The sequence below is a fragment of the Motacilla alba genome, chromosome 1 (genome assembly GCF_015832195.1).
Source record: "Motacilla alba alba isolate MOTALB_02 chromosome 1, Motacilla_alba_V1.0_pri, whole genome shotgun sequence".
Lineage (NCBI taxonomy): Eukaryota > Metazoa > Chordata > Aves > Passeriformes > Motacillidae > Motacilla > Motacilla alba.
In genome coordinates this window covers 29,654,380-29,726,468 of record NC_052016.1, presented here as the reverse complement: position 1 = coordinate 29,726,468, position 72,089 = coordinate 29,654,380, and the positions used below count along the sequence as shown (strand labels likewise).

Here is a 72,089-nt window from a genome sequence, read left to right as displayed (position 1 = left end):
GCATTTGAATCATGGGAAAAGAATGCATTTTCCCTGACTTTAGACAACGGTACTTTCCCAGGGCATTCCTGAGTTAGTTTTTTCACTCCCAACCCCCACATCTCCCCCATCTTTGTTTATTAAATAAATTTTTCCAAGTGACTTTTCTATTGCTCTTTTGAAACAACTCAGGGCAACCATTATCATGAAAATGACTACTAAAATCCACACCAAATTTTTGAGAATTGGTACAAGCTACCTAGGAATCCCCCATTGTGTGAGGGCCTTATCTATGACGTTGATGTCTTTGGTCTCCATCATGAGGTTTTGTACTTGGTTTTGGATCTGCTGAATGCTGGCGTGTATGGAGGTGCTTTTAGATGTTAAATTAAAACAGCACAGGCCAGCAAAGTCTTGACAGCTGTGATCGTGTGCAAGGAGGAGAAAATCAATGGCAGCTCGATTTTGTAGGGTGGCATGCCAGGTGGTTTCTTCTTCTGTGAGCAGATCTGATAGGGCTGCAGAGGTAGCTTTGGCCTGGCAGCTGAGCCAGCACCCCTGGTGGGAAATTTCACCAAGAGTCTTTGCAGCTGCGTACCAAGGTAGAAAAATGGACGCAGGGACTCTTTTTGATTCGCTCCAATCGTAAATTTGGTCATCGCAGTTTTGCTCGAATTGACTGTAAGATCTTTTTTTGCATGCCAATTGTTCTTGTTTCTGCCAGTTTATAATTTGTGATGTGTTTGGGGTGAGGACTGTCAGCTGCCCGAGGCTGCAGGGACCTCCTTTGATCTTTGATGGGATCCCTGCCCACACTCTGTCGCCGCAGATAAGAAACATACCTCTCGGTAACACTCTGGGAACATCACTGGACTCAGATGGTGTGCTAGAGGTATAGTTGCACCATGTGGCTGAATTATATGTTCTGCTATTAGGCGTTACATCTTTCTGAATTATTGTGCATGGGACTGTAGAGTCATACCAAACGGGTGTCTTTTGTGCACAGAAAAACCTAACACAGTATGTAGCTGGAGCAGAGCCTAAGAGATCTAACTCTTGAGGCTCTTGTGTGGCATGTGGCAAAATCTTTGTCCAGGTGTCCCAGGTGTCTACCAGATTTGGTTTTTTACCCACGTATGGATAATCTTTTTGTGACAGAGGCATTCCCACCAGGCACGTAGATAGTGGATTGTCCACGCTGCCCATTGACAAGCAGATGTTATCTTGTTTCAGAGTTTTCACCAGGGTCAGCCATACATTTTCTGTTGGTTGTTGTACCATCCACCCCTCTGCTATCTATGGATGGAGCAGAATGGTGGTTGCAGCGAAAAGCATTCGTTTGAATTTCATTCTTTCCAGGGTGGCCTTCCAGGGTGATTTTGCTGTAGCAAATAGCAACAGAAACATATGACATTAACTTTCTGTACACTCTTTTCAGTCATTCTCCTCACCCATCCCCTTTTCTAATAGTAGTTGGACACAAGCAGGACAGAGATGTGGGGGGACTAGTAGGATGGGTTGGGGTAGAGGTATGCGGGAAAAGGGATAGGGATAGTTGGGGAGGGAAGAAGGGGTTCTGCAGCAAGGTATGACAGGGGGAAATATATTTTTGTGTGAGAGTTTGTGCTACAATGTTAGAAATTCTGGTCATCTTCTTTTTTCGGCACTTCCAGGCAACTGCATCTGCTGCGGTGTCTGGCTGATGAGATGTATCTTGGCTTTTTTCAGGTGGGTCAGCAGTTTGATCTGCATCCAAGTAGGGTTTGACAAAGCAGCCTGGAATCCACTTTGGCCCTGCTCCTGTTGAAACACATGCGTACCCTCACCCCCAGGTTATTAGGGGAAAAGGACCTTTAATTTGGTGGGAGTCAGGGTCTCTGATGAGCACAGGCGGTCGTTCTTTAAGATGGGCAATTGTGTTGTTATGAAAATGCCGGAGGATTGGTGGATTTGGCTCTTTTGAATGGCAGTTAAGAAAATTGAGCACATATAGTACTTTGCAGAGTGTCTCTTGGGGTGTCATTAAAAGTGCAGAATCTTTTTGTAAATCTAGCAGCTTTTCAATTTCTTTGTGTGTGCATTCTATTATTGATTGTCCCTGAGGGTTGTGAGGAATGCCGGTGTGATGGGCAATCCCCCAAGCTGAGAGAAAGTTTTGGAATGCTCTGGAGGTGTAACTTGGTCCGTTACCTGTCTTAATCTTTTTTGGAACTCCCAGGGTAGCAAAAGCCATGTAGAAGTGTTTGGTGACATCTTTGGCTTTCTCTCCTGCATGCAGAGATGCGAAGACCACAAAGGAAAATGCATCTATAGATACGTGAATATATTTTAATTCCCAAAAAGTTGGGTAATGAGTAATGTCTGACTGCCATAAGTCAAGTGCATTCAGTCCCCTAGGATTGACACCTGTTGCCGCTGTTGGAAGAGCATGGGATTGGCAATTTGGACACGTGGCTACAATGGCATGGGCTTGTTGTTTTGACAGTTTGAACAGAGCTGGTGCATTTTGGTGGTAAAACATGTGGCTTAATTGTGCTTGTTTAAAAAGGTCAGGTAAAGTTGGTGAGGTAATCATGGTGGTGACTGTCATTGCCAATGCATCTGCCCTCTGGTACCCCTCAGTCAGAAAGCCAGGCATGTCAGTGTGTGATCTTACATGCAGAATATGATAGGGTTGCTGTTGATGAGAAATGAGCCAAATTAATTCTGAAAGCAAGGAAAACAGCTGTTTGTTTTGCACGTCTTTGAGCAGGGCATGCTCTGCTCGATCAGCTATCCCAGCAACATACGATGAATCAGTCACTAAGCTAAATGGTTGCTGAAATTTCCTGAAGGCCCTCACAACTGCAAAAAGTTCCACAATTTGTAGGGAACCTTCAATGGTTTGAACATTAGATTCCTACTTCTGGGTGTTCAGGTATAACGTTTTTGCCTGGGGTTTTGAGCTGATCTGATAAGCTCTCAACACCCAAACGTTATACCCCAGAATAGCTCAGCATTCATTGGGAGGCATAAAAGGAGCGGGAGGCTGATGTGACAGCGTCAGGAACAAAAAAGGTTTAATAAAAGGAAAAATAAGAAACACAAAGCTGAGCCAGGTGCAACAGGTTTGTGCTCCTGGTAAGACCACGTCACAAAAGCTATTTGGCTTCTTTGTTCTGTCCTTTTCTACTAAATGGCCCAGGCGGGACCTTTTGGCTTATGGCCAATTAGCTGTCCCCAAACTTGAGGTGAAGTCCCCAAGGTCCTATCAGTGACTTTTCTACCTGATCACTGGGAGAAACTTCTGGGCTCTTTCCTTTTTGGGGGACAGAGGAAAGTTCTGTCACTCTGTCCATAGCGGGCACATTCCTACACCTCACCCTTTATAGTCATTTAAAAGGAAAGAGGAGGAAGAAATGTGAATTGAAAATTCTCATTCTTGTTAGTAATTTGTAGTTATGCCAATAGCTTTTTAAATTTGGTCCTAATCTTCTATTTTAACTTTGGTGAAGTTTTTGCCCAGGCAAGCCTCAAATTTCTGGCTGTGTATGATTTGTACATAGAGGTAGGTTAACAACTTTTTTAACACAGTAACAATAACTACAGAACTTTTTCAGTGCAAAACTCTCTTGTAAACAATTTTAACTTGTGCAAACTTAGAAAACAGTCTTTGCTTCCAGCAGTCTCTCAGTTGTCTGTGCATTCTCCTTCTGGTGTTGTCTGCTGCTCTTGGATTGGCTGCACCCGCGGCTTGACATTCTTTGCAGGGATCCACCGAAGACCTGTGTTTGTAGAAACACATGCAAACCCCCATCCCCAAGTCACAAGAGGATAGGGTCCGGAAATCTGTCCTGTCTCTGGATCCTTGATGAAGACTGGTGGCCATTCCTTGAGCTTTGCTTGACTGGTGTTGGTGAAATGTCTGAATATTGGCGGTACCTGCTCCATAAAGGAATTATTTAAGAGGTTAAAAACATACATAGCTTTATTCAGCCTCTCTATTGTAGAAAGCACTTCTGTCCCTCCCTTTTGTCTTTCAAGAACCATTTTTAGTGACCTGTGTGCTCTTTCTACAACAGATTGACCTGTGGAAGAATGTGGAATACCTGTGTTATGTTTGATACCCCAAGTTCTGAAAAATTCCTGCAGTTTGTTAGAGATGTAGGCTGGTCCATTGTCCGTTTTGACTTCTTGAGGAACACCTATGGGTGTAAATGCTTGTAAGAAATGTTTGATCACCTCTCTGCTTTTTTCTCCTTGGTGTGCAGAAGCAAAAATTGCTCCTGAGAAGGTGTCTATTGATACATGTATGTGTTTGAATTGCCCAAATGACTGATATTGAGTGATGTCCGTTTGCCGTATCTGCAGGCTGTTTAAGCCTCAAGGGTTTACTCCTGTTGCATTTGCTGGTATGGCCAATTTCTGGCAATCTGGACATGACTGAACAATTGCTTTTGCCTGATTCTGAGAGATGTTAAACATTCCTACTAAAGCAGGTGCATTTTGATAATAAAAGGCATGGCTCATTCGGGCTTGTTCAATAACATTAGGGAGCGTGTGCTGGATTGGCATGGCTAGCAGATCAGCCACGGCATTGCCTTCTGCTAGGAAACCTGGAAGAGAAGAATGTGAGCAAATATGCATTACAAAATAAGGTTCCTGTCAAATGGAAAGAAGTAGGATTAGTTTTTTTGAGCAAACTGTATAACTGGTCATTTGAAACTTCCTTCAGCAGAGATCCTTCTGCTATCTCCACTATACCTGCAACATAAATTGAATTTGTTACTAAATTAAATGGAAATGTGAATTTTGAAAATACACATACAAGAGCTGCTAATTCTGCAATCTGTGCAGAACCAACTACTTCCTCAATATCTGACTCCCATTTTTTGGTGTCTGGATTTTGCCAAGCAATCACACATTTATTTAGACTTCCCAGAACCATCTGTAAAAAATCCTCTAAGGGTGCATGGCTTCTTAAAGGCTTATGAATCAATTTTAATGATGAACTTAATAGCTCATGCTTGGAACATTTGACTGAAATTTTCCCTGCAAAATTTTCTAAAGCAAATTGCATGACTTCTGAATATTGAATTAACCATTCCAAATAACTGGATTTGACAGGGAGAAAGATTTCTGCAAAATCTTTTCCTGCAAGGGAAAGTATTTGAGATCTAGCTTTGATAATCAATTGTGAAATGATTTTAGGGCAAGTTGTTATAGTTTTACCCAGCTGACAAGATAGGAAAACCCACTCTAAGATTATCAGGTGGTCCTTCTTCTCTAGATCCCACTGGAACATTAAACCGTGAAGCTGTGGATTTTCTCCTAAAACTGCAAACAAAAAAGACAAGTTAGGATTATACCGGTGAGCCTGGTGTGACTTGATGGGTCTCATCACTTTGTCTAAGGCATTTTGGGCTTCTTTGTTGAATTCTCGGGGTGAGTTTAAGGCTGTGTCTCATTTCAATAAATCTGCCAGGGGATCTAAGTCCTGATTTGTAATGCCTAGCAGTGGACGAAGCCAGTTCAGAGTCCCTACTAGCTGCTGCACTTCATTCAATGTCCTTGGATTTGTCCTTAGCTGGAGTGGCTGCGGAGTTACTGTTTGTTCTGTGATCCTGTATCCTAAACATTTCCAGGGAGGAAATGTCTGTATTTTTTCCTTTGCTACTGTTAGTCCTGCTTTCTCCACTGCTGAGATGACCTGATCTGTTGTCTTCTGCATTGATGCTTGGTCCTCTGCTGCTATTAAAATATCATCCATATAATCTAAGATGAGGGAATTTGGGTATTGTGCACAAACTGAGGAGAGTACTTTTGCTACACACCACTGGCATATACTAGGGGAGTTTCTCATTCCTTGTGGAAATACATGCCAATGATATCTTTTTAAAGGTGCTTTCTGATTTATAGATGGGATGGAAAAGGCAAATCTTGGTGCGTCATCTGGATGCAAAGGAATATTGAAAAAACAGTCTTTTAAATCAATAACAGTTAACTTCCAATCCTTTGGAATCATAACAGGAAAAGGTAAACCTGGTTGTAAAGATCCCATTTCTTGAATTACTTCATTAGCTTTCCTAAGATCCTGCAGCAACCTCCACTTCCCACTGTTTGGTTTGTTGATTACAAAAACTGGAGTGTTCCAGGGCCTTGTACTTGGAGTTAGGTGACCTTTGTTTAACTGCTCCTGTACCATCTGCTCTAATACAGCAAGCTTCTCTTCTGGTAAGGGCCATTGGCTGATCCAAACAGGTGTATTAGACATCCATGTGAGTTTTAAAGTGTTATGTCCATCAACAGCTTTTGTTAAAATCCGGTTTCTAGTCTCAGACCCCATTGTGAGAGAATGTCTCTTCCCCAAAGAACTATATCAGCTCCTACAATAAATGGTCTGGTGGTGGCAGCACGACCTTCAGGTAACTCGAAAGTGACTGAGTGCAAGCTTCAAAAGCTCTCACAGTGCCCACCGATACCTGCCAGTTGATCCAGCGTAGGCACAATGGTCCAGTCCTGTGGGCACTTCGATTTCGATATCAGAGTGACGTCTGCTCCAGTATCTATCAGGCCCACGAGGGTGATGGTTTTCCCAAGGTGCTTCAGGACACAGGTGAGATGAGGCCAGCAGTGGCTTATGACCCTCGTTCAAGCGATGAGAGATGTGTTGCTCTGTGGCTCTGGTAGGAGAAAAGCTTGTGCTATGGTTAGTGCTTTGGGTAAAAAGCATAGAGGGTCTGGGCATAAAGCTAACACAGTGATTTCCTGTGTACAAGTTACAGATAACACAGTAGGAATGACATAGAAACCTTCTGCGTGGGATCTGTTCACTCCCACTATTAAGAACCGACGTGGTTGTGGTTCAGGTCCCAGCTGTCCAGTGGATACTGTGTGAGCAATGGAATTGGTTAGCATCACTGGCTGGGCTGTAGACACCCAGCTGTAGACACCCTGGTACCTGGGGACATTGTGGTCAGAAGTCCTGCAACAATCCGGTGCAGTTCTGTGCTTGATGGCCTGTGGTGATTTCTGGCCTCTGATACAGTGGTTCTTGTTTCTTTGCACCCCACTGAGCAGTGCTCAGCTGCGAGTTTCCCGACAGATGCCATGGACAACCCTGTACTGGGCGAAAACTGTTAGTATGGAGACAGAGACCTCTGTAGCCACTGTTTCTTGGTGATCGTCTTCTGATCCGAGGACATCCCCTCTTAAAGTGACCTTCCTGGCCACACGAATAGCAAATATCTTTTGGGATGTGTTGCTTTTCAATTGCCCCTTTAAATGCTGTCAGAGCCTCTGCCAGGGTTTGTGTCTGCATTTCTACAGCCTTTTCCTGATGCTTTAGGGTGTTTTCCTGAGCTGTTGCGATGGCACTCGCTAGCACCTCTGCCTGCATTGCAGATGCATGCTCAGGTGTACCCAGGCGACTACAAGCATCCACCAGCTGTGTTAGGGTGGGTTTAGGATCCTGTGGCAATGCACGTAACACCTTTTTGCAGCTTGGATTTGCATTGGAAATAGCAATCCGTTCCAACAGCTCTTGTCTGGCATGGTCTATCAGGATTTGTTTATCTAATGCAATTTTTAAACGGTCTAGGAACTTGATGTAAGGCTCATCCATCCCCTGTTGTATTTCTGTAAAATCTAGTTCTGGTTTGCTGCCATCAGGGACCTGTAAAAGAGCAGTTTTTGCTGCTTCTTTGATATCCTGTCCAGTGTTCTGGCTTGTGCCTGTGGGTCAGTGTGGGCTCCTTCACCTGAGAGCTGATCTAGTGTTAAATTTGCAGTGGCTGGAGTTCCTGCGTAACCTCTTAAAAAGTCATTTAATAAACATTTCCATGCAAGCTCCTACAGAAAATATTCTGTTGGAGACAGCAAGGATGCATACAGCTGTTTTAAGTCATGGGGAGTAAATACATTAGCTGCAAAGGTTGCTTGTAATATACTCCTGAAATATGGTGATTCTCTCCCATGCAACCTAGATGCTTTACATATCTCTTTCAATTCTGCAAACTTTATCTGCTCCCATCGGGGTCTCGGGGCAGGTCCTGTAGTGTACTTTACTGGAAACACTTTCAGTTTTGTTGCGATATCCCAGTCCCCTTCCCGGACTACATCCTTTCTAATTTTCTGCCAGGCATCTGTGCCTTCTGATGTATGAAACTCTTCCTCGGATATCTGGCAACCACACTCCTTTTCATAGGAATCTTTTGTTGTTATCTCCGAAAGTATCTCCGGTACGGCCGCCACCATCTTGGAAGGGGTCACCTCCAGGGCATCACATCTGGTTCCCAAGCTTTGCAGGGAGGGGGCGTGCCGTCCCGGGGAGTGGGCGGGAAGCAGGGGCAGGGAGAATGCCCAAGCATGACCCACAAAAGGGGCGTGTCCCTCTGATGGGCAGGAGCTCAGTGATGAAGCACTCAGGGAATGCTGGGAACCCGAGGAGAATGGCAGGTCACGCCCACGAAGGGATGAGCTGCCCTCAGGGTCATGGCTCCCACCATGTGCTCCACGTGGTGCTTTTTTCTCAGGGGGGTAGAATTGGCTTGGTGTCGGCTTGGTTTTTTTTCTTGGATTTTACTGCCAAAATTCGCCGATTTTGTGCATCAGAGGCAATTTTTAAGAGGGAATCGCAAGTGTTTCTCCGCAGTTGGGTAGGTTGGAGAGGTATTTTTCAGAGAAACCTGGCCGGGGTTTCCCTGATATTTACTCTCCGGGGGTGGGGGTGGGGGGGTGGGGGGGTAGCTGGCCGGGCCACCTCCCTTTTCCTCCCCTTGGGTCTCTGGTTCTTGGGTCGGGTAGGGGAAGGTTTCTCCTTTCCTCCGAAACTTCTCTGTCTCATCCCCTCTTGCACCTGCTGCTGCTGGTTGCTGCAGTGTCTGCTGTCTGTGCTTTCTGCTCTGTCCCTTCTGCTCTCCTGCCTTTGGGCATTTCTCGCCTCCTTTTCACATTGATTAGCGACAAATTGTAACACCGTCCTGAATATTGGACGCAGCTTCAAGCTGAACTTCTCATTCTTTTCCATATTATATAATTTCAGTCCCACTGTGTCCCAGAATACTGGAGTGAGTCTTTGAGACTTGTCTACGTCTGGAAACTCCTGGAAAACCCATCTAATTAGCTTTTTAAGCTGTTTCTTCTCAAACTTTACATCTTGAATTTCTAGCTTATAGTTCAAATAAAAATAAATTTCCTGCTCAGCTAATGACAACTTTAATCCCATATTTCACTCACCGAGGTGGTTCTCAGCTGTCCCCTTGGTATATATGTCCCGGAGCCGATTTCGCAACACCGTGTCAGCTTAGCAGACTGGGCAGTCCTCCGAGGTTTGCCCTGCGATCTTCGGTCCCCATCTCCGGTTCCAGCCTCTTTCACTGGCTCGAGACTTTGATGTGAGTCTCCCTCAGAACTCACATCCCTTTCCTGGGTTTTCTTTAGGCACTCGAAAAAACCCAGGTGCAGGCCTGCTCTCCAAAAACGCAAATACCAAGGAAGTTGCCTAATTTTGACTGAGGGCAGTCAAAATATTCCCAGTCTGTTTTCTCAATAGGAGAAAAAACCCATCCGGGTCGCCACGTAGAACGTTTTTGCCTGGGGTTTTGAGCTGATCTGATAAACTCTCAACACCCAAACGTTATACCCCAGAATAGCTCAGCATTCATTGGGAGGCATAAAAGGAGCAGGAGGCTTGTGTGACAGCGTCAGGAACAAAAAAGGTTTAATAAAGGCAAAATAACAAACTCAAACCGATCCAGGTGCCACAGGCTTGTGCTCCTGGTAAAGACACCTCACAAAAGCGATTTGGCTTCTTTGTTCTGTCCTTTTCTACTAAATGGCCCAGGCGGGACCTTTTGGCTTATGGCCAATTAGCTGTCCCCAAACTTGAGGTGAAGTCCCCAAGGTCCTATCAGTGACTTTTCTACCTGATCACTGGGAGAAACTTCTGGGCTCTTTCCTTTTTGGGGGACAGAGGAAAGTTCTGTCACTCTGTCCATAGCGGGCACATTCCTACATTCAGGTCTTTCCAGGTAAATACTGATTTGTGGGTCCTGCCAGACCCATCAGTGAACACTGTGACAGCGCCCTTGATAGGAAGATGACTTTTGAAAGTTTTTGGAACTAGATGAAATGAATATTTGAATAATTTGTGCTTTGGGTAGTGAATTGAGACCTTCCCGGGATAGCTATCTAAAGCAATTTGGATACTTTAATTTGTTTGTAACAAGAATTCCAATTGATCTGACTTTAAAGGCAGGTAAATGCATGAGGGATCACAGTCTGCGAGGGTCCAGAGGCGATGGCGGCTTTTGACAATTAATTTTGCAAGCAATTCTGGAGGTGTGGACACTGTTTTTACAGGCTGATTTGGAAGAAACAACCACTCGAGTATGATGAGTGGATCTTTCTCTGTCGCATCCCACTGAAACAGAAGCCCATGGAAGTGTGGACACTCACCCAGGATGACAAATTCAATTGGAAGGTTTTTTCTGACCCGATAAGCCTGTCATGTCTTCATTGCCACTGCTACTTTTTGCAATGCTTCCTCTGCCTCTGGTGTCAGAGTCCGTGGAGCTGCGGGATCGGTGTCTTTCTTCAACAAGGAGAACAGTGGAGCCAGCTCCCACATTGTCAAGCCAAGCAAAGGGCGGATCCAAGTGATGATCCCACAAATGCATTGAATGTCCTCTAGATTCTGTGGGATGTTCATTAATAGAGAAAGGTCTGTGGTGTTATAGTTCTCACAGTGATGAGATACCCAAGGTATCTCCATGGTGCTGACATTTGTATCTTGTCCTGAGCAATCATAAAACCTGCCTTCTCAATGGTGGTAACAGTCTTTTCAAGGGTGGCATTAAGGTAACTTTTGGTGCCAGCACAGATAAGTATGTCATCCATGTAATGGAGTATGATTGCTTCAGGAAACTGCTTCCTGATGGGTGATAAAATCTGAGCAACATACATTTGGCATAACACAGGGAAATTTTTTAATCCTTGGGGAAGTGTGGTCCAGTGATACCTTTTAAATGGCTCACTTCTATTTAGAGATGGTACTGAGAATGGGAATCTGGGGGCATCTCCTGGGTAGAGTGGGATGTTAAAGGAGCAGTCCTTGATATCAAGGACAGCATGCTGCCAATCTTGGAGAAGCATAGAAGGGGAGGGGAGGCCAGGCTGTAGGGGGCCCATATCCTCCAAAACATCATTCATTTTTTGAAGGTCTTGGAGCAGATGCCAACTGCTTTTGCCATGCTTTCAGATGACAAAGACTGGAGTGTTCCATGGGCTGGTTGATGGAACTAATTGCCCAAGTTGGACCTGCTCCTCGACTAATTCGATGAGCGCATTTAATTTGTCTGATGGGAGGGCCACTGGTCTACCCACACCGCAACATCGGTTCTCCAGTTCAATGGTGGGGAAGTGCACTCCGCAGTGGCCCATACTAAAAATCCCACTTGGGATTAGGGATATCAAGGCAGGCACCCCACTGGGATAAAACATCCCTGCCTAGTAAAGCGATATTGGATGATACAACAAATGGTCGTATGGTGGCGACTTGCCCCTCAGGCCCTTCTACGCTTACCAGATGACAACTTTTCATGGAATTGACAGCTCCACCAATACCGGAGATTGTGCCACAAGGGGGCACCAGCACCCAGTTGTGAGGCCACTTTGCTCTGGGGAGGATAGTAACATCTGCTCCTGTGTCAGCCATGAGACGAAGTTCAATGGATTTCCCATGCTGTGAAATACAAGAATCAATCAGGGGTTTATCTTTACGAATCTGGTGACATGAAAATATAGCAAAATTTGAATCAGGGTCAACCTCTGGATCCTGGCCGGGTAGAATCAGCATTTGTGCAAAAGGTGAGGATTTGAACAGGGTAAATGGTGGACTACAACAAATAACTGACACAGTAATTTCATTACCTGGATTTACAGTCACAACTTCTGGTAATATACTTATCTAATCTGGAGTGTGTTCACTGTCTCCAAACAGCAGGACTGTAGTTGGTCAATTGTGGAAAGGGGGCTCAAGGTACCCAGCTGGAACTCAAACCAAATCTCCATTGGGGAAAAGCAGATGGACAAAACTTACTAACACCCATCAGAGGCTTTGGGAAAAGTTCCAGGTTCTGTGGAACAGCCAGAGTCCATCCTCATGTCTGCGGTCCTCTGCAAGGCGCCTGTTGGGGTGGGGAACTCCTGGACGGCTGGCAGCTAAGGTGGGGTCTGCAGACAACGCCAGTAATTTGCTGTTGTACCACGTCTTGGCCCCGCGCTGCTTCAACTGTTTCCCTGGATCGGCTGATAATATTGCTGGTGAAAGTTGTATGTGGGCCGATAGGGCTGCTGGAAATGAGGAGGCCTAGGAGGTGGAACATAGTTAGTAAATTGCCCAACAGGAAGATGAGGACAGTGTTTTTGAAAATGTCCAAGCTGGCCACAGAAAAAGCAACAGACATTGCTAAGGTTTGTCATGGCTTCCCCCACTCCCTTGCTCACTGCAAAGGCAAGGGTAGTCTCTAGGGATGATGCTTTTGCGCATGCATTAACCATTTGGGCTATGGTTGGCTCAGGATCCTGGGGTAGTGCTCTTAAAATCATTTTTGTTTCTGCATTAGCATTTGTCATTGCCACTTTGGATAGCAATTCGTCTCTGGCTTGTTCATTGTCAATTTGTTGCTCAATAGCTTCACGTAATCGATCTACAAAATTTATGAATGTTTCATCCACTGCCTGCACAATGGCAGAAAAATTCTGCAAAGCGGTGCTCCCATGTGGGATTCTCAGCAACGCAGATTTAGCAGACTGTCATGGTTTGGCGCTGGCCCAATGCCAGTGCCCCCATGAAAACATATTTTCCCTGGTATCGACTGTGAGATGCGATCAGAAACAGAGCAAAGCAGGCCTCCACTTGTGAACAAAGGAAAAAAACTTTATTATCTTACACCTACAGTAAAAATGAACACACAGAGCAAAATGGAAACCTCTCAAACATTTCTCCTCCCCCCACTCAATTTCCCACAGCATAAAACAAAACCTTAGATCTTTATCCAGTCCATCACCCTTCAAATAATCAACTCTTAGTCCATCTCCACCCTTCCGACAATCACCTCTCATTTCATCAAGGAGAGAGGAGTCCCTCTTGCGCCACAGGCTTCCCCTGGAAACACAGCCGAGTCCAGTTGTGTTTCCACGTCACTCAGCACCACCTTCGTGACTTCTTCCTTCCATGTCCAGTGCTCTCACCACTGCACATGGACCAGAGCTGCTTTTACGGTTCCCTTTTCAAGGATGCTTTGCCCAGTTCCAGGAGAAAATGACAGTCTCTCACCTTTTCGGGACACTAGTCCCCCCCAATATTTCACCCCCTGGGGCCGAGGGGTCTCGAGAGCACCATCACCTCATCACCTGTCGTCTCCGCTCACATCGCTCCTTTGGCACCAAGCCACCGCCTCCCCCTAAAATGTAGTCTCTGTATTACAGGAAAGGTTCTGTCCATGGCCATACAAGAAAAGTCCAGCCAAAAGCCACTCCATCATCTCCTCCCACCTAAAATTCTTCTCAACTTCTCTCGGTCCTTCTTCACCTTCACAGCTTGCACCACACTTGCGCATTTCCTCTTACTTTACCCTGTCTCTCTTCTCCTTCAACTCCCGGAGGATCAGCATTTGCAAGGTTTCCATCATCCCACAGAAGGGTTAAAATCAAAGTCTCTACTCGTCCAGAACTCCCACACTGGCCCTGCCGGGCACTCTTCTCGCCGCCCCCCCTTTCTCCTTCTCGGCCAGGCCAGTGCTATCAAATTTCAAGGTACCACTGGCACCTCTCTCTCTCTCTCTCCCTCCTGGGAAAGGGGGGCTGCCCGATGCCTCTCAGAGTTCTTCCACCCTTCCATAATCTGTGGGGGACTCACTCTTGTCCTGCAGGGGCCAGGGGCCTTCACCTCCCTTCTCTGCCCAAGGCTCCGGCCTACCTCCCTCCGGCCTCGTGGCTTCTCCTCCCCCACCCAGCCCGCAGCTGGGCAGGGGAGGTCTGACCTCTCCATCCACCGGAACCAAGAGAGAGTTCTCCTGGGAGTTCCTTGCTTTTAACCCCTGTGTTCTCAGAGGCGTATCCACATCCTCAATGGCCAAACCAGGTGCCAATATTCACATCTGAGCACCTATTGGTTTGACCACCACCACCTCCCAAAAACTCACTTCCTCTCAAACCACGACACAGATGCTTTTGTGTCATTTAAGATTTCAGTAGGGAGTTCTGCTTGTATTTCAGGCTTAGAATATTCCCCCTCCCCCGCCAATGCCTCTACAATTTCACTATCTTCGAAAATGCCTCCTAGGTCGTCGTGTTTTTTAACCAAAGGTTTGAGTAATTTTTTCCATTGAACCTCCCACAGCATGAATTCAGTGGAAGAAAGCAAGGTAGCTACTAAGTGTTTTAAATCATATGGGGTCAGCATATGTCCTCCAAATGTTAATTCGAGCACATTCTTAAAATAAGGTGATTGTCTCCCATAATCTTTTGCAGCTCGTCTCAGCTCTTTTAACTCTGTGTATGGAATAGATTCCCACTTTGCTTGGTTATTGGCATCATAGATGACTGGTGCTGCTAACAAGTCTAAATATCTCACTAACTCCAAGTCTCCATCTCTTACTGCCTCTTCCCAGATCCTGGCCCAGTTCTCACGTGGCTGGAGGTTATTACCAGGGCTACTTCCGTCCCCATCCCCACCAGAGGATGAAGCAGAGCGAGCCAGCGCGTAGAGTTTTTCTTTAACTGTCTTGGGCTGGCGGCTGGAATTTTTGCCGACCAAGATGGCCGACTTCTGGTCACAAGTACCATGGGAAAGGGAGGGGGTATGAGGGGACGAAGGGGTGGATTCTGGTGACGCGCGATCTGTCCTTTCCCCCAAGGCGTGGCCTGATGACGAACGGCTAGATCCACCCTGTGGGACTTGACTATCCGAAGAAACCAAGCTGCCCTCCGAAGGCTTTCCCAGTCACACGGCAAAGAGGGGAGGGGCAGAAGGGGCAAGTCCCAAACCTGACGTGGGGGAGGAGCATGTAGCTGGAAAAGCCTCAGAGGTGGAGGCTGGAACTGAGGACAAAATCTGAAAAGACAAACCACCATTTTGGACCCTTAAATCAAGGGGCCCGACTGTGTGGTCGCCGACATTTTGTGACCCCAAATCGGGACTGCTAATAACATTACAACAGGAATCCAAACAGGAAACAGGGGATTTACGAGCAAGGGAAAGGGCAGAATCTGAACTGAGGTGGCCAGTCTCAGCTGGATGAGGGGATTGGGCCAGGCGGGAGCAAGCAGGGAGCGGGTGGCAACCCTGTGCTGTGTTAGTGCAAGATCTGGGTTCCGTCTGGTCCGTAGGGAATGAGGGAGTAGGATCGGAAGGGGAAGAACACAGGGAAGGCGAACTGGGGTTCTTAACTATTTCGTTCTTTTTTACAAACTCATATATCACATCGAAAACCTGGTAAAACGTTGCCACTCCAAAGTCCCTCGACACTTGCAATTGGTAAATGCAACGCCCCACCTTTCCCCAAAATGCGACTGGTAACACATCATCTTTACCAGCATTCCGGGAATGCATAAACAACAACTTAACAAAGGCCTTCAGCTGTCTCTTCTCAACAAAAATATTTTCTAACAAAAGGGAAGCTTTGATTTGGGAATAAAACTCCTTCTCAGTGGGAGAAAGCTTGTTCACCATTTTTTTCTCACCACTTAAATCGCTCTTTCCTGAGGTAAAACACGAAACAGAAAGTAAAAAACACACGTGCAGCACTCACAACCCCACCCCCCCCCACCCCCACCCCCCCCGCCCCAGGATAACATGCATCAGCAGCCCACTGCGAACTCACCACACTGAACAAAAGAACACCCTGCCCACAGAAAGTCTTTAGAAAAGGTGGTGAAGCACAGCGAGCCATCAGATTGTGGAAGACTTGCTCTCTGAAGTTGCCGTGGAAACTCACAAATGTCTGGTCTTTGCTGCAGCCTCGGGGAGATGGCTTCCTTTTAACAAAAACTTCATTCCCCAAGGAGTTGGCTTGGAACGGCGCTTATTTCCCAAAATTGCTGCTCACAGAAATGTCGGTTTTTCAGGAGACACTCTCCGGGACAGAGGAGACAGAGCCTAAAGTCCCTTTTCGGGCGCCAACTGCCGAAGTCGGAAGTCCACCTGCTCGACCCCCACTAGGTGTTTCTCTTCACCAGAAAGAAGGAGGGTCACTCAAGTCCTGGATAATTCCAACTGATTCATTGCAAGGCCCAAAGGTAGTAGGAAAAACGGAGGATAAATTGAGGAATGGGTGGTAAATCAGAGGGACAAAGGAACGGGGTTACAATCAGGCTGAAGGACTCCAGGCGAGTACCTTGTCCTAGGGAAAAGTTACAGTTTTTGTGCACAGCAACGAATAGGAGGGGTTGGGCACAAAGGGACCCAATTTGGAAAGTTCGTGGGGAGGACAAAAGGCGGCATCGAGGGGGATGGGAGGGGAAAAGTTCTTTACAGGAGTAACTAATGAAAGATACTAGGGGGACAGGCTGATCTGCGCACGAAATAGAGTGCGCATTTGAAGCGCATTTGAATCATGGGAAAAGAATGCATTTTCCCTGACTTTAGACAACGGTACTTTCCCAGGGCATTCCTGAGCTAGTTTTTTCACTCCCAACCCCCACACCTAAGGATACTGGAGGTGATAGAAGAAGCACTTCAATGTTGCTGATTGATTCTCATTGCTATAGCTTGCATGAGATGCTGCAGGAGGATTTCAGGGTCATGATGAAAGAAGGGCTTCTTTTAGCTCACCTCCTTTCTCCCATTGCTGTGGAGCTGTTTAAGAGACTGGACCTCGTATCTCAGTATATAACTTACCACCAAAGTCATCCCCATTTTTGATACCCTCGTGGACTGAACTGGGCTCCAAACAGGAAGATTTCATCTTACACTAGATATAATCATGTACTTAACGGTCACCAACCTAACAAAAAGACCCTCCTGATCTGCAACATTTTACTGAGTCATTCTGCTTAAAATATATTTTTATATCTATGCATTTATTATATATATATGTATATGTATATAAAATTATATATATTATTTTATATAATGTAAAATTTACATTATCTATATTATGAATATATTTTATATATTTATTTATATTTATGTCTGGAAAGACAGTCTTTTCCTTCTCAACATACAGGCATCTGCAGACTTTAATTCCTCACATTTAGAAATATGCTGAGAAGTACAGGTTCCATACTTAACCTTTTTGACAAGGATTCCCTAACTTTTATTTTTGCTAGAGCGAGCTGGGTTGCCATGCTTCCTCTATCTGTGCAGTAACAGAATTATTGCAGATACACAATCAGTCCAGGAATTCCCAGGAAAACATTGCACATTTGTGTTGCTGGGCCTCGTCTCAGGATGCCTGTGAGTTACTGCTCCAACCTTCTAATATTCAACATGATAATTCCTTCCCTTTACATTTGCCCATAAGATATGATACAGTGAACCATTTCCTTCCCATCTGTGGCAACTGGCTGTCCAAGTTCTTCAGGAGTGTCTCCAAATCCATTTTCACTAACATTTGTATTACTCCTATCTCATTCACAGGAGAGATTGACACTATGAGGTTGCAATCTCATTCAACAACTCACATCTTTCTCATGAAGTCTTGCCCAAAGAACATTTCAGGGCCTGTGTTGGCACAGATGTTGTGGTGTTGCACCTCAAGAGGAGTGGGTGTCATTTGCCCCTTATGTCTGAAAATGCAAAGAGACTGGGGAACTGAGTATGGCCAGTCACAAACTTAAAATAAAACCAAAACAACAAGGTTTGAAAAGATAATACTATTTAAAGAAAATGCAGGGCCAGGGAGTCTTTCTTCTATCTTTTGTTTTTATCAAACTTTGTGGTTGATGTTGGAATCTTTTAAAATTACTTTAACAATCAAAAGAGCCAGAAATCTACCCTTTTGTAGCATCATATATCCGTTTCTACCTCTCTTATTTTTTAATTTGGATTTTGACTCTTGAAATCCTTGCATAGTCGTTGCTTGCCAGCATCCAAGTGCTTGCAATAACAGAAAAACTCCCAAGTTTGTGGGTTTTTTAGTAACTGGCAATGCGGTTCTCTAGAGAGAAGAGTTAGCCCGGTGCAGAAAACTTGGATCTCACATAAAACAATCCTATTTCTTCTTTAAATTTGATCAAAAGCTCTAATATTTTTGTATGTCTTTATTAGCAAAGTGTAATGTTTCCTTTAAAGCTTTTAATATTTTCAGGCTTTCTTCCATTTAAAATTATATTTCTGTGCTGTTTCAGTTAAATGCAACACCAATTTGTTTGAAGTTGAGTCACTTTTGCCGGCAATTCTAGCTCTGAATTTCACCAGCACCAGTTAGGGCTGTCCATCAGCAGCATATTACTTAAATCTGTACAAAAGATATCAAGATTTTCATCATTAATCTGGTCTTTCTAGAATATACTTTCACTTTTTGATTCTCTTCTTTTCACAACAGTTTATTTTACTCTTCACTGTGCTGATATGGTTGCAGCTCAGCTCAGCTCAGTTTGTGTTGGTGGGACGACAACAAAAGATCAGACAAAATCAAGCTGCTCTCCAGTTTCTTTATCTGGAAGATATTGATATCTGTTGATATCTGTTGATATCAACAATTTCATACCCCAAGTCACAATTTTAAGAACAGGCAAAGTACAAATTCTTGAAACAAATTAATTTATTTGCTAAGGAAATTACCATTTCTTACCAAATCTCATTTGCATCTATTTTTGAAACAGTATTTGCTTGAAGCTATTCCTTTTGGATATCAGCTTCCAGGCATTGTCTTCACAGGTCCCAGGTTGTTACATTATAGTCTCACCTCAAGGTTCTGTTGACATCTGAGGCTCCCCTGTAGACAGCAATAGGCAGAAATATATTACAGCTAAACATTAAATTGGTCTCTGACAGTGATGTATGGACATACTATTTTCTTTAGACTGGATACAAAGCCACTCTAATTCCTCTCTTTCACCTTCAAAAGGCCAAAAGAAAGGGTGCTTTTATTTATTTTCCTCATCATAAATGTGATCTGTTCTCCTCAAGCATGTAAATGTATCAGTAAAAAGCTGCAGCATTTCGGGAGCCCAACATCTAAAGTTTTTCTAGTTGCCACTGGTCAATGAGGTTGGAGGGAGAAATCAGTGTAAACCAAAGAATGATTCAACCTGGCATAGTGACTAAATCAATTCAGACCTAATAACAAATAAGAATGCAAGCAGAGAAGAGAACTACAAGATAGACAAGAAACAGAATTTGGAGCAGGTGCAAGTCATGAAAGATTGTTTCAAACTGGGCTGTGCATGCAAGAAGAAAAGCTAAAAGACAAAACTAAATCCTGACTAAAATGCAATACATTCAAAAGAATTTGAAGAGCAGTATCTTAACTATGAAATAGAGAGGAAATGTATGGAAGTAAGTGAAGTAGAAGATTCATAGTTCCTGATAAAGCAAAATAGATACAGACTTAAGTATGCTCTTAATTCCCACAGAAACTAAAGCCATCATCAAAATTTTACCAGTGCTTAAGTGCTTAATTAATCATATAGTAATCATCGGCTCCTCTTTCAGTTTTCACTGAGCCACAGGATTCACTGTAGCCTGAGAATTTGAATTGCTCAATGCTTTGAAATAGTGCTTTTGTTTAAATGTATAAAACCCACAGTAACAAGATACAATTAGTCTTTCATATTCTTTTAACCGTTCTTGCTTGAAGGATCTTAGTAGTACTGGCCATTGATCCAATAAACATGAACTTGTTTGAGAGTAGAAGACAGTGAGAGATTCTCTCTAATATTCTCCTTCTCTATTAACAGCGTTTAAATAAGAAAAAATAGCTTTTTTTCTTATCACCAGCATCCCTGAATTGTTTCATATATGCAGTGCAGTAAAAATGTAAATAAAAAATTATTCTTGCAATTTATGCTACTGTTTTCCCCAGATAATGACTTTCAGCACAGTAAAATTAAGATGTTTCTTACTAAAATAATCCAGAATTAAATGTTAAGTATTTATTCTCTTTCAAAAACACAAACCACTCAGCAACCAAATAACTCTAGAGTGCCAAATAAATGTGTTTTATGTACAGTCATAAGGCTCCTATCTGAAGTGAATTAATAATGAACCTCAGGTAAATACATAATAGTGGTTTTATAATTGTGTTTCTGAGGATGAGACAAATTACATACATTGATGTGAGTAATATATAATCAATACCCATTTTCCTTTCTAAAAGGATGAATTTAAACCCATTCCGCAACTAAGACTTAGTTGTTATTCTAAAAAAATAATCAGCATAATAGGCAATAAAAACTGGAGCAAAGAAAAAATAAGAGCAAAGAGAGAAGTAGAATGATTTTTACGGAAAGCTATAACAAAAAATAGAAATCGCAAATGAGATGAAAAAAAAAAATTGCCAAAAGCAAAAAAAGCAAGGTTCTAGAAAATCTAGACCTGGACGTATAGAACTTTCACCCACAGCACATCACTTTGTGCCTTAGAATCATACAGTCATAACAGGTCAGAAGGGACCTTCAGATGTTATCTGGTTCAACTCCTTGCTCAAACAGCCCTCATCAGATCAAGCTGATCAGGGCCAAGGGAGTCCTGAACATCTCTAAATATGGAGATTCTACAACATCTTTGAGCAACCCAGTCCAGGGTTTGACCATCCTCATGGTATAGTTTTTCCCTTTTACCTAGAATATGTAATTTACTGTGCTGCAATTTGTGTCTGTTGGCCCTTGTGACATCATGGTGCACCTATGAGAGAGGCTGGTTCTATTTTCCAGTCCTGTCCTGCAGTCAGGTAGTTGTAAGAAGCAAGAAGGTCTCCTTTTCTCCAAGCTGAAAATACACAGCTCTATCAGCCTCTTCACATACATCATGTTCTCCAGCCCCTGACTGTTATGGAGGCCTTTTGATTGACTCTGTTCCATGTGTCAGTATTGCTCTTGTACTGGAGAGAGCCTCAAACCTTTGACAGTACTGAGATGAGGTGTTATGAAAGATCATTCCCCTGGCCCTCTTGTTAATACAGCTCAAGACACTGTTGGCCCCTTTGGCTGCAATGGCACAGTGCTGACACACATTCAAACTGTCCTCTAGGACACCAAGGTCCTCTTCTGCTTCCAAATAGCTCCCAGCCTATTGCATGGGGCTATTGGTTCCCAGATGCAAGACCTTGGAATTGTTCTGGTGGAGATCTCTCTGAATAGCAGCCCTGCCCTCCAGCTGAATTCAGCTTTCGAAATGCAACAAAAGAATGTAAAATCTAGAGAGCTGTGGTGGGAAAGAAGCCCAGCACTCAGAAGTTTCTCAGGGGAAATAAGAGAACCAGATGGAGATGATAGTTTCAGTCATCTCAAGAAGTTACTCACAATGGGAAGGAAACATTACAGAAATGCTTAGTTGGCTAAACATTCTTCTATCAGCACTAAGGAGTTAGCTTGGTCTTCTGTCTTACCATATTAAAAAACAGTATTTGTGCTGATTTCGTAAACGATATTGGCAATTTGCCTTATGAGATTGGTATCATATGTTATTATATTTGTGTTTGCTTCCCACAAGATTTCAATTTTGTATCCGTTTTGATTTGATGACAGTGACAGTTCTAACTCACAAACTAAAATCGAGTGCTTCTTACACAATTTTTTGCCCCAGAGGAGCTGCCTGGGAACTCTCACAGACCAAAATATGCAGTACTCTGCAGCTGGTGTACCTAAATTCATTTTGTGCTGAAATCTTCTCAGAAGGAAGATTCTGAAAGATGTAGTTACCATCTGGATTTATCTAATTCTTCAGATTGCTCTCTTACATGAAAACCATGTATTAAGACAAGTCTTTCAAAAAGTTGCATTGGTAATCCTTGGGCTCTGTAGATTCTATAAATCTTTGAGTCTTTTAAGGTGTATAACCTTTAATAGTTTGTCATTGCTTCTGTCAGGATGGTGGTGCTCCCTTTGCAAAATATGTAAGCTAGGGTCCACAAAAACCATTTGTGGTCAGGAAATGTAGCTTTGGGATAAACTTCTAAGAATGATTAGGCAAATTTGGCCTAAATTTAGAATAGGTAAATCAAGTTCACAAAATACCTTGACAACAGAGCATAACACTGGAGGAAACGTCTGTCAGATCCACCAGAAACTGTTACTGAATTACATGTAGGATGTTCAGATGCTCCTCTTAATGCATGGTACCATTAAGGCATAAATTAGTTAAGGAGTGGTTTTTCCAGTACATAGCAAATAACACCAATGACTGGTGATCTTAGGAATGTGGTCCCTGTAGTGCAGAAGGGACATTATTGTAGTGATATAACTGCTTCACGTGACCTATGGCATGAACTTCGGTGTCTGGTGAATGGTAGACAAAGCGACATATGTAAATTATTTTTGATTCACCTTTCATTATATGTTGCGGGATGTCTTGGTGGCTATTACATCTTATAAGATGACTAAAAAGATTCATCCGTAATACACTTCCTTGACTTTGCTTTCATTGGAGTCTCTTCCCATGTCATTAAAAGGTTTCAAAAGGGAAAAAATATGAAATGTTCTAAAATGTTCATATTCATCATTCCCTAATTATGTGAGAAGCCACCTTCTAGTAGCTGTGGCACAAGTATGGGCCAAACAAAAAACGTGTAACAAAATTTTGCTGTCTGTAGTCTGAACATCCAAATCTATTCTGGAATCTTCTGTGATTTGGCACAAGTGGTGTGGATGATATGCTCAAGGAAGGAAAGGTAATGCTCTCCATGTTTCTTTCTTATAATAGCCCTTATACGAAGCCCTAAATAAGCTATAGGCATAGACTTGGACATAGTTCAGTTTTCTTAATAAAACATCTTAATAAGGAATAGTAATGTTAAAAGAATTACTAAATATAATCTAAATACTTCTGCAAGCAGCTCTGTGGACTGGGTAAGACAAGCTCCTGAGATGGTTTTCCTGCCATTTTGGTGGGGCCAGCACTGACACTCCTGGCCAGGAACCAGTATCTGTTAAGTAGAGCTGTTTGGGAGAAGTGGAGAACAATTTCTTCCTAAAGAAAAGTTTTACAGTGCAACTGCTGGAAAACTCTCCAATTGTGAAATACAAAGCTGTGTTTCATGTCAGGTACATACAGGCAGCGTGTATACTTGTGATTGTGATATGTGTGGAAACTGATCATGGGACAGTTATAAAGACGAATTCTAATAAATAACTGAGGGAGTAAAGCATGGAAGAAGGCCTTTGAACCTATCCTTTGTTTGCAATTAACCTTTATAGCATTTGAATTAAAGCTTTAAGGATGTTGCTGTTTGACAGGAACTTTCTGCTTGTAGCCAAGCCTTAAAGAGCTTTGCAATAATAACCTTTTGAAGTATAATTTTAGAATATTGCTTGTAGTAAGGAGCTTTGAAACTATAGCTTTAGAATATATAAAAAGGAAACATGCTTATCTCGACACCTTAACAAAACAGTAAAAAGCAGCTTGAGAAAGGAAGATGAACATCAACTCAAGGATTGATAGTTTCAACCAAGGGAAGCTGGACATCACTGTTATGAGATTTATAGTCTTTGAAATTAAAAGGTGGACCCACATCTGGAGTCTGGACTGCACCAGATGGGAGACTTCTTTCTTCTTTCGGAAGTCGGACCCCACCATCTGGGGATAATCCTTTCTGGGGTACATCCTGAGAAAAACTAAATCACAATGGTGTATAGAATTGTAACATAAAAATTTGGAATAGAAACTGCTGAGAAAGCTTATGAGTACCCCTATAAATACCTGTAAGCCTCAACAATCGTCGTGCAGCTGGAAGGAAAACTTTCCCCACTGTACCCAGCGCCGTTTTGCTCATACTTTACCATATTAATTAATAAACTGATTGCTGCTTGAATATTGGCCTAATCAAGCTTCTTATTTATAACACAATCACACATGGTGGGTGTGGGTGTGCGTGTGAGCGTGTGAGCGTGCATTCAGAAGTTGGAGGACAAGGGCTAAAGCTGTAATGGCTTGGGACCTCATAGCCAAGCTCTCCCACATCTAGAGCTGAATTCACATTTGCATGTGGAGCACTATGACACCAGATTACCCTTTCTATTAACAACAACAATACTCGTGTTTCCAAGGGCTTTTGCTTTAGTTTTTCCCAGAAATTTTGTCCAAATCTCTACTTTGAGAGGGGAAAAAAAGCTAAAAAATGTGAAATATTCGTAGCCAGCTCGCAGAGGAGGTCGGAGGTGGAACAGAGTGGGAATTTAGGCGCTGGGTCCCAGGGACTCGGACTGGGGCCGTGAGCCCCGTGCAGGGGGCCCGGGAGGGCGCGGCTCGGGGCGGGAACGGAGGGGGCCCCACGCTCGGCAGGGCCGCGCCGGAGCCGCCGCCGACCGGGGCTCGGCGGCGCCGGGGCAGGAAGCGGAGCGGCCCCGCGCGCCCCCGGAAGCGGTTGGGCGGCCGCGGGGGACGGTCGGGCTGGCGGGCGCGCAGCGCTCAGACGCGGCCCGGCGCGGCCGCCCGGCAGCCCGCGATGCCCTGGGACCAGCGGGCGCGCCGGCTACGCCGCGGAGCATGTTGAGCCCGGGTCGGCCGCTCCCCGCGGGGACTCAGCGGGCGGCCTCGCTGCTCCGCCCCAACCTCCTCCTTCTCCTGCTGCTGCTGCTGCGGGGCACCGAGGCGCAGAAAGGTGGGTGCGAGAGCGGCGGCGGGCGAGCCCCGCAGACGCGGTGTCCGGGGGAGGGAAACCAACCCTCCGGGGCTGCTGCTGGGAGAGGGCGCTCTTCGGCATATGGCCCTTCTCGCCGAACCTGTCCCCTGCCTGGCCCTCAAAGGGCGAGAGAAGAGTCCTGTTTTGAAAAAAAGAAAGCAAAACCAAACCCAAAAACTAATCAAGAAACATTTTTTTCCCACCCGCTCCCGCACTCCCGCGGGCAGCTGGCGGCGGGAGGGCTTCATCCGGGCGGGGCGCGACCGCGGCTCGGCGGGGAGCCGCGGCTATGGAGGCAGCTCGGGGCGCTGGGGCTCTCTGGGGTTCGGCATGCCCGGCCCGCGGGTGACCGCCTCTTGCAGGCTGTGAAGTGTTCGGTGTGAGCCAGGAGGCGGATGAAGGGGAGTTTCTGCTTGCTGTGAAAATAAACTTACACTGGCCCGAGAGTATGCAAAGTATATATAGGGGTGAAAGTCCGGAAGGTGTGACAGACAGAGTAGTAGGCGTTGTTGGGTTTTGGTGTTTTGGTTTGGTTTTGGGGTTTGTTTTTTGTTTTGTTGTGGGTTTTTTTTTGGTTGGTTTGTTTGTTTTTGTGGGGGTTTTTTGTTGTTGTTTGTTTGTTGGTTTGGTTTGGTTGTTGTTTTGGGGGGGGTTGGGTTTTTTTTTTGTTTGGGTTGGGTTTTTTTATTTAGAGAAATCGACGAGATTTCTCCTCCTCGGGTGGAAATAATGAGCAGGCTTTAGCACTGTGAAAATTACAAGGCACAATTTGGTCACTTTGTGGCAGAAGATCAGAGGGTGCCACTGTCACTGTCACTTTGATCATGTGCTGGGGACAAAGTGGTGAGAGTGAATGTTTTTGACAGCTTCTTGAAACTCACTTCTGGGTTTGGGAAGATTAATTTTGTGGTTTTCAATTCCACTTGCTTTTTGCACTGGTCTTGCATAGTGTCAGAAACTAATCTCCTCAGAAACTGTTTTAAGTTGTCATGTAACTTTTTCTTTCTATCTCAGCGATGGAAATATGGTTGAATTTCAGAAATGCTGCATTTAAATGGACAAAGGAAATAGGAACTATATGCACTTTACTGTTTATGCATCTAAATTAAACATTTAATTAATTAAAATTATTTAATTGAATGGGAGAAGCTCAGTGTTGCATCCATAGAGCAAGGTAGTTGTGTGGACCTTTTCTTCTTATTTCCAGCTAATTGCATTTATGTTCTTATACACCTACAAAACAAATGCTAATAAGCATTTGACACAGCTGGGTTTGTTTTCTTGTAATTTATAATGGAACTGGAGAAGACCCATTTGCTTTTGACAGGAAATTGGGCTGATTTAATAGCCTGTCTTTTGAAGGTAGGTGCTGGATGAGACAGGTAGCAGCAAGGTGTTAGTTCATGCTGTAGGAGCATCACACCTGACACTGGTGTGACCTTTTGGTGAGCAGACTGAGTTTGTTATTTTAGGAGAAGTCTGAAATAACTGTGGGGGTAGGGAAGAATCATAATTTACCTGCAGATGATTGAGTCAAACTGGCTCACTGAGTAGTCAGGGATGTGTTAGAGGGGATGGGGCCATGTAGCAAGAAGAGGAGCTTGCGAGGTCAGCAGGCTTTTAGGTATGTGTGAGACTTCATCTTTCTGTACTTTGGGTAACTGCTGAAGAGCTTCTACCCAGAATTTCAGTTTGCAGTGTTAATGCTTAAAGTTAGCTCAGAAGTTTCACTTTTGAGCAGGAGGGGAACCTTTCTTTTGACAAGCTTCCTTTTATTTACTAGCAGAAGCAGAGCTTGTTGTAAGGTGGGGGACTCTGGTATTGTCGAATACAATGCTTCAATATGAGAAACTGCTAGAGCTTTTAAGAAGAGTTCTGCTAGTGAGGGACTGTTTCCTTGCCAAAATATTTTTATTTATCTTATTGTGGAGAAGGCTGGGGAGCCCATGTCCAGTACCTCTAAATGCTGGCATAATTCTAATTTGGGTAAGGAATCCCTTATAGATATGAAGCAGCTGTCTAGCTCTTGAAGGTCTGCACAAAGTTAGGGCATTAAGTATGTGATCAGGCTTCTAAGAGAATATCCTGATTAACAGTGAAAGTAACCAAGTCTTGGGGAATTCCACAATTAAAGTTGCTTTTAAGCTCTTTTATAAAAGTACAGTGAGTGATACTATGTAGGAACCTAGCCTCATACATTACCTTAGAGAGGCTGATCCTCTGTTACTAAGTAAGTGTTCATTTTCTTTTCTACTGTTCAGCAGCTTTAAGCTTCACATTGAACATGGTATTTAAATCCTTTTTCTGAAGATAGTGTTTTCATTTCTCACATGCTTTTCTGTAGAGCACCTTACTGGTATGAACTGATCTTAAAATAGCATTATTTTGGTCAATGTGAAGTTTGTTTTTAGTATTGGGTCAAATGGTGCTCCTCTCCTTCCAGACAGCAGCAAACTGAGAAATGAAAAAGTGCAGTGTATTGCTGTGGTGAATATATTTTTCACAATAGCCCATTGTATTATCTTGTAGGATTCAAGTGAATTTTTTTTCAGTCTATTATATTTAAAATCATTCCGTAATTCAGAATTCCTTGGCCAAGGTCTTGAAACTTGAGTGTGTTGCTGTCTTCAAAAATTGAGAATTTTGTATTAGTTTTAACACCTTCAGAAGTACCTTGTGCTGCATTTCATAATCTTGAGCCTTGGGGACTGTCCAGCTGATGGCTGTGCTAGTCAGCTCTTGTGATTTTTGAAATAGTTGTGTAGTGATTCTAGATCCTGTTTGCAAGGAAATTGATATTTGAAAAATAACATCTTTTTTTGTTTTTCTTGTAATTAAGCAGGTGTGAATGAAAGCAAGTCAGCAGCTAAGCTTGCTGCTCTTTGTGGATTGAATTTTGAGAAACAGCATTCTTAGCAGATGTTTAGATATTGACATAAATTTGGTATAGTCTGTTCATTAACCTCTTTTTTAAATTTAGAAAAACACAGCTAGAGCAGGAATGGTTGCTTAGCTTTCATCAAAGTAGAAGCTGAATAACGTGTCAGTAATTCTGAAGGTATGAAGCTTGTAGGGTCTTGTAGAGTAAGAACTTTGTTACCAAACAAACTAGTTTGGTAGCCATCTGTTGGGATTCCTAGTGGATACCAATGTACCTGTAAAACCGGGAAAAAATGCCTAAAGTTAAAAGGTACCTTTTATTCTGAAGCTGATTCCCCAGTGACTTGAAGCAGATTTATTTGGAGGTTTTTTTTAGAAAAATTAGCCTTGGATGCTTGTTTTTGAATGAGATTCCCATATTTTGTTCTAAACAAATAGCAGCCCATCAGGATGTTGTTTTATGCTCAAGCCTTGTTGAAGAAAGTGCAAAGAACTGATTCACCACTGTAGCTTGAAGATGTTTGCTGCGGTGTAGCAGAGAAGAATAATTTCTGAATGTCTGGTGCTGAGTTACTGTCCTCTGAAAAATAAAGTGAAAGAACTAATGTCCCTGTGCACATTGAGCCTCATGGTTTTCAAATGGTTTTCCATGGCCTTGTGTTCGGGGACTCAGCCACAGTATTTGTGGATCATTTGTGTTTTCCTCGTTTCTCATCAGTTCCTTAGTGTGCTCTCGTCTCCACAGCGTTCCTGGTCTCTCCTCTGCTTGTCCCTCCTACAGGGAGTAGGCAGTGGTGGCTCTGGCTGTGGCCAGGCCAGAACTGGGCAGGTGCTGATCCGTCAGCCATAGTTTGGGGAGAAGGAATTAGGCAAAAAGAAGATGGCTCTAGCTACATATCCAGAGGCAGAGCAAGAGGAGGGAGACTGCAGCTTCTTCCTCAGGATCCTGGAAGAGATGATCTCCTGCTATGCCAGGGGCTGACAAGGGTTTCAGCTGCTGGGGTAGCCCATTGCAGATGTGTCTTTTTCTGCTGCAGAGAGCTCTGGGCATGTGAATACAAAGCACTGCCACAAAGCCATCTGTCACATGAGCGATTGCCATGTGCTGCCTTGTACGCAAGTGCCAGTTTCTATTCTTGCTAAATTAGATTGGGTGGTGTCTCACTGCTCTTTGTATCTGTTGTCCTTGGCTGGGCTCATCTGGAAGAAAGGGAGTCACAGCCAAACCCAAAAGGAATTATTTTGATTAAAAAGACCCTCAGATCTTTGCATGAGAGCTTTATTGTCCCTCAAATTAACATCAGATTAAGTGTTTTATGAGGAGGAAGGCAGTTCTAATTGAACTTTTTCACTTTTTTAATGGGACAGTTTTACTTAAGAGTGCAAAATGTTTTGAAGATGTAATTGTACAGCTTGAGGATTCAGGGATTGGTACCATTTAGGCAGGACTGCTGAGCTAAATCCCTTTCATCCCTATGTTGAGAAGTATGGAAGAATTTTTCAAGACCAGGGCTCAAAGTTAAAGTAGGCTTTTTCAGATTTTCTGATGTTCTTTTTAACTTCCCAGCATTGCACCTTGAAGATGGATTAAGAATTTTGTGAAGGAATGCTGTTCCTGAAGGGAAGTAAGCTGGTACTGGAAGGATAGACCTAACAAGAGTAGATAGTCTTTGCTTTTGAAAACAAGAATCTCAGCAACGTTATTTTTCCCCCTCCAGTTAATGAGCCTTATTTGAAGTGGGTGTGGGAATCCGGTGGGCAAAACGTACACCCATGTGTTCTTCAGAGCATCCTTTCTGGGAGGGTGCCTCCCAGTACTGGTTTGGTTCAGCCCAGCTCATCTGGGAGCCTGTTGAGGTCATGCTAGCCTTGTCTGTTCTTGTAAAGAATGCAGGAATCACCCTTTTGTGTAAATACCCTTTGTAGCTCTCATGCTCATGAGAATGTTCTGCAGTTTGGATATAAGCAGTACAGTGCATGTTGGTTTTATATATATAACTATATGTCAGTGGCTATAAAAATCAAGCATCTGAGCTGGTGTTAAAAAAGCGGTGTAAGTGTTCTGTCAGAAGCTTGTATGCTGTTCCTGTGTGTGTGTGTCAAGCCAGTGACCTAGTGCATTAGTGCAATCTTTAGGAAAATTATTTTCCTGCTACTGTATGGAGATGTTCAGCTTTCAAGGTTTTCAGGAGTGTTTTCTTACCTTATTAATATAAGAGAAAAATAAATGTCTCGTTTCTCTGCAATTCAGCCAGCCTGCTTTATGCTGTGGGAAATTATGCATTAGGTTTTTAATGCGATCACTGTTGCTCTGTGTAGTTTATGCAATCCTTGTTGGAATTGCTGCACTGCATATTGTGAAATGTTTCTATATTGGTTATTTTATTCATATTTTGAAAGGCTTTTAAAAAAAAGCCGTTGATTGTCACCCCCACTTTTATAACTGCACCCTGTGCTGTGGGAAAACCTGGAATTTGTTTTGTAGTCAAAGTATTTCCTTCCCTCCTGCATTTTCTTACTGAGTTGCTGTTAGATTAATTTCTCTAAATCAAATATTATGGAACATTCAGCATCCTTTTATTTAAAACAGTGTAGTTGAAACCATTGTCCAAGCATAGAGTGTGGATTTGTTACTAAATTGAAGTTCAGGGAGGTGGCGAGGGAGAGCGGGAGTAATACTGATGTAGAAGGCCATGTGGTAACTGGTATTAAGATAGAATTTTCAGTCCTGGGTTTTTTTATACAGAGTGGTGGGTTGTTATCTGTGAAGCTTGTTCTTTAATGCAGTAATGAAATATCAAATTTTGCTAAACTACATCCTTTGCCATCCATTACTGGAAGCAAACAGCTTGAGTTGTGCTGTTTATAATCTTTGAGCTTATTTATAGTGTTTGAGCTTATTGCTTTATAACTCAACACTTTGTTGTTTGAAACAAAAAATATACCTGAAAATTTGATAGTGACTTGACCTTTGGACCACAGAATAACACAGATTTTGAAAATGGCTTCTGGGTGATGCAATTTTTGTCTAGTGCATGAGAAAAAAACCAAAAACCTGAACACCAGCCCTTGAATAGGTAAAAAGCGTTTAACCTGTGCTTTCTTTCCTAGTGTGTAACTTCTGGTGTTTCCCTGCATGACAACTTAGTTTCACTTGGTGAAGAGTTGAAAGAGGATAACATTTCCCTATGGTTGCGAACTCTGCAAAAATGAAATCAAAGCAGATAGTTTGCACTTGTTATGGTATCTCACTATTTCAGTCAATTGGATCATGAAATTTTAACGCAGTCATTTGGTACTGCTTATGGCATTTGCATGCTTCCTATTGGCATTTATTCAAAATCTCTGTGTTTGGAGTTGTCACTTCTGTTTGGGTTATATGCTTTTTCTCTGCCAATATCAAAATAAAAATAATTTTAAATGGGTAATCAGTCTGTAAGGTTTGGATCAGCACAGCTGGTAGATACTGAAGCTCAGTGATTAGTTGTCTCTGATTTTGGTGAGTTTAATTGCATTCTGAAAATCAAGCATGTAAGTGTTCATCTTTTTGGTAAGTGACAACTCCTACCTGTACATATTTTGTTGCAAGTTTGCAGTGAGACTATGATTTGAGGTGGCCTCTCTAGCTATAAAACAACTGGAATATATTTGCTGTAGCAATGTGAAATGCAAGTCCACGAACCATTAGAAGTGCAAGGATTCTTAGCAGTCTTTGGTAGTTGGTTCTAAAAAAGTACATTCTTTCTTTAGAAGAAAAAGGATTACTGGAAGCAGAATATGTGTAAATGGGAGCTGACTATGTACATGTCAGGCATGTTTGTTTTTGGTGTTTGCTAACATGAGGAGGTTGCGTTGGCCTGGTCACTGGTCTCTGTACAAGAGTTTTTGTGCATTGTGACTCAGGTAATCATTATTTCCCTACAGTTATTTGACTGCTGATCTTAAGATACATATACTCTGTTATATACTTTATCTTAAGATGGATGTGTGTGTGTGTATATATATATATATAATATTAAATATACACACTCTGTTCTCAGTATCTTACTGAAAATGCTAAAATGCTAACTTCTGTCCTGTGAGTATCCCACGCCTCTTGTTTTTGAGTGGTGTCACAATTAGGAGGTCCCAGTTCCGCACCACAGCTGCGATGGTTGCGTACATTGCTATTGCATTAGTAAATGTCATGGAAGCCAAATCAAGTTGGTGAACCAAGTTGTGTCATTCCTGGCAATACCAGTAGGTGTGTTTTTAAGAATGCCTTAGAAACAAATGGGGTAGGGATGGGGGGTTGTTTTTGTATTTTGTTTGTTTTCTTCTCCAGGTGTTTAAAGCATGCTAACTTTAGAAATAGTTTTAAAGTCTCTTTTTCAGGATGCCTTTCCTCAAGTCTGAAAATTTTCTGGAAAGAAATTTAATGCAACTTCCTGAATTCCCCTCAGTTAGAATAGTGAGTAGCCAACTCTAAGTAGTCAAGGTGTACAAGAAATCATACTTTATAGGGCCTCTCTGCCCTTCAGTACACTATGAAACTATCATTGTGTAAAATTACTTATAAATTAGGATCACACAGGTTCAAACTTGATGCTTTTTTTCTTTTTGAGAGTGTCTAGAGGTTTTTTTTTATTTGTATAGTTTTTCAATATTTCTTCTTTTTTTAATATTTCTTGGGTATTTTCTTTATGCCAGAGTTTGTCTTTCATTGGCAAAACTGTATTACAGTGGTTTTGTTAATTGTAGTATTAAAGAAAAAAAAGGTTTTTATTTTCTATGTGGGAATATTTGATTTTGTTAACATTTTTCATTGTTCAGTAAGTTTTTAATTAGTGTATAATGTTTTAACATTCTTCATGATGTGACAACTCAATTCAACTAATCACAGGAGACTGCCTTATTAACCATATTCCATAGATCATGCATCATTTATGAGCTGAGAAGTGGAAATAAAATCAATGCAGATCATCTATATGCTTTATTAAACACTCCCCTTCTCACTTCACTTCTTCACTAGTTAATCCCCCCTCTAAAACTTCCTCCCACATGTTCAAGTTTTCTAAATATACTTTTAGCTCAAGGAAGAAGATTTGTTATCCAGCATTGGAATATTATCCATCAAATGACAATCCTTGCCAGCTACTCATCTTCAGATTGTCAGTCTTGCTGGAATTTGATTGATTGTGCATGAGGTCATGTGGATTTTCTTTTAATTTTTTTCCCCCAAATGTTTTTTCTTATAGAACTACTTCTTAAAAGCAGCCCCTCTGATTTTCTTGTTTCTTTACTTTAATTGCTGTCAGAGGTAATAATTTGATGCATCCTTGTGAATACTGCTAATGATGGAAAAGGGAACTTGAAAAGCTTGACATGTTTCTGAGAATGGTTGTGAGCAGATAATTCTTCTGTCATGGTTTCTAAGCAGGAGAATGGTGTAAACGCTTTGTGGTATTTTCGGGGTCCCCTGTGGAAGGATGGAAATTACTCTGACTCCATGTTCTTAGAAGGCTAATTTATTATGGTATGTTATCATATGTTATGGTATATTATGGTATATTATATTATATATAATGGAATGCTATACTAAAACTGTACTAAAAATTAGAGAAAGTATGCAGACAGAAGGCTACAGAGAATGATAATGAATTTTGTGACTTTCTCTTCCAGGGTCCTGACACAGCTGGATGGTGATTGGTCATTAAATAAAAACAATTCATATGTTGGATAAACAATCTCCAAACCACATTCCAAAGCAGCAAAACACAGGAGAAGCAAATGAGATAATATTGTTTTCCTTTTTCTCTGAGGCTTCTCAGCTTCCCAGGAGTAGAATCCCGGGCAAAGAGGATTTTTCAGAAAATATGATGGTGACAAACGCTTCCCTCAGTCATCACATTAATACGGTTTATTGTGACCTGGCATTTAATCAAGATTTGTGCATAAATGTTCTATAAAATTATTCAGATTTGTAAAAGGATAATTATTTTTCATCCCCAAGTACTCTTCTCTCCTCCTATTCAGTGATCCATTTGTGATTTTCCTAAACTTAGATCAGGCCATTATGAGACCTCAAATGTTGCTTAACTGTGAAGAGGAAATATTTTCAGGTCTCTTAATTGCAAATTCTTGCATTTTGGAGTAGAAGGAGTACCTGTTTCAGTGCCCAGTTGCTACTTTCGATGTTGAAGGATAGCAATGTACTGTTTTAGCAGTTGTGCCACAGCTCTCTGTAGTTTCACAGATATAAAATATAAAATTTAAAATGCAAAACTAGGATGTGTGAAGTGTTTTAATTAGACTTGGCAAGGCAAGCCACTTGTATAGCTACTTGCATCTAAACATGGAGGTTTTTCTGGAGAGAAACCTCATAGAAATGAGGCAGGTGGAAGATCTCAGTTTCTTGAGTGAAGAGACGAATTACAGCGGTGCAATTTTGTGTGATTACTCCTCAGAGTTCAGAGCTTTAGCCTCTGAAAGGATAGTGCACCACAGAATTATAGCATGTGTGCTATGTTGTGCATGTATGATTGTCTTCAGGACCACACAGGTTTCACAGCTGGCAGCTGCTGCATCTTCAGCAGGACTGTAGCCAGTTAAAGCCCATATCTGGTTATTTTAACTTGGCTCCAGAATGGTTAAGATACGATGAAAAACATCTTGCCTTGTTCAGTGTGGTGGAAAGAAGCCACTGGCGCTTAATTTTTCTTTTGCAAATCTGTGAGTTTTGTGATAAACCAAGAAGCCCTAAACCACACTATCTGTTAAATTCTATTTTTATGCAATTGTGTACAGGTCTCAAAGTACATCTCATTATCGCAAGGGTAGAAAGAGGAATGCATTAAATTGAATGCTTTTGAACACTTGTGTCACAGACACATTTTATGAAAATCCTTTTGCCAGGATTTTCTTCTCCTGAGAAGCTGAGGGGCCTCAGGAACGAAATGTAAACAATGACTATCTGCTGCTGTGGAATGCAACAGGTGGAGCTGTGATTGGTCTCATGTGGTTGTTTCTAATTATTAACCAGTCAAGGATCCAGCTGTTCAGACTCTCTGGTCAGTCACAAGACTTTGTTATTCATTCCATTCTATTCCTGTCTCATCTTCTGATGATTCCTTTCTCTCTGTTCTTTTAGTATAGTTTTAGTTTAGCATTTTTAATATAATACGTATGATAACATAATAAACCAGCTTTCTGAAACATGGAGTCAAGAATCCACGTCTCTTCCCAGGTCCTGCATGCTCGGCAATGCCACACACTTCTGTACTAAGTCTAGCGATGATCAGTTTTTGTCTTTTTTGCTAAGTATATTTGAAAATTTCAAAGAAAGCATTTCCATTACTTTATGTATTCATTTTTAATGACATGTTTTCGACTTCTCCAGTCCTCCTACTCAAGGCATCATTTCCTTCTTGCTACGAAGAAGGTACAGCAAAGCTGATGGACAAGCTTAAAGTTCACAGATAGTTTTTACTGAAGCTTCACACACTGACTTCCTACATGCTCTCACTACTTCTTATGATAAATTTGGCACTTAAAAATTGTGACTTAAACATTTAAATTTACTGTCATCTTCCTAGTTCATCATCTTGTTATTCAGTAATGCATAATGCTTATTTTATTGGTTGTATTCATAGAGGGTCAAAAGTGTGGCAACATCTTTGTTTTAAGGGCAAAATTAGGAATGAAGTGCCTTTTAGAAAAGATTGTGTATTGAATTTTATAATGCTAGAATGAAGCCAAGTCATTCAAAATGAGAAAACTCCAAATAGTCCCCGTTGTAGTTTTGAAATGTTAGAGAGCAAGATGATACTGTATGCCACCTACACCAGGAGAAGGAACTGCTGGTGCACAGATGTGGAGTGGGACTGTTTCAGCAGTTGGATGACAACCTTTAAAGAGGCTTAGAAATATATGTAAAGTCTCTCTTCTTGGTGCAGCTGTGGGGTGCAAATAATGATAACGGTGTTCTGAGGTTTTCAGTGACAGCTGTGTTTTCAATTTTTTTTTAAAAGCATCTACACCCCTTCACCTTTTTTTTTGTTGTTGTTTTGGTTTTTGGGGGTTTTTTTGTTTGTTTTGTTTAGGGGTTTTTTTTTGTTTGTTTTTTGTTTTGTTCAGGGTCCCAAACCAGGAGCTTCCTCCCTGCCAGCTTCTGTTGATTCTATGGTACCAAAAACTATTCTTACCTGTGGCTGCTGCTGTCTCCTCCCTGTCCCTACCTTGCATCCTCTGCATTGCTCTGGCTTCACTGGCTGTTGGGCCATGCCCATCCTTCATCCCGCAAAGGGCAGCTGGGATGGGAACCTGGGCTGAGAACTGGGCTACAGCCCAACAGGGGTACAGTGAGCACTGGCAGTGGGTGGGGCAAGGAAGGGGCAGCTGCTCCTGAGAGGCAAGATGCTGCTGCCACATGGATCTGCAGGTTAGGCTGTGCAGTCTCACTTATGAACTGTGTTGAGTGTAGTGTTAATTTAGCATTTGAATTATTGGTATGATTGGACAACTTTTCTGCCTCTTAGTTGACATATGTGAGGCTTGTGAAATTTCATATGGTCCTAGTGTGGGGAGGAGTTTGAAGACCTTCCAGGAGGTTTGAAGCCCATTCTGACCCATGACCATTGCTTATTGTTATAGGGTTTTGCATGACCGTCTGTGTGCTATTTTTCATTTATTCATCATCTGTGTTTCTGTTGTGTAGCACTTAAAGCACTGAAGCACAGCAGTGTTTATTTTTAAGAACATGTTGGTGCAGATTGCAAAAGAAATGCTGTTTCTTGGGAAGTGGGCAAGCTGCATGTGCCAGCCAAACAAAGACACAGAGGATGAGCTGTCACTGTGAGTCAGCCTGGCCAGCAGATCAGAGGGCTTCTGCATTATGTATCACTGAGCACACAGTCCTCTCACAGACTCCTCATGTAAATCACTTTTCACCATGCCTAGCCTGGCCTTGTAGGCTCCTTTTGCCAGCGTACAATTTAAGCAAGTCATAGCTGTCCCTGGGGACTTCCTCACATAGTTTCCCTGGCATCAGTAAGTGGAAGCCTTGCAGCACAGTCTTACACAGCTGATGTCTCTTCTGTTCTTTTAGTAGTAGTCAGTTCAGTTAGTACATCAGAGTACAGGAAGCACATGTCTTACCTGCTCTGACAATTTAATAATTTTAGATCATTATTTTAAAATGGTATCATATTTTGGATGCTAAATTTAGGATACCTAAGTGTTACTTTTATGTGTAAAATTCAGTGGCTGAAAGCTGAGACTGGAGTTCCAGAGAGGATGATTGTAAAAACTGCATGTACAGATTAAAATAATGAAGTGCTAATTATCACTAGTCCAGCATGTGGCCCTTATTGTAAATGAAAACAGTAAAATTTTGTTGTAATAGCATATTAAAATTTTGTACTTTTGCTGTAAGAACAAGAATCAGCCTCTGTCTCCTCTCTCCCTCTCCTGTTGCCCCACTGAGCTGCTAGCATTTTAAAAAGCAAAATGTTTACTGTGCTGTTGTCCTGCTCCTGTCTTTTTAAACCTCATCCCATAATTTCATTAACTGTCTAAGGGTGCCTCAGAGCAGGTAAATCAATCCAAGCTGAGGGAGTCATAATTCCACCTGCCCTCTGCTCCTTGCCCTGCCATTGGCAGTGGCACCAGGACCTGCCTCAGAGAGCTGGGTTGACAAAACCCAGCACTCTGCAGCTAGCTTGTTCCTTGAGCCAGTGCACCACTCTTCTGTGACTGCTCTTCTCAGCGTTGGGATGGTTTCTACCTCTCTAGCTGGCATTCAAGATTGTTTAAAATGCAAATATGGGTTGGCAGTGCTGATGAAAGAAGCAGTTGCTAGTGTTCCCCTACTGTCTTGTCCCTCTGTCAAGGAAGGCACTGCTGCATATGCATACTCAAATAAATTTTGGGATTGCTCTAGGTTAAAACCAACAGCTATTTTAATGCCAAGTCCCTGTTCTGGTTGGCCATGTGGTTGCATAAATGTTTGCCTCCAGTACCAGGAAGGGTGTGAGAACATGTGGCCAAAAGTGAGAGGCAGACAAGGCTTGCTTTTGTCTGTGACTGTGCTAATTTAAAGTGCCTTCAAGTGTTTATTGAGCTGTGGCCTTGCTTGTGGCAGTGTGGAGTATTTTATGTTGTGAAATGTCTGTAGTGGGATGAAATGCCCAAACCAGTGTGTTACTGAGGCAAGTAAATGGCATTAAGATCAAAGTGGACTCTGTGCTTGCTGGCTTGTTAAGAAAATTAATTCTGACAGTGGAACAGATTCCTTCCTGAAGAACATCACTCTGTGGAATTTGGTGGAAACAGCAGTGAGTTTTGAGGACACAAATAAGGGCATTTGAAAATACTTGAAAAAGCTATTTAGAATTTGATGTCTCTGTGATTTAATTCCTCAGTGTTTCTTATTCATGGAACTCTTTTGTTCTTTGTGTAAACTTTCTTGCTCACACTGAGAAAAGCAAAAAGCAGATGTTGTGTCTTTTAGTGGTACGCTGAGAAAAAGTAAGGAAATGCAGAGCACAGGAGCTGAACAGAAGAGGAGAAATTATAGTAATGCATTGAATCAGAAAGAGTTTTATATTTGAAGTTAAAATGAATGTTTTAAAATACACTTTTTTGCTTACATGACTCTTATAGATTTGGTTCTACCTTTGTTTAGTTAAAAAAGTTTCAATTACATCCAATGTTTAGTCACAAACATACAGAAAATAATATATATATATATATATATTATTTGCTTATATATGTAAAATCTTCTTAGGAAACCTGCTGGTTAAATTGAGTCAGTTCAAAAAGCAGTGCCACGTATTAAAATTGAGATTATTGGTTTGGTATACATCAGCTATGCTTTATAGGGTATAATATTGAGCTGTCTAATGTCTTTATGATTCACTCTTCTTCAAGTAAGGAAAGGGAAGGTATTCACTGGTCTAAAAATTATTTTAAACGTGTTTTGATAGTAAGAACAAGTTTAGCAGTCACTAATAGCAACTGTTCTTCAGGGGGAAAAGCTCTGATTGACTTCCACAACTACAAAGTGTTGGTAATTTTTTATTTTTGTGGGTATTAATAACTTAGCACCCACTCCTGCCTGTTCAGTGTTCTTTCATTTTATTAAATTCCACATTTTCTTCAAGTATCAAAATCCTGTGGATTTGATATGTTTGTGTTGGTCTGAGTCCTGTATTTTGTTGATGTAAAGAACTTGGCTGTAAGAAATTGTTTTCAACCATCTGCATGATTGCATCACACGTCAGTATGCCATGGCCCAGGGGTCGTATGAACTCTGTCAGGAGAGTTCGCCCAGGCTGCATTCAGAGGTGCCTGCAGAGGAGAGGGATCCTTCTCCTAATGGCAGCAGTTGGCCTTCCTCTGCCAGCTGTTCAAGAGATGCCCATGTTTCTAACACAAGTTTTGGTAACGAGCTGAATTTTTCCTCTTTGCTGTGAACTTGGTCCCCAGGACATGTGAGATTGGATGCATATTTGCAGCCCCTCCACATGTCAGGTGTGATGTGTGCACAACAGTGACCTGGTGCTTCTACGAAGGACTTTATCTATCCTGCAAGTGTGGGAGGCCTGTGGTGTGGCGGAGAAGTTTGAAAGAAAGCAGGAGACTTGTTCAGCTGTGTACTGACAACAGAGGTTGTCAGCCCATCCAGGAATAATTGATTAGGGGATTGATGCCTGTCTTCTGTGTGTTCTTAGACATTCTACTCTCACAGGTTAACAGAAGCAAAAGATTCTGTGGCACTTAATGACTTGCAAATGAACGAAGTGACTACTGTCCTATATATGCTGCTATAGTGAAAAGAATTGCACTTTTTCTTGGAGAAATTGCTGGATATTGCAGATTGCTCCCTTGATGCTGGATGTGTGTATGTGTCTCTAGAGTTCATCAATGATGTTTAAAGAAGTGTGGTAGAAATGATGAAGCGCCACATTACATGGAGAGGCTCAAGAACTGCCCTTTTATAGTACCAATACAGCAAGATGTGGGTTCATGGATCTGCAAGTTTCACTGGAATTGTGATTTTTAAAATTTTCCAAATAGCTCATGAGTGATGCTGCTGCCCTTGGCAGACTGTATATGCCATGGTAATCTTCAGATTCTTCAGGCATGAAGTGTCTGGCATTTCTGTTATCACTAACCTAAGTGAAGTACAAGAAAAAGATCTAAAGTGTCCATTCAGAATAAGCTGCCTTTAAAAATCTACTTCATAGCAAGATGCTGCAGTTCGACCCAATTGTTTTTCCTTTTCCTTCCTTTCTAGTATGATTTGACAGCAGTTTTGTTAATATGCATAGAGGAGTATTTTTCTTCTCATGCTTTTAAGAAAGCCTACAACAAAAGGGAGGTTTGAGATTGACGTTTCCATTAAATTGTGTGAAGGAAATTACAAAGTTTTTCTCTCTAGATGTGGGAAACAAGACATTGTTCCAAACTGCAAGAGGTAACGTTGTCATTTTTAGTGATGTGTCTTTAAAAGAAAAGTCCCAATTTTTAAAACCTAAAATGGTTTATTTGCATTTCCTCACCTAAATGTGTTTAGTTGTTTTGGAGTTCTTTTGCTTTTCTCATCAGAAAGCTGTGCACTGTTCATCATGCACAGTGCACGTATTGTTTCATGCTTGAAACAGCTGAACAGCAAGCTAGCAGAGAGAAGTGTTTAAATGAATGTTAGGCATGATCTTTTTTAGTTTTATCTGGAGAAATTTACACCTTAAATACATTTTGGGTCAAAGAGGAGACACAGGCTTTCCTTTGTCTTTGATTTCCAGCAGCATAGGCTTAAGATACAAGAAGGTAGGGAAGACTCAAAGATACAGAATCATGTGCATTATTGGTATTCCTGGTTTTAAGAAATAGTATTTGTCTGGTGGCTGCATTCCAATAACAGGCCTATTGAAATGAGAAATAATTAACTTCTGAGCATTATAGTTCATGCAAGGATTTTTATTCTCCTTAAAATGCATTCAGAACAGTGTATCTGCCCATACAGGTGAATGCTACTATGATTTCATATTCAAAAGGCCACTGTGTCAGTGTATTTGCAGAGTATTTTCAATCTGTGAGTGAATAAGCAATTGTTTACCCCATCACAGGACAGGAAAAGCACAGAACTGGTTAATGGCTCATTGCTTTTGTTTAGGACATAGCCTAAAACTGACTGCTCCTTGTGTTGATAATTATTTTTATATCTGCAATATAAAGAGTTGTGAAATGCTAACTCCATGTATCACCATGAATGTATTTGTTGGTTTTTTGTTGTTAATGTAATAAATTCCATGCATTTTGTAGTGTGTGTATTTGCTTGTGAAAAGCCATTTTACTAGAAAAAGAATCTTTTATTGTTAAGTGTTAGCGTATTAAGACTAATCAGAAATCAGGCATTCGAATGCTTAGTAGCTAATAAACCAAGGCCATACAGACTCTGCATAATAAAGCTTTCACTTTTCTTTGGTTTATAACATGCCTTTTGAAAGAAATGAGGATTATAGCGATATATAAAACACGCAGTTTAGGTTACCTCTTTGTAATGTTGAAAAATGGTGTCTTGTGTTAGAAAAACTCTAACTTAGAAGAGTAATTGATCAGCTGTCATCCAAATAGAAATAATACTTGCCATGGGACAGAACAAAGTGTTTTAAAGCAAATTGCATTAATGAAAACATGGCTAAAGAACAGCTTCACAAATACAAGTTTTGGTTTTACTAAGCAGATATTCCAGTTAACTTTTCCAAGGATATATCATTTTCATTCCAGACTGCTAGCAAGATAAACAGCTACAATTTGCATCTGCATCCATTTATGATTCTGTGTATACTAGCAGTACTTTAGCTTTTATAACATGCAGCTATCTTTCAATGTGCTCAGATTATAAGGAGAATAGTCTTTGTCAGCAAAAATTAGTTGTGTTTACAAACAGATTAATCAGACCCAGTTGTTGTAAATGTAATTGCCGGATCAATAATTTGCGAGAGTCAAATTATTATAAAATAACAAAGTATAAGATTTATTTTGCGTTCGAATTCACAATTTAAGCCAGCGACGAATTGAAACAGACAGAGTCAAGCCTGGGACTTTGGCTCTGGGTGACCCACGTATGCAGCTCTGAGCCCCTGTCGCGTCAGAGAGGTAGTGGCACACCATGGTCGTGTCCGAGTCCAGTTTTTATACTCTTTTTCTCACCGGAGGCGAGGATGTCCTTTGTCCTTTTCATAATCAAGTGAGTTTCCAAAGCTTCTCCGGTCCAGTGATAATACTATCAGATGGAAGACAGTCCAGTTCCCGACGTCTTGGGAATAATTCATAGGTTTCTTGTCTACTGCTAGACGAGTTCTTTAGGATCATGTTTACAATACACAAGTCTGTGTCCGGGAAGATATACAAGTTAAACAGTCTTTTTACCGGTAGTCCTTTACATGTTAGCGGATTTCCCAGAAACAGACTATAGACTAATTGAATTATTGCGGCGGGAGCTCCGGTTCCCACTCCGACCGCCGCAGAGGGTAAACCCCGGGCCGGTGCTGGCAGGACGCCAGAGGGACGAGAAGCATGCCCTTGCCCTATAGCGCTTTCCCTCAGCCCACCTTCTGCCCAGTCCCAGATGGATAAAATCCGCTCACCAGGGTGAAGGAGGTGACTCAGTCCTGGATAATTCCAATGCGTTTATTACAGGGATGAAGAACAGGTAGAATCCAAATTCAGGGAGAGAACTACACAGGAGGGCACCAGGGAAAGAGTCCAACCACTGAGGGAGGGTCCAGGGTATATAAACAACCATAGGTACAAGCAGGCTACAGCATGAACGATCCAATGGGAGAGGGTATAGGAGGAGGAGCAAAAGTGGGGTGATTGGAAACTGTCCAATGGGGAATGAGAAGGGGGCGGCTCTAACAGAACAACCAATGGGATATCAAAACACTGAGAACATTCTAGAAAGGGGTGTGAACAACACATGTCACTCTCTTGCTCATTACCATAACAGGTGTAAAGGATCATGGGAGGTTACCATAGCAACTTGGTCTGTTCTAAACAACCAAACTTTCCCAAGACATCTCAACGCCAGTCTTTCCACCCCCATCCCCCACAAATTATCATAAAATACGCTATCTCTCTAGCTGTCTGTGGCCAGGTGTGCCGCTAATAGCTTATTCCTGACTTAGTTAAGATTCCCCAGTTCCTGTGCTGTTTTCCTCTTGTTCACATGTAAATGTAGCAAAACTACAGGTGGTATGTGTAAGACAACTGGTTTCCCAACCCCTGAGAGCTACTATGTAAACTCCATTCTTTAGCTTTGGTAACTAGCCTGGACATGTTTCCTTTAGCAGTTTTTCATATGCAGTTGTAAACCCTTAATATTCTTATAACAGATCCAAGTTTCCAGAACAGAACTTTAGTATATTTATAACATTTATAACAGAATTTTAGTACATTTATAATTACTAGAGTTATAATGACATTACATTCGGTACATAAATTACATAATACTATTTTATCCACCTATAAATTTTGACATATCTATAACATAGTTAACTTAATCACAGGGGTTTGTTTTTTCCACATCACTTCAGTGTCTTGAAATGACTTTTCCACTCAGTCTTATATGTAATACATTTAAGAATTTTGAAATTTAGCTAACTGTATGTGTACAGTTTTTGTACCTAAAGCCCAGCTTACGTTTTCGTATTTAGTAGAGGAACTACACATATTATTGTCTAGTATGAAACACTTTTAACTGTCGAAACAAATTTCTGTCAATAGGAATCATGGTGATTGTTAAGCCGAATCAAATAATTTGCTAGAGCCAAATTACGGGGCAACAAAAATATAATTTATTTCACGAATCGAATCGTAAATTTTGTCAGCCATGAATCAAAGGAACAGAGCTGAGCCCGGGACTTCGGCTCTGGGTGAATGCAGTTCTGACCCCCTTGCACATCAGACCTGGTGAGTTCACGAAGTGTGCTTGGATCAGTCCAGGTTCTATACTCTTTTTCTTGCCCGGAGCTACTTTTCCTTTGTCCTTTTCTTAGTCTGACGAGCTTTTCCGATGTTTCTCCGGTGTGGAATAATTCTATCTGAGGAACAAACAGCACAGCTTCTGGAGTCTCAGGAATATTCATGCTGTCCTCTTGTTCTTAGTCAGGCGTGTGCAGATACCTCTCTTCCCCTTGGACAAAAGCCATGTTGCAATACACAAACCACGTCCAGGAACACATACATGTTGAATAGAGTTTACAGGAATTGGGTTTTTACACACTAGTGAGATTCCCAGAACCGGCTATTCATGCTAAGTTGACTATCAGGAATAACGCTATCTCTGGTTATCGGTGGCCATGATGGGCAGCTGATGTCTCTCGTGTTCCGTGATTTAGTTGGAACTTCTCCTTCACTTGCTAATTTAGGCTTCTATTCAGTGTGCATCTGTGGATATTGTGTTTCAAATGAAACATGAGGTAACCAGTTTCCCAATCCCTGTGGCTGATTCTATGAGCTCAGTGGTTTTATGTCAGTCCCATAATGACACATCTGGACGTGTACCTCAGTGTATTCTATCCCTTCTAAGTACAATCATATTTTATTCGAACATGAATTTTAATATATTTATAACAGTGATCATTGTGAATCTTACTCAAAGAACATTCATGTTTCTAAACCAGCACAGAAATTCTTGCACTTTTTGTGTTATATACTGGGTGAAATGCATGTCTACCTGTTGAGTAATCGAATTTATCAGTTTGCTCTTTATAATTTAGTATTGACAATACACAATTTGTGATATTGTTTTCCATTTGTTAAACAAATTTGTTTTAGTACTGTTATTGCTGTTTAAAATTAATACTCAAATTAGAAGGCTCCAGGTTGGAGTCACAGGAAAATTATGAAAAATTGAGTATGTTCTCCTAATAGGAGTGAATTGCAGGATTAAAATAGTGGTACAGTAGAAAACAACGTATTTGCAGTTTGGTAGCAGTCAGAGCTTTATTTAATGTGCTGTATTTTATTTGCTGTCCAGTGTCTTTCTACTTCTTTGTCATTGTGTTGTGAGTACAGTAACTCAGGAAAACCAATGTGCTCTTGTTTTATTGTCAGGTTTCTCTGTCCTTTTCAGTGCCTGTTTCCCTCTGTACTGAGGTGTTGAGGAAATACGAAATAGCGGGGACACTTCCTGTACTGTTCATGCTGTTTTGTGAGTCATTATGGATCACTTTCCATCTCATTGAGGAAGTTGTAGCAGCACTCTGATTGCCGGTGATGATTAGCTAAGCAAAAGGCAACGGTAGTTGAGTGGTATTTTTCACCATTGCTGTGTCATTTGCGTGTGAGTTACCTTGGAGTTTTCTCACAATGTGGTTTGTGTGGTGTGATATGAGGCTTTGAAGATGAACATGGGAGCTGATTTCTGTCTGTTCTTTCCTAGGTGATGGGTGTGGACACACTGTGCTGGGCCCTGAGAGCGGGACGCTGGCCTCCATAAACTACCCCCGGACCTCTCCCAATAGCACCGTGTGTGAATGGGAAATCCGTGTGAAGCCTGGGCAGCGAGTTCAGCTCAAGTTTGGTGATTTTGATGTTGATGACTCCGATTCCTGTCATTCCAGTTACCTGAGAGTTCATAATGGCATTGGCCCCAACAGGACAGAAATAGGTAGGAGCTTTAATTGTCACTATGTGAGAACTGTTGTCTTGTATAGAGCTCAGCTGTACTGTTGGTACTTCCATTACTTTTTAACAGCAGCTGCATCATAACTGCAACACAGATCCTGTAATAATCTTAGATTCTTGAGATTCTCACAGGAAGCTCCGCTGCAATGTGGTTTTTTTTTCTGACATTTCTTAGTAGCTTGCAAAGTTCTTATAAGCAGTGAAGAGGGAACTGTAAAACTAGAAGCATCTTCATTTAAAAAAAAGGTATAAATATCTGTATCTATCTAGCTATCTATCTATACATATATATACATATATATATATATATATATATCTTACCTGAAATGCCTTTCTTTTTATATGGATTCACTCTGATTTGAGCTGTTCATCTTGGTGAAGTTAAAGGAAGACAGGCTTCAAAAGGCATATAGTCCAAATATCCTCCATCGTCTGATAATGTTCTTCGTTTCTTCATTTTCATTCTCTTCAGGATAATTTCACCACTAGAAGTCAGTGGGTTTTTTTTCATATAGCAGTGTGATGTTCTCATCTACATCAAGGTGTATGTAGGGTGTTTAGACTGTAATGATTACTTTGAATAAAACTCAAAATGAATTGTCATTCTTCTTTTTCTAAAATTAGCTTATTATGCAGATGAACTTTATTTTCTTTCCTAAAGCTTTAATTTGGAGAGGGAGAAAAATATTTACTTCACTGAGACTGTTTTTGTTCATTTCAAATGCTGATCCCGCTAAATTGAGTCTTTTTCTAAAGAGGCTAGTGGAGTGTTAGGTTTATTAACCCTCTTTTCCAACTGTTACCTAGGTAAGTGTCTGTGAAAATAAGTATGAGCTGTTGAGCCAGACTTCGTCTAAAATAGGAAGCACTGAATACCTTAAATGGCAAGGAATGTCAAGTTCTGATAAGTCTATTACTCACTTTTACAAGGGACTTAATGGGTTTAAGTAAATTCCTGCTTCATTTGTTTCCCTTGCTTTTCAGCTGTGGCCTGCTGGTGTAGCAGTGCAGTATCTTGGAGAAATGTGTGTGTTGTTCTGCTCTTAATAAATTAAATCACAGGACAAACAGTGATGTTAACAGCGGCAAATACAGATGAGGCAGGGTTTGGGGTTTTTTTAATGTTTGAAGCAACAGACACTGGAGAGATTAAACAGTGACTTGAATTTTCTTGGGAAAAATGTGGACTTATCCTAAGTTTTTCCATTCAAGACTACTGACATGGTCCGACATTAAAATACTTGCTTTACATAAAATCTGAAATTCAGTCATACCTTTTTTAACCCAAAATTACTTAAAAGCTGTCTGATTAGATTAAAAAATAAATTGTTATTGGGTTCATTGATAAACAAAGAGGGTTTCTAATTAAGTTTTTAAGGGCTAGTGCTTATTCCAAGCCTGTTGAGTATTTATGAAAAAATCAAAAGAAGATTCAAATGCTCTGTGTTAGGTTTGCCTGTAGTGTAAGTGAGATCTAGAGGAGTTTATAAGATTTCAGTACAGTCAAATCACTGTGCATCTGCAGTCAGACGTACTTACTTAAGACATGAGAATTCCCTCTCCTGCTCTTTCATTGCTGTACAAAAACACTCAGGATCCTTCAATGCATAAGTACAGACAAAATAGCAATATTACATCTTCTGCACACATCTTCTGACAGAGGTGTTGCTGCAGTCATGCTTCATCCATTCCTAGTGCTTGCTTTTTAAAAGATTGTCAAAAATCAGGCAAGAGGCCAGGGAAGAGTTAGAAAAATGATTTATAGTCTCAAAAATATGCCTTGCTGTGAATCATGAAGTGCATCACTCTACAGTTTGTCAAAGGCCGTATGTCCATGGGGCAAGCAGCATTGGAGAGTTTATCCAAGCTGGATTTCAATGGCTTGCACTGTGTATTTGCCTGAAGAAGGGGATAAATGGTGTTTTAATAGGAGTCTCATGATGGTCACTCATGTAACAAGATCCAGTGGGCTGAAAACAAAACTTTAAAAAAAAAACTTCTCTGGTTTTTTATTAGGAGATACACTTCCTTTGTTAAAAAAAAAATCTGAATAAGCAACATCTGGAAAGCTCTGAATAATGACACGAATTTGTATTTTAACTTTTAATTTTTTTTAATTATTTTGATAGTGTTTGGGAGTGCAATTCACTTTCTAAAGGAAATTGACGTACATATTATATTTATTTTGTATTATATTTGTTAAAAACTGTTCCTGCAGGATTGTGTTACTCCACTTCCTCTACATTAGTGTGCTAATTTGCCTTTATTTGAGAAAGGAGTCTTGCCTCTTTTTCTGCTATTTCTGCTATATGATAACATACTCATTATGAGGAAAGCAAGTGGAATGATGAGCTGAAACAGAGGCAGTGTCATTTACTGCTGGTGATTATCCACTTTGCTTATCCACTGTAGAATCTTAAATAGGGTTATAGATGGTTTCTACAATGTTGAATGATCATGGTAGCCTGTAGAACAGAAGATTATTTTTTCTAAACAAGTTAATTAACTGGGCAGTATCTTTACTAGAGCTTATAGTTAGTAGGACTGGAGAATTCTGAATTGACTGGGGCCTGTTTAACACCCATTCATCCATTACTGTGGTATCAATTCTAGAACTTCATAGGGCAAATACTGTCAATATCTGTGGACTCCAGCAGTTGAAATGGTGTTATTTTTGTTCATTTTCTATGGCAAGAGAAGCACCCAGGTACAGAACCTTCGTTATGTATTGTCTCAGGCGGTCCCCCTTCCAGAGAATAACATGCATTGGCTCCATGATTGCAGAAGGCTGAACAAATGCTTTATTAAGCTATACTATATTATACTACATACTACATTAATACTATACTATACTATACTAAAGAAAAACCCGCGACCCTTACAGACAGTCACGACACAGCTTTGACCTAACTGGTCAATCAATCCAAAACACCATCACCAGTGTCCAATTAACAAATCCCTTTTGGTAAACAGTCTCCATAACACATTCTCCATGTGCCATACAACAGATGCAGGAAGTGAAGATAGGAATTGTTTTTCTTTTTTGAGCTTTCTTACAGACTTTCAGCCTCCCAGCAAAATCCTGGGAGAGAGAATTATGTCTCTCTCTATTCAAAGAATATGTGAATACCACAGTTATGTTTTTTAGATGTGACAAAATAGAAAGTGAACTAACTGGTAATTTATCTTAATGGTGCTTACCTGTGATATATGTATGATACTGCTGAAATGCAGTGAGCTGTGCCTGCTGCTGTCCAGAATTAGGGAAAGTATGTGACAGAAACCATGGATGACTCTATGAGGAGGAAGTGCTCCAGCAGCTTTGGGAAAAGAGGGGCTTTTTTCTCATTTGCTTCTGTAGATGCTTCTCATTGTTCTAACTTGATCCTTTTCCTTGTGAGATTACTCATGTTCTTTGAAGCTCTGAGTGTGGAGGTTGTGCATGGCTAGAGATGAATGGATAAGGTCACATTAATCTGCAGGTATTGGAGTATTTAAGACCTTTGACAGTGACAAAACAAATGTGGAACTCACAGTCTGCCATTTGCTTTAAATGGCCACTAAGCATTATTTAGTGTCATTCTCAGGTATTTGCTTTTGAGTATACAGCAGAACTAATGTGAGCCTACAATGCAGATGAACTAAGAGACTGGAAATTGAATAAGATGCTTAATACATGTGTTGTTTTGGGTCAATATTTGTTCTTTTTCTTCTCTCCACAGGAAAATACTGTGGGTTTGGCTTTCAAATGGATGGTTTAATTACTTCAAAAAGTAATGAAATCACAGTACAGTTCATGAGTGGAATTCACACTTCTGGACGTGGATTTCTTGCAGCTTATTCAACCACTGACAAATCAGGTATTTATAATTATTTGGTGATTTTTCTCTGCTGGCAGAATTAGAGCTGTCTAGTAAAAACACAGAAGCAGTTCATTTACTCCCACGTTCTTACAAATTAACTTCTAAAAATTTAGTACACTTTTCATGTTACTTCTGTGTAGGAAATTTGACTGCCTACCTAAAAGTTGCTGTAGTTCTAAAGAAATGGTATCAAAGCTTACCTTGAACAGCAGAGTAAAAATGTCAGTTGTCTGTTATAAATGAAAGGACTGCTTCAGATTCAGGACAAAATGCATTTTTTCAGGTAGTAGTCAAGGTGGCAGATAGCTAACAAGTTTTCTTATCAAACTCTGTATATTTTACACAGACTAACCTCGTGGAAATTTTTATTTCAGTAGCAGCATCCTGTACTCCCTTAACTCTTTAATGACATAATCTGCAGATTAGTTTTTTGTGTTTTTCTTCATTTTTTTCCCCTGGTTTTGGTTCTTCTAAGCCTCTGAAAGAGGTTGCTGTATTTGTTTTGCATCTTCTCCTACTCATTTAAGGTGAGTGATAACACATGGTCTGCAAGGAAATGAAGGAGCAGCAGCAACTGCCTCAGAGGGCAAAATACCCTATCTGAAAGTTATTCTAAAAAGAGCAGATAAAGATTATCAGTTTTTAATTTTGTAGGGTCTTTGATGGTTTCCTCTCTGTATTTTAGATTGTATGTGTTGATACGCAGCAGACACAAACACAAAATTTGTGGTATCAGTCACGGATGCCAATAACGCAGCATTCTAACATTTGTTCTCTGTGGAGCTTGTGTTCAGCACTGCAGAACCATGAAATGGTGAAAACACAGGCCTCTTTATCTTATTACTTTAATATTAAAATTAAGCTGCACAGAAAATGAAGTTTTGTAGTGTTATCTAGTGTCATATTCTCAGTAGATTTCGCAGTTACTCAGACAATTAGCAAGGTTCTACTGTGATACAAAATCTGTTGCAAGAAAATTTAGTAGGAATGTGTTTTCTTCATTCTGAGATTTTTTGTTAAGCCTCAGAGGCTCAATTGTATGTATTCGTGCACTTTAAAAAGCATATTCAACCTTTTGTCTTTTTCATCCTTTTGACTTCCATTTTTTCTTTCCAGACTTAATTACCTGTTTAGACAATGCAAGTCATTTTTCCGAACCAGAATTCAAGTAAGACTGATTTTTACCTGTTTTCCTCCCAGTCTCTTTAATGAAGTAATTTTAGTGTTTCTACTTTGCTTTGTTACATATTCTGATGCAGTTTGAAAATTGGCCATCCAGAGAACTTGAGACACGAACTAATTAGGGTTAAAGCTGAAGAATTTTGACATTTGCACTCCTCCTTCCTCCTCCTGTCTCTCCCATTTGTGTTATTTACATGCAGTATACAGTAGAACCTCGTTAATTTGCACTAACACATAGGAGCTAATATCACATTTTCATAGAAAGAATATTGCTTATTTATAAATATATTTTAGAAGGTACACAACTTAATTACTGAAATTTGTATTACAGTTACCTAAGGAGCACTAAATGATGACATGTGTTAGAAATTGCACACCCATTTCACAGTTTGGTGCTCATTAATGAGGTTCCATGGAGACACAGAATGCTGTACATTCTGAAGGGGAAAATGTGTCATTTCCCTGTTGTCTCCTTCCCCATTTCCATCTACAGCAAGGCCAATGTTTAAAGCTGCAGGCTACTGTGAAGTGTCTAAGCTTAATTTTTGGAGAACCTAAGCTGTTGCAACCTGAAACATCTTCAAGTGCAACCTTTGCATTTCTCCTTCATTTTCCCAGGTTCCAAAATAGGGATCTAGTTGTAGGTTCTGGCCTTAGTTAATGTGTGACAGTCTCTGAATCCCCCTGTGTTCATGGAACCTACAGCATTGCTTCAGCTGTTGCTGAGCTGTGGTGAAAATGTTGATGGGTTTGCTCCACTTTATTTTTAGCTCTTGAAGATGAAATAATTTTCATATGTGTAATATGAAATGGTCCTAGAACATGAACACAGGCTTGCTCCAGAGGTGCTGGTGTCTTGCCTCTTGCTTTTTATGAGCTAGTGGTAATTTGGCCAGTTTTTATGATCTAAGCATTGCCAAAAGCTGTTACAAAATAGTATTACTTTTCAGATGCTTTATTTAAGGGTGCAAAACACATAGATATGAAGGTCTCTAGTTCATAAAATAAAATTCATTGGTATTTTTAGTTATATGACTTTGAATTTACAGGAACCATAGAGTATTCATAATATAAAATGCTGGCTTTATTGGTTCATCATATTGAGACTGGAACTGTGCTTTCAGCTGGGACTTACTTTAAAACATTTTCAAATGTCTGTCCTCCTGTTGTATACTTGTGAGTATTTTTGGTCTGATTTGATAGATCTTCAATTAGGAGATATCATTATATAGTGATACATGAATAGCAGGGTCTTGTAAATCAAAACCATAACTTTTTTATAACAGTAAGAGAGTTGTAGGTGCATGCGTATCCTGACTTGATATTTTGTTCTCTTTCAGTAAGTATTGTCCAGCTGGATGTGTGATTCCTTTTGCTGATATTTCAGGCAGTATTCCTCATGGATACAGAGATGTAAGTGAAAATACCATGGGTTCAAGTGAATTTTTGTAAAACACGTGGTGGGTAATGCAAGTCAGTTGTAGTTGTTTGCATTAGTTGTGCTTCCTGTATGCTGGGATTTATACCTCCTAAAAGTGAATAACATGGTACTTATTTTTTAGCTCTGGTGCTAAATAACAGGTGCTTCAGATGTTGCCACCTCCAAGAAGTGGAGTAGTGTAGCGGAGTCTCAAATACTTTCTTAAGTCCTGCAGAGAAGGGTGGATCAATCAAAAGATTGGGTTTTTTCTACTTCCTGTTTTCTTTTAGTTGGTTTCCTCAGGCTGGGAAATTGAAATTTATAAAGAAAGAACCAGTATTTTAATGATGTCCTTTTTGACAATGTAATGCCTCTTTCAGCAGTGTCTTAGTGGTGATCTTAATTTTTGTTATATTTTAAAGATGAAATACTGTTCATGTTCAGCAGCTATAAAATAATTTGCAAAACAAATTTCATACTGTAAGAGTAGTTCTATAAATTGTTAATGAGCATCTTTAATAATGTATTGTTTACTAAAAACATTGCAAAACCCTATACAGTGTTTTTCTAATGTAAGCCTTTGCAGGTCAATTAATGAACTTGCCATAGGATGGGAGGATTTGCTTTGTTTATTTTACATGCTTATAATTTTGCTAGCAGTCTACTAAAAATTACATTAAATCCTTGGGTTTTATTTTAAAATACTCTTTTAATAAGCCGTTAGATGTAGCACAGAGGTAAGAGTAAGACAATGTAAAAATGTTAGTAACCAAAGATTTTAGTATTAAATACAAACTTAAAATGTGCCTATTTCTTTTGTTCCCCAAATATTTGTGACTCCCAGGCTACTTGCTTAACAATTACCCCCATGTAAAAATGTCACCACAGTGTAACTGTGTTAAATGTTCTTGTCCCCAGTGAGTGCTCATTAAGTAGCTGCAAGGTAATTTTTGTAGCTGGTAACAAGATTAAATTGATTCTCTGCCTCACAAATTTGCAGCATCTGTAGGAGTTCTGCTTGTTGGGAGTTTTTTTCCAAAATTTGGAATAATTGTTTTCTATGGAGGAAAACAAAACCTTTTCCTAAGGAAACTTAAGGAAATAAATGCCCTGTGACTTTATTTTTGTATACTTTATCAGCCAAAAAAGGCTGTGAATTTCCCAGAAGGCAGGGTGTGTAAAAAAAATTAAATTGTCCAGCACTTTTAAGACCAAGTTTCAGGTTGAGGTTTCTTACACATCTCTTTCAAATGTATGGGAACTGTTTGCTGCTTTAAAAAATACCCAAAATCTTGATTATTTTCTGTGTGACCCTAATGTTCAAAGTCCTTGAGGGCTCAGAGCTCTCACTGCTGACATCTGGTGAGCAGGGAGGAGAGAGCTGCCTCTTCTACTAAATTCCATGCTCTTACTTTAATGGAGAGGGGAGCTATGTTAATCCCAGACCTGTTGGATGTGAGCTTATTCTGGGCAGGCTGATGGACTTGGTGTGATGAGTGTTAATCACTGTGGCACCTACAGCCTGCAAGCCAGGGAAGTGTCGCTCTGACATTTGTTAGTAGATTCTGTCATCCAAGGAGAAAAGGCAAGAACACGATACACTGTGTCATGGTTTGATGCTGGCACAATGCCAGTACCCCCATAAAAATATATTCGCCCCAGTGGCTGCTGTGAGATGTGACCAGAAATAGAGCAAAGCAGGCTCCAGCTTAGGAATAAAGAAAAAAACTTTATTAACTTACAATATGTAAAAAAGAACACACACAGAACTCAGAATGAAAACTTTCCCAAAACATTCTTCCTGCTTCCCCCGATTTCCACCACAGCACAATGAGATAGAACCTTAGATTCTCAATCCAGTTACCACCCCTCAGATAATCAACTCTCAGTTCATCACCACCCCTCAGCCAGGCCACATGGCTTCCCCTTCCCCCATCAAGCTACAAGCTGCGTGGGAGGTGAGACCTCTTCACCACCCGAACCAAGAAGAGAAAGTTCCCCTGGGAGTGCTCTGCTTTAACCCTTGTGTTCTCAGAGGCAGTCCAAGTCTTCAGTGGCCACACCAGGTGCCAGTATTTAAATCTGGCCACTGATTGGTTTAGCCACAGCCTCCCAAAAACCTCACTTCCCTATCAACCCACGACACCCTGCAGAAAAATATTTTATTACTGCTCTCCACTGACTTGTATAACATACGTAATTGACTTGTTTATGCATGTATTACTGTGGCTTTACATGGATCAGCACTGGATGGTTAAACCATGTTTAACTGCAAGTTACGATAAAAAAACCCTTGGTTAAAAGCTACAAAATCTGCAGTGCCTCACCCCTTAATTGTGAGAAAATAAACAAACATTCTTCCAATGTGCTTTCTATTAAAAAGTTTTCTATTTATTTACATGTTTTGTTGTCTAATATAATTTATTATAGGCTGAGCCTGGCTGGCTGGCTTTTTCAGACTGATTCACCTTGGTGTTGATTTGAGGTCATTTAATTACAACAGTTACATTCTAAATGCAGCTGGGTGAGGACACAGTGAAATGTAGGGGCTTCATCTTTTGTTTTTATAAATTCAATAATAAATAAAGATTAATGGTTTCTAAATAACCAAGATTACAGTTAAGAATAGTATTTTAGTGTAATAATAACAAAGACTGTAACTGGACAGTGTAGCATTTACAATATATGGTGTGGTATTCAATTTATTCACTTAGTAGTATGAAATTTTTCTTTCTCTTCCTTCTTCAAGTCATCATCACTTTGTATGGCCAGTGTTCACGCAGGTGTCGTGTCAAATACTCTTGGTGGTCAAATTAATGTTGTAATCAGCAAGGGCATTCCATACTATGAAGGCTCCCTGGCTAACAATGTCACCTCAAAAGTGTAAGTGTATTTCTTATAGTTTCCTTATCTTTAGCACCTTAGGTCTTGGTAGTGTCTCATCGTGGGATAAATTTCAGCTCATGGAGCTATGTGTTCCCCGGACAGGTTCTCTTCTCTAAGTTTCTCACACTTTTGCTGTAGTGTAATTGTTTTACCAAATTGTTTTACCAAATATCTTTAATCTCTAGACCAGAAATTTTCATTTTCAAAATTCTGCAAGGAGTTTTTACCTTCCTGGCTATAAACTCCTACTGGTCTGTGGAAAAACAGTAATTTAATTGGAGCTTTTCAGTTTCAGGAAAAGAGTGTAGCTTGTTGTTGTATCTCAAGTCCCACAAATGAAAGCAATCACAGGAGATTGATTTGTGTTACTATGATTAACATAATTTGAAAAGAAAGCATTTTAATGAAGTCTTGCATTTTGCTGGGTAGATGATTGTTTGAAAGTATTTAAGCCAATATCTCTGGATTTGATTTCATTTGAGAAGGTGTTTGTACTGAAAGTGCTGCAACTTGGGGCAGGATGTGTTAATCATTAAGTGCTTGTTCAGGCACATGTGCATAGGTTTCGGTGGCAAGCAGTCAGACAAGAAAATAAATTGAAGACAGTTTGTTTCAATTTTTCTCACTGAGTACTGAAAAACATCATCTTTTGTTCTCTGCAGGGGACCCTTGTCTACAAGTCTGTTCACCTTTAAGACAAGTGGTAAGTGTTATCACATGTATTACGTGTTATCACATGTATTACATGTTACTACTTTCATACAAACTTTGTGAATAGAAGGAGGTGTGCAGGTTTGATTCTTAATTTTTGTTCTCATTTGTGAGACCTTTTTTTTACTGCATTCTTCAATAATGTATATTTTTAAATTGTTTTACTATCTCAACTTGATGATTAATCATTTATAGGTACAGCAGTGTTTTGAGTAAGCCTTGCTTATCTGCAGAAAGATTCTTTCAGGTTAATTAAATAAATTAGCTGTAGTTTTCTAAGTGGAAGCTAGTTTTTCTGTAAGTCACTTTAAATCCTGTCTTTGAGTGAGTGGATGTTGAAAATAATGTGAAGACAGTGGCCTTTCCTTAGTCTCTTTAACTGTTTTTATAACAATGTAAAAACCATAAAGTCATCACGTCTGTTTTTCATAAAGATAAAGTTAAAAAAAAAAGGGAGGGAGAATCATGCACATACTTCTCAAAATAAGTAAATGCTTTTCCTAATACATAAATCAAAGGCACAGTGAATGGGAATATAAAGATAGGAATCTGATGGGCAGGAATGTTTGGTGATGGAAATGTGTAAATAAGCAAAAATTATAAAATATAGCACATAATATTAAAATTATTTTTCTCTCAGGCATCTGCAAGAGCTGAGAGAAGGAATTACAGGTCTAGTGTCCTTATGCATAAAAATTATTAAACACAGTCATCCAGGCAGGGTTTGCTGGTTTTTTTTGTCTTTCACAATGTGATCTGATAGTATGTATGAAAGTAATTAAATGGCCTGGAAATTCGAAGAGATAGGAAAAAATGCTGATCTAGACTTTGTGAACTTCAGTGACACGTGAGAAATTATTGAATAAGCTAGAGAGAAGATGCAGCTCTAGATTAAAATGTCTGTAGTTGGGTTGCCTAGGAATTAGGTGAGGGGAAAAAAACCCTGAAGTATGCTCAAATGAAGTTTATCAGATTGTGGTGAAGGTCCTAGTGTGTTCCTGCTGTTGCAGTTGGTTTTATGACTTGGTATGAAGTAGAGGAGTGTGTTATTAATGCTAGAGGTGTGGTCTGTGCAGAGGAAGATGAGACTACTCATACAGGAAAAACTGCCTGACTTTGAGACTCGATAGAAATTAACTGAAGCATCACAGAGCGCACAGAGTGGAGTGTAGCAGGTATTTAGAGACTCAGGCATTTCTACTGCCAAGTGGCAGCATGCTAGATGGAAAATGACAGGTGAGGGAAAGAATTCCTTTAGTGAAGTGATCCTGTGCTGTGGCAGGTGATGTACGTTCAGCAGAGACAGTAAACTACTAATGCCATCTCACAGGCCATGGGCAAGACTTTCTCTGGGATTCAGTCACACGTGGGCTCTGCCACCTATGCCTTCCTTGAGGGATGAGTGTCCCCCCCCCGGTGGAGTGGGGGAGTTCACAGGAGAAGGGAAACTAGGCTGGGTTGTTCAGCCTGCCTGACTGAAGGCAAAGATTGCTCTCTGCTGATACTTCTGGGGACTGTGCACGTGAGAGGGGAAAACCATTGGTAGTACAGAACAAGAAATTCAGCCCTGAATTTAGGAGATGTTTTTCAGCTACCAGCAGAAGGCAACATAGGAAGAAACATTTAATAAGAATGGTAACCAGAAAAATTTAACTAATTTCAAGGATGTGTTTGAGCTCAAGGCCAGGATTATGACATGACTTCCTACTTGCTTTGGTTTTGTTCAAATTAACACTGTGATGCTGGAGTTGGTTTAAAAACCCAAGAAGTTATACAGGCAAAAGAAAGCAACGAATGAACCAGTAGCCTGTTTCCCATTCCTGCAGCAACCAGAGATACTCTTAGACCATGAAGGTTCCCCAGTGCTTCTCATTGAGTGCTCTGTGTGAGTGGGGACTGAGAGAATATCCACATTACTCTTGGAAAAGGCACAAATCGTGGCATTCTCGTGACTAGTTTGGTTCTAGCATCCCTGTTAGAAAGCAAAAGAGAGTGTGTTTTGTTGATATTGTTGTTAAGGAATAAATTTAGATGGCAATTTAATATTTGCATGTGAAGTCTTAAAATCCAAGCCACATAACTTCAGTTCTCATTTGAAATCCTTGCCTTTTCTGTTGTTCAGGTTGCTATGGGACACTGGGGATGGAGTCTGGGGTGATTCCTGATTCCCACATCACATCATCATCAATTCTCGAGTGGCCTAACCAAACAGGACAAGTAAACATTTGGAAACCTGAAAATGCCCGACTAAAAAGGATTGGACCTCCTTGGGCTGCTTTTATCAGTGATGAACATCAGTGGTTGCAGATTGACTTGAATAAAGAAAAGAAAATAACAGGTAAGTGAGCGTGATGTGACTTCTCAGCAGCGTTCAAAATTTTTGGTTAATGATAGCCTTTTTTCCAGTGCTGGGCCTTAGATAAAGCTCAGGTGGCACTTAATTACAATTACACTTAATTTGCTTCCATGTCCTAGCTAATACACTGAGGAGCCTGGAGCTGAAGAGGTGTAGTTTCATAGTAAAAGACATTTCTTCCATCAGAATTTGTTGAAGTCCTGTGGTTTTTATTGGATCCTTGATTCCTGCCTTTTCCTGCTCATTGTCTCCTTGGAGATGCAGATCAAAATCCAGTCAGCTCAGCCCACTGGTACCTCTGGTGCTGGTGCAGAGACTTGTGTTCCTAGGTTTTTCCTAGTGCCTGTCATGGCCACAGTGAATCCAATATCAGCACTGAGGTGTTGGCATTTTGGGTTTAATCTCCAGGGTAGCTGTGCAGCAGTTGTACCTTCAGTGCCAGTGTTTGTGTTTTCTGGTTTAATCCTTCAGAGGTGATTTGCTGTTGTTAATGGGCATGTTTGTCACTGATTTAAATCAAAATAAATTGGATTTAGGTTGAGTGCTTCATAGAGTCCAGTGCTTTAAGGCTATTGTGAAACATGTTCCACTGATGAGTTTGCGTTTATCTCTTTCCAAAATGCCTGAGTTGGTCTCTGTAACCTCAGCTGCACACTCTGCTATCAGCAGCGTGGCTTGCTGTCATTAAGCAACTTGGATTTACCAGTGGCCTTTGTTATTACCTCCCTGGAGATTCTTTGGATTTTGCATTGCTCCTCTAATTCTTGTGCTAACAAGCCTTTCCAAAACAGCTTTGCTGTGTGAGTTGTGCTGCAGCGCTCCAGTGTCAGCTGTAGGAAGCTGCAGTTCTTTTAATGGTGCCTTTAGGTTGCCAGTACAAGGGCAGGGAAAAGCCGTGTCAGCAGCTGGAGACAGGAGTGAGCTGTGGTCAAATGAAGGGGCTGTTTCCATCAAGAAATGGGGTGTGGGGGGAAAGGCTTAGCGAGGTTATACAATGAAAATTAAAATACAGAGTAAGTAAAATGAGTTTACTAAGTTTCAGTCACTGTGGAAATTTCACACCCTGGCCCTTTGGAAAACTTCTTGAAGTTAACTGGACCAGTTAAAGACTCTCTACTGTACAGCTCTGGATTCAAAAACTGATCTGATAATTTTTACAAAGTCGTACCAGTTTTTTGTCCTAACTGCACACCTCAATTTTCACAGGTATTATAACTACTGGATCAACTTTAGCAGAGCACTACTATTATGTCTCAGCCTACAGAATTTTATACAGTGATGATGCACAGAAGTGGACAGCATACAGAGAACCTGGAATGGGTAAAGATAAGGTAAAAATACGACATACTTTCTGGGTGTGCTCTAAGGAGATTTCACAATTGTACATATAAGTTATTTCAAGTCATATGGTGAGGAATCTATAAATAACTTTCATTTTCAGTGTTATTTTGAATCATAAACAACAGATAAGCAGAAGAAAATATGACAATATGCAAATATGTAAGGATTTGAACAGTTCTAAAATTCAGCTGTTATTTTTATTACTATTTGGGTGGGAATATTCTATACAAGAAACTTCTGTTGCCACTGGTAGGTTTTCTGGTACTGCATCTCCTCAAGAATAATTCAATTTCTTTTAAAATAGGTTATATGTTTTGAAAATTAACCTTAACTTTCTTATCCTCTTATGGTTACAGAATAAATGTAATGGGTTGTATGTTTTTTCATGTTTTCAAATGTTTCTGTCAATTTCAATTTTTAAGCAAATATTGTTAAGTTTCTTATATAAGAGAACAGCCCTTGCAGAGGGAGGGGTACGTTCAGATTTCAAATGTTTTGCCACACAGCAAAAGTCCCTAATGTTAGCCTCAAAATAATTTTACTTTCCCCATGTTTACAGCTCTGCAGTATTTAATAGACAGCAAAAATGAGAAAATTCATGTCTTCCCAGTGCTTCAGATCAGATTTTCTTAATGAAATTACAAGATTCTTAGTAATGTGACTGGAACTAGATTTTCCTTCTTTTTCTTAAAATCCTTGGATGGAATTTATCTTAATTCTCTAGGCTGGTAGTATTACGTACATGTAACTGTAACTACTAGTCTGGTAGTTTTTTTAGAAACAGGTTTTAAGGATGGTCACTTTGGCTGTCCTTGGTTTTTTTTTCTCTCTGTTAAGAATGTTTCAAGGTAGGATGTATCATCCTGTTTGAAGTAATAGGCTGAAGTTTGTTAAATTAAGAGATTTTTGAGCACTGACCATAATTGCAGTAGGAAACTCTTGGAAGAGAGGAGGAGAATTTACTGTCAGGTCTGAGCCTACATGTGAACTAAAGTCACTGTTGGTGTGAAGTATTCAAAGAGAAAATGGAAAAAACCAGCATATTTTGCTAGTTTTGAGTGCCCTCTTTTGGCCATAAAATAAGACCTCAGTTAGGAAGGTGCTTAGATTTAGGCTTCAGTGTTAGTTTGACAATTTTCTTTAAAAAACTTTACAGTTATTGCCTTGAATTTGAGTGCACTGTTCCTCTTGTATGCTCATGAAATGAAACAAATTGTGGAGCCTGAAATTGCAGGCAACACATCTTTCTTTGAGCTCTGTGTGTCATTAAGGGACAGGACATGAAGAATCATATGTGCCCAGGAACTGGCAGCTGTAGTTAAATTACACAAAAAAAATGGTTCAGCTTTTCTGTTTCAGAATAGTAGATTTTCTCTCTGTCTGCCATCACCTCACTTGATACAGATTTGCTTTTGGATGCATCTGTTTGCAGGCTTCTCCCTTTTAGCATGCCAGACCAGCTGGGAGGTGCTAGTCCCTGTGTTTTAGAAACATGTTTGGAATTCCTAACGTTTTTCAGGAGACTACAAGCTTTTCCAAGCCTTTCCTGCAGTCTTTTTTGCAAATACCTTTTAGAGATTTGCCAGTACTCAAGAAAAACTTTTCTTAATTTTTCATGGATTAAAAAAAAAGAGTAAATGCTTGAATTGGGGAAAAAGGACAAATGAGAGTTGCAGTGTTGGAAAAACTTTGTTTAACAGCAGAGAGGGAAATGGAAAGAGTTTGATAATAAAAAGACTATGAAAGTGATTTCTTATTAACAAGTTAGTGCTGTATTGAGCTCAGAAGCAAATTTTTTTTTAATGCAAAATTTAAGGTAACAAAAAATACAGAGCTGCAGGTAAAGTTAAGTTACTTCTGTAACATTGGCTGTCAAAAGCTTGACTGATAAAAGCCTGGAGTAAAGATTTTTACTGTTAATCTTTCTTGAAGGTAAGAGTTGGTGTTGGTTCTTTTTGCCCTTGCTGTTACATGCTCAGCCTCAGAAACCTGACATGAGATTCAGCTTTCAGAGTTGGGCATCTGTGTCCCTGCTCTGTAACATCTGCATATGTTGCTTGGGCAGCCAGATGTGCCTTCTTTTGGTGCTGGGCTCTGGCAGGCGCAGCACGAGCAAGGATACAGTACAGCAGTTCAGGCTAGGTGCATCCCCTCAGGAAGTCACCTCTCTTATTTTGCTTCTCACTTGCATCCTTACCAAAACAAAAAATCTGTTAGTGGGATCTGTAGCTACAAGCCTGTCATTAAAAAAAAAAAACAAAAACAAAAAAACCCAAAAAAACCCCCAAAAAACCCAAAACTACAACATCAAAACCAAAACAAACTAGTAAGGGGAAAGTGGCTGTAAATTGGAACCCAGTCTGCTGTGGGCACATGAGCTTCAACTACTTGGTGTTATTAATTTATTTCCTAAATAACATCATAGGCTTGCCCCTGCATTTGCTGTGTCTTCATTTGTTGCTACTGAATATATTTAAGAACAAGAAGCTTAAATTCAGAGCAGGCACTTGTTTTGAATGGATAGTTTCTAGGATAATTATTTCAGGCCTCAAGAATATTCCACACATTTTTTTCAAAAACTCAGCAGTGCAATACAGAAATCTCTTCTCTCGTGTATCAAGATTGAAACAGCAGTGATTTGTATTGATCAGAGATGTGCTAAAAGCTCTTGACTGCTCCATATTATGCAGACACATCAGCTGCTGTGCAATACAGTGCTTGTCTTTAAGAATGGCAGGGTGCTTTATTCCTTACCAAGTGGTGTGAATGAGAAGAAAACTCCTTGTAATACTGACTTTTTTCAGGCAAGTGCTATAATTGTGTTTTGCATTGTGTCCACTATGATTTTCAATGTCTGTATCAGTGCTTCAAAAGAAAGAACTCGTTTGCTGTCATCCCAGTGGTGACCTGTGTTGCAGCAGCACCACAGAGCTGCATGTGAAGGGCCAAAGCCCCACTGCTGTGCACAAACATGGAGAGGCAGCTCACTTCCTACCAAAAGACATGGTGTGAAACCAGTCTTCCTGAAGGAGGGGGAGGGTTGGAGTACTGGGCCAAGCTGCTGTATTGTTTTAAGCAGCTCGGGAGTGACAAACCCATGGTTGGCTGTAAATCTGTCAGTGTGCTTACATTGCATCTCACAGGGACTCTGCTCACTGCTTTTAAACTTCAGCCAGACAGTGTGTTGTCACATTTTGATGAGTTCTTTGTGTGCAAGGATGGCAGTGAAGGACCAGCTTGAGTTCATCCTTCATGCAAAGTCTGCACCCTTCTCTTGCAGAACCTCATGGCTTAGTATTAGACTGAGGAGAGCTTTCACATTCTGAACCCCAATTCTTCTATTTTGTTGTGGCTCAGCACTTGCAGGCAACAGCCACGAGAGGACAGTGTGGTTACACACTTTAAGGTGCCTCCCCGTGCTTTCTAGTGAATACCATCCTCAGACAGGTTGTGCTGAACTGCTGGGCTGTGTGAAGGCACCACTTAATTCCAGCTTGCACAGTGTCAGAACTCCATGTATATTTGAAGAGTGTGTGTAAAATACCAAGAAGGAGTTAGAATGACTCAGTGCCATAAACATGTGTGTAACAGCAGGCTGTGCCTGGGGAGCATCAGTATGATATTCCATGGTACCTTTACTCTGACCTGTGTAGCTGTGTGCATACATGTGCACACACGTTTCTTTCTTTTATTTAGTTGTAAATGTAATGGGGCAAAGGGAGTGGACAAGTGCAGGCAGCAGTGCTGTTATGGGGTGAATTGATTCCTTCACTCTTTATTCTTCCTAAATAAAACATCAAAATTGGTAGTACTTACTCAATTGCTACTGTATTTGTAGAACATAATGTTCTCTCTTTTTTCCCCTTCTTTTCTAGATATTTCAAGGGAATACTGAATTGTACCAGGAAGTCCGCAATAATTTCATTCCACCTATTATTGCACGTTTTTTTAGGATTAACCCCTTAAAATGGCACCAGAAAATTGCAATGAAAGTAGAATTGCTAGGATGTCAGTTTAGTATAGGTAAGACAACAAAAAACTTTCAACTGTGCAAGACAAGAAGCGAATCTATTAAGGTTGTATGTGAAATTATGAAGATTAAAAGTTATATCATAGGTATATTTTCAGTAAGTCTAAAGAACTTCTTGGCTGCGTAATCCTTCGTTAACTGGTATTTCTGAGTTTATCCAAAAGTTATTACACTTAACTAGGAAAATACTGAATTTAGGTGTACACAAGGTAATTTACAAAATAAGTGTGTCAAAAGATGCCAATCACTTGCTTTCCATATCATGTCATTGATTCCTGGGGGGGGGGGGGGGGGGGTGTGAGGGGTGGTTTCCTCATTATATAACATGAACAAAAGCTTTATAGCAAACTGTTAAGCTGTCTTCTCCTGAAAAGGAGATATGGAAAACCAGCACTTCAAAGAACTTACCTTATAAATTCCTTTCTTCTGAAGGTCGTGCTCCTAAAATCACCTTGCCAGCACCACCTCAGAACAAGAATGATGAGAAGAATGCTGACTTCGTGGATGACTTCATTCATTCAGTGAAGACTTCACTGCAGACAGATAAAACAACTTTCACACCTGAAATAAAAAACACTACAGTGACTCCAAGTGTAACCAAAGGTATTCATCGTTAAACAGTAGAAATATTTGGAACTCTTTATAGTGCTTTGGCATACATTAAATGGGCTTTCTGCATTGAAATTTTCTCAAAACGTAACAAATTACAGCAGATTATCAATATTTTATTTCTAATATTTACCAGTTATTAAATACACAAATTATAAAAGATGTGAGTTGCATGCTGCATGAAGAAACAAAACCAATCTACCAAGTAATATATATAATATAAATGTATATACAATATATATTTTATAGATATATAATAGTTCCATCTTCCAGAGCTTGTTCAAGCGGTGTTCAGCTTTTAATCACTGAACAAACTTTGTCAGAAGGAGAAGTTATAACTTGGACTTCCCTTCTGAATTAATCAGGTGTAACTGCTTTATTTAATAATTTCTTAGAACATAACACCTTTGATATAGCAGATCTTCTCTGGAGCAGTTTTTTTGACATGAAATTTGAAAAATGTCACCTGGCATAATCATTTTGTTTATCAAAGAAAATGGTCAGAAAAGGGAGCAAAGTCACTGCAGATGTGGGCACTGCTGAAGTGTCCTTTGGATGGCAGGGGACAGGATCACACACAGACCCAGCACTGACTGATTGGGATTAACTGTTAAGGTACAGTGGAATTTACTTCTTAAAGGAGGTTTGAACTTATATGGTGACATTAAGGGATTTTCTGCATAAATAATAGGATACATTATTGTAACAGAAAAATCATCTATTAAAACAAACTGATTGATTTTGATTAAAAACCTTGCAAAACCACCAGCTGTGCATGCATGTAGAAGAGCCAGATGTTACTTGAAGTTTGCACTGTGGGAGCATCCAGCAGAGTAGCTTAGCTGGGGGATCTGGTGTGATAGACACTAAATGTGAAAACTGTGTGCTCTACTCAAGTAATTTTCAAATCAAAAACTGATTTATGAGAAGCTCTTTCTGTCTGACATCACTTAATTTAATGGCTTTCAGATGTGGCATTGGCAGCAGTTCTGGTTCCAGTGCTGGTGATGGTCTTCACTACTCTGATTCTTATCTTAGTTTGTGCGTGGCATTGGAGAAATCGGTAAATGAATAGATGGATAAAAGTCCTTTAAATGAATGTTAGCCTGGTGTGTGGGAATGAAATGCTGCATGAATTGCTGTGGGAAGTCTGTGGTCTGCACTTGTGGAAAGAATTGCATTCTTTCTGAGAAAAAAAAATCACTTGACTAGTGAGGACAAAACAGCTTTTTGTTTTCTAATGAAAACAGCTGTTTTCATTGGAAATGCTTTGACTGAAAACTGGTTTCTCTGGTAGCAGCAGACTGGTGGTGATGGGAAGCCAGGATGCTGGTGCTGGTACATAAAATTTGAGGACCAGTTACAGCCAAGGTGATAGTTACTGAGCATTACTTAATGCATCTTTTGATAAGCAGACTAGTTAAAATAACCCTCTTTTCCTTTTTTTTTTTCTCAGCAAGAAAAAAACTGAGGATGCATATGATCTACCTTACTGGGATCATGCAGGTAACAAAATGGTTTTATGAAACCATTTGTTCAGTGTTATTTTGTTCAATGTTTATTTCAGATTGCAGTTATAGTTTCCACTAGCAGAAACTTCTCTAATGCTGACTGAGGGAGGCATAGCACACTGAATTTCTTTTGTGGACCAACTTAATTGTACTGCTTCTTTATCTGATTGCTTTTCTTCAGAAATAGTGAGTGTTGTGTCTCCTGTTAGATCTGACCACTTCAGGGTTTTTTGTGAACAAAGTGGAAAACCTTTTAATTATACAACATGAGGAGAAAAATTAATTTATAAGGAATGTCTCTATACATTTGATAGCCATTTACTTGGTACTTTTTTGTCCTGGAAAAAAAAATCTTTCATCTTAGTGTATAACTTGGGTCAAAAATTCTTATTTTCATTGCTCTAGTAAGCATGTGGGATTTAGGTATATCCTTCATCCAACTGTCTTGTGCCTCATAAACTTAAGATCAGACAATTGCAGCAGGCAGCTCTTTGCAATGGTCCTAAAACCACCTGTGCCCCAGGTGCAAAGGGCAGCTGCAGCAGTTGGGTTGGTACTGCTGTGTGACTGTGCTTTGCTTCTCTGGCCTCTGTTGAAAACTTGCGCACCTGTGTGTCTGCTCACTGACAGTCTTAAGTATGTCTTACCCTTTAGACAAGGAACCTTTTAATCACTTTAATTTGCTACATATCTGTTTCTGATAGCTCACAGCTCTGATGTCTTAGGTTATTACTCAAAATAGTGATAATTGAGTTATTTGCCTGTTTCAATAAAATACAAGCTGTGCTGAAAAGTATTTTAGTAGCTTACAACACAGTATATGTGCAATCTTGGGTAGTTTTTTTGCTTTTTTTTTGATCCATGTGAAGGATGGTGGAAAGGGATGAAGCAGTTTTTCCCAGTCAAATCAGCAGAACGTGAAGAAACTCCTACACGCTACAGCAGCAGTGAAATCAGTCACCTAAGACCAAGAGAAGTCCCAACAATGTTGCAAACAGAGTCTGCAGGTACTTTGTGGGCTGTGTTTATATATATATATATGTGTGTGTGTGTATGTATGTATGTATGTATATGAATGACATGCCAAAACTGTCAGGAATCTGGCTACATTTAGTTACTTCCTGGTTTTGGAGGGGAACAGAGGAGAAATGATTCGTTCTGTGGCTAAGCATATGTCTTAAAATATAGGCTTTTTCCTGTCTCTTCTCTCATTTCATGTGCTATAGATAGACACTTGCCCAAGTTAATGCAGTAACTGAAAGGTTCCTTACCTGTTTTTAAACCTCATAAAGGGTGAAGGAATTTTTTTGGTTATATTTTCATGCACTGGAAATAATTTCATCACTATATTTTTTTATGCACAAATTGGAAATATGGCACTTGATTCTCTACCTTCACTGTATGGGTTAAATCAAACTTAGGATCTGGAAAAGGAAGGTTTATGGATAGTGCCACATGCCCTTTCCCTGGTGAGCCAGACATGAGAGGAGGATGACTGACTGTGCCTTTGGTTCTGTGCTTACCTGCTAATGGCAGAATTAGGCAGATGTGCAGGAATTACAGCTTCACTGCAGGCAGAATTATCTTTCTTGTTTGGCTGCTTGTCTGTTTTTACCCAGCTAGTCAGGCTTTTCACCTCCAGTTTTTGTAACTCCGATTATCTGTTGAGCTAAAATATCTCAGACTACATGCAGGCTTCCCCCCTCAAAAGACAAACACTCCACCCCAAGGACCACTTTTTATCCAGATCCAGGCAGAACAATTTTATTTAAATCTAATGTAAATAGAAGAACATTTCAGTCAGCTTCATTTGCAGGCAAATTTGCAGCATGGGAAGTTGCAGCTCACTTGGGAAGCAGTATAAACCTGAGAAGTGGGGATGTTTTGGTTTTGGCTATCTCAATGGCTTTACCTATTGGGTGGAAAGGAATCCTTTTCCAAAGCGATTGGCACTGGTGGACAGAGATGGACCACTGGTTTGATATAGGATTGTGATCTCTGGCAGACTATTGACAGGCTGTATTTAATGTGATGCCACTGTAAAACAACTCAGTAAGTGTATTTATGTTTTGTTTTGTTGGGGTTTGCAACACAGAATATGCTCAGCCTCTGGTAGGGGGAGTTGTGGGCACGCTTCACCAGAGATCAACCTTCAAACCAGAGGAAGGAAAAGAAGCCAGTTACGCTGACTTGGACCCTTACAATTCCCCCATCCAAGAAGTTTACCACGCCTATGCCGAGCCACTGCCCGTTACTGGACCTGAGTATGCGACTCCAATAATCATGGACATGTCCAGCCATCCCAGCACACCTCTTGGCGCTCCTTCCATTTCCACCTTCAAAGCTGCAGGGAATCCAGCTCCTCCACTGGTTGGAACATGCAGTAAACTGTTATCCAGGACAGACAGTGCATCCTCAGCACAGGCACTGTACGATATACCAAAGGGGCAGCCAGGGCCGGGCAGTGCCGATCAAGTCGTGTACCAGGTGCCACAGAGCGTGGCCCATCCCACTGTGAGTAAGGATGAACTAAGTTAGCTCATGAGTAAGGTAGAATGATGGCTTATTTCTAAAAGCCAGTTCCATAAAGCTCACAGTTTCACTTTTTCAATACCATTGTTTAGGTATTGTTAGTCTTAAATAATACAACATTGAACCAAAATATGTGGTATGGGAGGTCTGGGAAAACACTAATTCTGCTTTTCCTTAAGCTGTATGTACAATTAACATCTTCTCTCTTGCAAAGCCGTGGACATTTTATTACTACTGTGCAATTGTCTGTCGGACATGAGAGAAGAACTCTTCATCCTTAGCTCCACTAATTCATAGATGTGAGTGATAAATTAGGAGAAACAGTTTAAGCACAAAAGCCAGTTATTTCTTCGTAATGGCACTATTTTTAGGGGGAAAAAACCCACCTCAATACCCAAAGCTCTTAATTTCTGTGCAAGCACTACAGCTTCTAAAATTCCTCATTTTCATTGTAAAATGCCTGCACAACATTGGACTTAACAAGCTGCTATCAGGACTGATGGCAAAAATCCCTTTAGCTTCATGGCATAAAATAGTTTTGATTCTGAATTACATTATTTCAGCTTCTGTTAATAGAATTGGCAATTTTTAGCCAGCTGTGTGTTCCTCCAAAGGTTCCTGCCTTTTTGGTTAGGTTAGCCTTCCAAAACTAGAAGCTGCTGTCTTGTATAATCTCTTTTCTGCCTCTTCGCCTTAAGCCACTCAGTCATATTTCTTCTAGGGATCCAGGAGACACAGACTGACAAAGCAAACTACCTGGGAACTGCTTTTATATTATTCCCTATGCTTGTGAGGGCCACTTGAATATCATCTGCCTCCAAGTCAGTCTTTCCTGATGCTCAGTGCAAGAAGCATTCAGGTCTTGGAGGTGACTTGAATAGAGAAAGGCCCTGCCCTGCCCTCCCCCAAGAGTGTCTATTATTCTGTGTTCAGGTGTGAGCTTATACAAAAAAAGATATGTACATACTTCTGTGAGTGCTTAAGGAAGCACACAAATATTCTAATGATGCACAGTTTGTGTTAGACATGCATTTAGCACATATGGTATGTTTTAGCACAACTGCCAAATTTAGCCTTAGGGCTTTTTTATGATTGTTCTAATAAGAAGCATGAAAGATTCCAAAACCTTTGCAAATGAATGAGTACTCTTCCAAAGAATGTCCATTTCAAACTTATTTATTGGAATTTGTATCCTTTGAATGTTCCAGTGTTCTGTACTGTGAAAACATTGCAGTCAGTCATTTACTGGGGTAATGTAGACTCATTTTAGCTAGGTAGTCACAAAATGAAAACAGTCTGAATGGCATATTTTCCATTTTTTATCTTGTTAGAAAAAAAACCACAGCTTTTTTACCTAAGTAGGAGAAAACCCCACTATAAAAATGCTGTATTTTTATTCTAACAACACTATTGGAAGGATGCTTAATCAACTCGTGCATGTGGACCCCCTCCCTACACAGTAGCCCAGTTTTATGGACTTCAGGGGTTACTGTTTGTTTGTGATGCAATGCAAAGCCTTGTTTACTGCCCAGGTCCTTAAATGCTGTGGACAACGTCTGAATGGAAGCTGCAGTGCTATTCAAGGGGCTGCCACCATGCCTTAACACCAATACAGTATCCTCACTTACCCCTGAAAATATGTTTGTAGAGGGGCTGTATATAAACTCCAGAGTCAGAAATCACTTGTGGCCCATTCAGCATCTAAAATGCGAAATTGTGTAGAATCATAGAATGGCTGGGGTTCGAAGGGACCTTAAAGATCATCTACTTCCAATCCCCTGCCATGGGCAGGGACACCTTCCACTAGATCAGAGCTCCACTGAACCTGGCCTTAAACACTTCCAGGAGTAGGGGTATGCATAATTTCTTTGAGCAACCTGTTCCAGTGTCTCACCATCCTCACAGTAAAGAATTTCTTCCTTTTATCTAACCTAAACTTCCCCTCTTTCAAGTCTCCACTCATTTCCCCCTGTTGTGCCACTGCAGTTCCTAACAAGGAGTCCCTCTCCAGCTTCCCTATGGGTCCCTTCAGGTACTGGAAGGTTGTAATGAGGTTTCCACACAATCTCTTCTTCTCCAGGCTGAATAGCCCCAACCTTCCCAGCCTGTCTCCACAGGGGAGGTGCTCCTGTTCTCTTAACAACCTCGTGGTGGCCTCCTCTGGCCTCCAGCAGTTCCATGTCCTTCTTATATTTGTCCTTCTTATACTGGGGGCAGCAGAGCTGGATGCAGCACTCCAGGTAGGGTCTCACCTGAGCAGAGGAGACTCCCTCACCCTTCTGGCCATGGTCCTTTTGATGCAGCCCAAGATCCCATTGGCTTTCTGGGGGGGTGAGAGCACATTGCTGTTGTTTTTCAACAACCATCACCCCCTATCCTCCTCTGCAGGGCTCCTCTCAGTCACTTCTCTGCCCAATCTGTCTGTGAGCCTGGGATTGCCCTGACCCAGGTATAGGACAATACCTTGTTCAACTCCAGGAGGTGCCACCTCTCAGGGCTGTCAGGTCCCTCAGGATGGCGTCCCTTCCCTCCAGCATGTTGACAGCACCTCAGAGCTTGGTGCTGTGGGCAAACTCGCTGAGGTTGTGCTCAATCCCACTGTCCCTCTCTCCAACAAAGGTGCTGAACATTCTCTGTGCTACCTTAAACCCAGTTGTACAATTTCTGATCATTCATTCTCATTACCTGAGAATGACACTTTTTAATTACTTGTTTTAGAGCTCGGTGTCTTAAGCCTAAATGTAAATGTAAGGATGGTAAATAAGACCCATTTGTGAACAGCAAATTCCTGCCTCTGCTTGTACTTTTTTGTTGCTGCAACTTTTTCTGACTGATAAAACCAGTCTGCAATCTTTGTAGTTTTGCTTAAACAGGTGAGTAACTGTTCCTAGCTATCGGCAGCAACTATGACTGAAATTATCTGAGCGTGGCTTTGCAGGGCAGCCAGGATGAGGGAAGAGACGAGAATCTTGACTCCATGTTTCAGAAAGCTGATTTATTATATTATGATATATATTATATTAAAAATTCTAAACTAAAACTACACTAAAAGAATAGAGAGAAAGGAATCATCAGAAGGAGAGACAGGAATAGAATGGAATGAATAACAAAGTCTTGTGACTGACCAGGACAGTCTGGACAGCTGGACTGTGATTGGCCATTAATTAGAAACAACCACATGAGACCAATCACAGATCCACCTGTTGCATTCCAAAGCAGCAGATCGTTACTGTTTACATTTTGTTGTCATCTTCTCAGGAGAAGAAAATCCTGGCAAAAGGATTTTCATAAATTATGTTGGTGACATTTGAGCTGATTTTATTTCAAGCAGTGGGAAGTTTTGAATTTCCACTGAGATGTGACAATATAGCTACAGCCAAGTTAAGAATCCTTTCCATTCTTGAACTGTACCAGTTCAGGCTTAGAAAAATTAATCTATCATTAAAAGAAATGGATGTGTCCAAGTCAGTATAAATAATACACCTGGATTTGATTTTTTTTTCTGCAGACCAGAAATGGAAGAACTGTGGATAGCTGAAGGCTAAGGTGGTATAAGAATTATGCAGTTTCTCTACAGTGGGTTATTTTTCACGCGAACAATGTAACTTTGTTATCTGAGGAGCATAAGCTGTTAAAGAAATGGATGTTTTTAAAATTTAAGCCCCTTTTTGGAAGGAATTTGGTCCCAGGCTTGGCTCCTGCTTCAGACTTTGGACATGTTATCTGCTAGGGCTAAGATACATTTGAACATGTAACAGTTGGGTTTAAATTGCATTTAATTATACTAAGACTAGAATTTCCCTGTGTACAATAAAGGAAAGGTACATTTAATGCGTCTCTCTTATATGTAAAGATGTGTATATAAAATGTATTTCAATCTTGTTTGGCTTGAGTATTCTCCCAGAATGTATGTTCTTACCTCAGCATGTATTGTAGTTGCTCAGTATTTGTATATGTTGCTAGGACTTAGACTATATAAATAGTGAGGGGGTTTTATATGTTAAAAAGTATTTTAAATAAATTGTACATACGTATTACCCAGTATGTTTGCAGTTAACACCTACCTTGTATCTATTTCATCTGCAGTCTGGAAATGCCAGGGTTATTTGTGAGTTACATGGAGTCATGCCCAGTCTTCAGTGGTTTCCTGGCAGCAGCTGGGCTGGTCCCTGTCCCTAGTCAGCCCAACCCCTCTGCGCTGCTGGAGAGGCTGCTGGTTCATTCTTCAACCAGACCATGGCTATTGCCAGTTACTGAGTAAAGCTGATGCTGCTTGTGCTTTTCCCTCTTCTTCATATGAATTCCAGCACTGCAGTGCCTTACACAAAGAACTCAGTCGTAATTGC

The 72,089-nt window shown here is 40.7% G+C and overlaps 1 protein-coding gene across 1 annotated transcript; it reads left to right on the top strand.

Annotated features, from left to right (window-relative positions):
- Positions 1 to 24,389: 24,389 nt before the first annotated feature.
- DCBLD2 (discoidin, CUB and LCCL domain containing 2) lies at positions 24,390 to 71,777 on the top strand. The gene is made up of 16 exons (XM_038136217.1): positions 24,390 to 24,725; positions 45,058 to 45,285; positions 49,025 to 49,162; positions 50,282 to 50,333; positions 51,688 to 51,760; positions 54,517 to 54,650; positions 55,316 to 55,356; positions 57,487 to 57,702; positions 58,927 to 59,051; positions 62,937 to 63,084; positions 63,524 to 63,694; positions 64,670 to 64,763; positions 65,157 to 65,206; positions 66,081 to 66,218; positions 67,307 to 67,725; positions 71,252 to 71,777. Exons 1-16 carry the CDS (start codon positions 24,611 to 24,613, stop codon positions 71,279 to 71,281), a joined length of 2,172 nt encoding a protein of 723 aa, XP_037992145.1. The 5' UTR covers positions 24,390 to 24,610; the 3' UTR covers positions 71,282 to 71,777.
- The last annotated feature ends 312 nt before the right edge of the window (positions 71,778 to 72,089 follow it).

What these genes read in the sequence shown, in the direction of transcription:
- DCBLD2 (XM_038136217.1), top strand. Translation starts at nt 24,611, where the DNA reads ATGTTGAGCCCGGGTCGGCCGCTCCCCGCGGGGACTCAGCGGGCGGCC. An exon ending in GACTCCAAGTGTAACCAAAG is followed by an intron (nt 63,695 to 64,669) that starts GTATTCATCGTT and finishes AATGGCTTTCAG; the next exon opens with ATGTGGCATTGGCAGCAGTT. An exon ending in AGAGCGTGGCCCATCCCACT is followed by an intron (nt 67,726 to 71,251) that starts GTGAGTAAGGAT and finishes TTTTTTCTGCAG; the next exon opens with ACCAGAAATGGAAGAACTGT.